The 72089-nt window shown below is 37.8% G+C and overlaps 3 protein-coding genes across 5 annotated transcripts in view; 1 reads left to right on the top strand and 2 right to left on the bottom strand.

Annotated features, from left to right (window-relative positions):
- Positions 1 to 7150, bottom strand: part of LOC140244594 (galactosylceramide sulfotransferase-like) — a 16137-nt gene extending 8987 nt beyond the window's left edge. The window contains exons 1-2 of the mRNA XM_072324216.1: positions 6865 to 7150; positions 507 to 631 (exon numbers count right to left, since the gene is read on the bottom strand). Coding sequence (XP_072180317.1) covers positions 507 to 631; positions 6865 to 7094 — 355 coding nt within the window. The 5' untranslated portion in view covers positions 7095 to 7150. The remainder of the gene's footprint in view (positions 1 to 506; positions 632 to 6864) is intronic.
- Positions 7151 to 19346: 12196 nt separating this feature from the next.
- LOC140244746 (ras-related protein Rab-6A) lies at positions 19347 to 52471 on the top strand. 2 transcript variants are annotated; one of them, XM_072324359.1, is made up of 7 exons: positions 19347 to 19526; positions 28626 to 28684; positions 29863 to 30022; positions 36612 to 36723; positions 37798 to 37891; positions 40328 to 40394; positions 50861 to 52471. In XM_072324359.1, exons 1-7 carry the CDS (start codon positions 19457 to 19459, stop codon positions 50929 to 50931), a joined length of 633 nt encoding a protein of 210 aa, XP_072180460.1. In that variant the 5' UTR covers positions 19347 to 19456; the 3' UTR covers positions 50932 to 52471. The 2 variants fall into 2 exon arrangements, with proteins under 2 accessions (XP_072180460.1, XP_072180461.1); XM_072324360.1 differs by lacking the exon at positions 50861 to 52471 and adding an exon at positions 44273 to 44845.
- Positions 52472 to 65238: 12767 nt separating this feature from the next.
- The window catches only part of LOC140244555 (motile sperm domain-containing protein 1-like), an 11470-nt gene continuing 4619 nt past the window's right edge, over positions 65239 to 72089 (bottom strand). For both annotated transcript variants that reach the window (XM_072324181.1, XM_072324182.1), the window contains exons 2-6: positions 70094 to 70293; positions 68328 to 68403; positions 67306 to 67523; positions 66565 to 66723; positions 65239 to 65828 (exon numbers count right to left, since the gene is read on the bottom strand). In XM_072324181.1, the coding sequence (XP_072180282.1) occupies positions 65797 to 65828; positions 66565 to 66723; positions 67306 to 67523; positions 68328 to 68403; positions 70094 to 70244 (636 nt within the window). In that variant the 5' untranslated portion in view covers positions 70245 to 70293 and the 3' untranslated portion in view covers positions 65239 to 65796. The remainder of the gene's footprint in view (positions 65829 to 66564; positions 66724 to 67305; positions 67524 to 68327; positions 68404 to 70093; positions 70294 to 72089) is intronic.

Genomic DNA, 72089 nt, shown 5'->3' with positions numbered 1-72089 from the left:
TAACGGGAACACGTATACTCATCTTGCCTAACACAATACATTTGCTTATTAAGACCGGTCATAGCACAGCACTTTCAAATCGCGATGGCGACAGAGCGAGTATAACTCATCGCTTTATTACTTGCGAAAATCTCTGCCACGGAATTTTATCAAACTATGACAAGGATACTGTGTAATTTTATAATGCAAATAATACACGTCATTTTCTTTAGGCATTAGTGTAAATTTTATACCCACACTCCTTCGAGACAGTTCTATCAGCCTCATCAGTTGCCTCAGTTATCACCTCGCGCGTATTAGACTGTTCCAAAGGTACCATGTGCATGTGGGTTATTTTTTACTAATGCCCCTACTGACGTGTATTATTAGACTATGCCGCGCTCTGCATGCGCATTCAGGCAGGTGCATGGTGAAAAATTAATGCGGGATTAAAGTAATCTTTGATGCTTGATAGTCACTCATGCACTGGCTGTGGAATGACGTCTCGAAGTATACTCGTTCCTTACCTGGCCATTGCTCAGGGCCGGTCATCGCCTGATTGCGAGCGGCTACCCCGGATACGGTCGGCAAGCCAAGCTGAACCCGCTGAAGGTCATCCTTCCCCTCATATTTCGTCCAATTCCTGATCACTCTAATATAGAAAGAAAATTAAATACAAGAGGGTATCTTTGATATCATATTTATCTATCAGTATATATTGAAGTTTTATAGATAAAAAAATCAACTACTTGACTGAACCCTTGAAAGCAGTGTCTGGCACACACAATACATGTTCCTTTTGCACTGCAGTAATCTCGGGGTCAGATCCCACGAGACCGACACCCACGAGTCAAACAGCCCAAGAGTCATACAGCCCATGAGTTCGACACTGGCAAATAAAGCCCATGAGTTTAACACTATAGGTAAAAAACAGCCCACGAGCTCCACAGATACAGGCATAATGTGTCTACCTCGGCGTGGGCCTTGTTTGTTTAGTGTCGAACTCATGGGTTGTAAAACTATGACTCGTGGGTGTGGGTCTCGTGGCGTGAACCCGTATAACCATGATAACCCCATGTCATTGAAATGACCCCATGTCATTGAAATGACCCTCGAAAGGTGGCACAGCAAACTCTGATCCACCTCACGAAACAACAGTACACTGTATTTCCTTTCTTTGTATACACAACTGGCAATTGAAGCACATCTGCTGTGATACAGTGTGCAAGTCGCTGAATGTTGCCAGACATTCGCGTCTGTCTTCCAGGGTTGGCTGTTTCAAATTTACCAAAATAGAAGTGATTTACCCCGTTGTGTTTGACACCTTGGCGAAAGCCCTACTTTGGCACATGATTAACCCAAGCAATTGTCTGTCCGTTATACAAGGTGATTCAGGTTAATCAAGGCCCGACAAAGTGAACTCGATCGCTGCCAACTAGCAAGATTACGTTACATCAACTTGTTTGTACTATGTAGGCCTATACTGTACTTAATTTTGTCATTAGTGCTCTGTTGCAGTTAATACGTTTATTTTCTAAACATGTATTGGTTATTCACGGCGATACATTTTCATTGTCATTCACAAGAATGAATGCAGACAATCGCAAGCGCTTATTGAAATACTAAAATTACATTTTGAGAGGATAATTTTTGTTCAATGTGTAAAATCACCACTTGACCATGACAAAATGGTTTTAATGACGATAATGACAACTGATGTCGTGATAATATCCATAATGAAGATGCATGTCGTTTGATGCTCTAAGCCCTTTCCCCACGTTAGAATTTAGGACCGAAAGCACGGCGACTCTACTTACAAAGCCTTGATACATGTACCGAGCCAAGAGGGTTTCCAGTCTTTGTTCAAAGTAAACCTTCCATCACGGCTATCCTTTGGTCTGAGGGATTTGCAGTTTAATCCTTATACCACACCCCACACCCAGTGCAAAGTATCTACGTCAATATACTCTCCCTTTTTACAAATGAATGGTGCTATACGATGAGCTCAAATTAAAGTCCGGGCCCAATAAACCAAGACAAACAAAATACTACCGAGGGGGCCTTATAAATCCGACTTCAGAGCACTTTAACAAATAATGGTGGCATTAACTGGGGGCTTGCAAAGAAGAACAAAAGCACTTTCAAAGGGTTATGCAATTAGCCAGGTGCGTTGCTATGTCAGTTCATTCTCTTTTGTTAATCATACTTGAAGTCCCCAGTTATAGAAATTGCAATAAAAAACAGTACCCAAACCGAATTGGTCTATACCGACGATCTTCCGACAGCCCTGTGGAGCTTCAACCTTAGAAGCGTGATTGAGTTGTTTTCTTCACGTCAGCAGTACATGCGAAAGTGATTGTATAGAAGGCCTGCTCAGTCACGTGTTAGAGCTGTGGCTTACATTTCCTTTTTAGACACTGCATCACCTTGGTTTCTTCGTTTGTTTACGGGCTTTGATCGTGAGTTCCTTGTTCTTCCTCATTTCTCCATGAACGAGACAACGAAATAAAATAAAGGGCTGCAATGTCTATATACAGTTTGCTTCACAAAGGCAAGACATCTGTAGGGGCCCCGCCACACGGGGGGGGGGGGGGGGAGCAAAATCACGAAGAAGTGATAACACTCGGGACACGCAGACAAGACCTATGTCTTCGCAAGTCATACTATTCGTACTCTGGCTTTCGGCCAACCAAGGAGGTACTAGGCCCTAGTACCTCCTTGGGCCAACCACGTTCTTTGTTCGGAGTTCATCATCATGATGGCAAATCTGTTTCGTAATGTGAGTTGACTTCAATAGAAAAGAATGAAATTCAACAAGCAGACCGGGAGAAGTTTGCTTGATATAAAAATCGGAAAGATATCAAAGTTTAATGTCAAAGTTGTTATACACATGTACAGTGTTGGCTGCCGAGTTTACTGGAAAAACAAAATATGCGTTCAAATTTGAGGTCTTCACCGACTTCCGTTGATTATTTCACGTAAAAATTTTGCTGGTGATGGCGGAGTGTGTTTTCGTTTAACGTGTTAAAAAAGAAAGAAATGGAATACGCTCACTTGGACGAAGCCCATGACTGTACACGTAGGCCTACATAACACCAAGGAGCTACATGTATAACTCCTTAACTCCTTTGTACTACCAATAACACAATATTAACGACATGTTGCAGAGCAATTCAATCACCAGGGGTGCGTTTCAAGAAAGTCTTGAGATTTTTCACCCATAAAACACACATGAATTATGAGAGACTTCATGTAATGGATTTGAAAGTCTCATAAAGCTGCATAATATGTGCGACTTTAGCCATCCTGAGGTTTATGTAAAACTGTTATGTGATGACTTCATGAAACGGAACCCTGGTAATAAGTACAAAAATAAATGTACTGTAGGTATACCTCCGGTCATCGATTTTTGGAAGAGGTGGCTAATTTTGTCCACCTCTATAGCCATAATAGTACTACAGTATTTGCTCCCCTCCCCATCCAAATAGGTACCTTTTCACTACGTCACGAATTCTTTGTATCATACTTGGCGTGCTCAGGGAAGTAAAGGTAAATACTAGTTGTGCGGAGGACAGTGTGATGCGCAAATAGTCACCGCCTTCTGTTGAGATGAGATGAAGACCTATCAAGGCCACACAGGTGCAATTCAAAAGACCTTAAAACAACACGTCCACTCGCACTTGTATGTGAGAAAAGGAAAATTTGGTTACTCGGCCTTTAAAGTCACATGAAATGTATGTTTTGTTGCGGAATGGTTTATTTTTAGCAACACTGGTCGTCTCAGCTATAGTGATTGTAGGCCATCTTCCGCACGCCAATGTCATCAAGGCAAAGCAACAAAGATAGTTTATTGATGATGAACGTTTCAAATGAAAACCCCAGTTAATACGATGGCATATGCGTGTATATGTATATCATAAATATAATGACACATTGTACTCTGAATTTTGTTAAGAATAACAATTAACTCAATCACAATAAGAATAGGCTATATTCTGAAGACTACACAGCACGTGAATTAGGAAAGGAGTGTGCAAGCGAGCCGAAAACGAATTTTAATTCTTAAAATGTCAAAATGAAAATTTGGTTATCACGATTTTGTTCTTCCACGGGTTCTTCAGCTGGTCTCACTTTTGCATGTTGTGTTAGAAGATGACACAATTTATTAATCATTGTCCTTTTTTTTAATATGTGTGTATTATAAATGCCAGTAAAAGGAAAGCGCTGTTCCGAGTACCTGTAGATTATGAATGGCTATAATAGTACATGAACTTTTGATTTATATCCATTCGAGGAAATGCTTTGTCACCGAATATACTTCATATTTATTGAAATACACTTACATATCAATTCTATACTGAACATTTAAGTTTTAGGTGATTAGGAAGGCAGTAAAGTTGACATTCAAGTACAACTAAAGAGAACGCTAAATTTCCACATCCCAAAGATTAAGACTAGAATGAAATTGTCTGACATGGGAAATACAGTGATGGGGACTAGAAAAGGCGGTGTCCCTTTAAGGAACGCAGGAGAGGAAACGGCCCAGCGCCGGTCCAAACTCAATGTCATGTGAGTTTATTATACCATGACCGTGGGTCCATACATTTGCAGTGTGTATAGCGTCAGTAAGACATTGTACATGTACGAAGCCATCAGTAGAATTCATGTCACTCGTCATAAATGAGAGGACTCGTACTAACAGGGTCAAATCTGGTTACCACCTGCGTTCTATTTGAGTGAAATGTTATAGCCTTCCACCAAGGCGCGCTGATAAATATTTCCCGGTAAGCAGCCCCGTTGCAGTACAGAACTCTTGGGTCAGCAATATCTGAACATTGTCTCACTCGAGAGTGATGAGCTTATGTGAATAAAGCAGTGATCAAATTATAATCCAGGTCCTTTTTTTTTTCCTCTCTCTCTCTCTCTTTTTCAAGGAAGCGTCTTTAGCACTGTCACTGCTCTACCAGAGGACCCTCCCATCCTTAGTACCCTCACTTTGCCAAGCGTCCATTGTTGCACCTGGGTCGAGAGGGAGCACATCGTGGGTAAAACCATCTCGTCCAAGGACGTATAGGCACTTGAAGGGATTCGACTTCGGATCTCCGGACGAAAGTCAAGCGTCTTATCCGCTGTACCCACAATTGCATTCGATCATTAATCTTCGTCATGCCTCCGTTACTACCGTGGCTAAGATTATCAATGTTACATGAAAGAATTGTGCATAGTGTCATACAATGCTACCATATAAGTCTCTTATTATAACCGTATTCACGATATATCTTTTGAATAGGCTTTTATATGTAGCATTTGCATCCCGCTCTATAGCTGCTCGCACCGTGTCATGGGAAGGCACAATCATAATGAGAACAATAATATTGATGACTATAATGTTGGTATAGCCATAATATGATGATAACAGTTATCGTAAGATATGTAGGACTATATACAATATATAGACATTTATATATAGGAACCTATATATATATTCTTCTCCTTCTTTTTGAGGGGCTAATTTTTTCACCGGAAACAAATCAATTCATTTGAATATACCTGCAATTGATACCAACATAATAAACATAACTACATTTCAGTTTTAGGAGGTACATGAGCTCGTATCTCCTTTGGCAGTCACTTAAATTGTTGAGAACATTAATTTTCTCTTCCAAAAGATCAAGACTGGAATTAGATTTGGTCCGACATGGGAGATAACAATAAATGATGGGGACATACATGAAGCGGCATTATTGCAGGAAATGAGCCGACGTTTAGTCTAAACTCAGTCCGATGTGGGATTATTATCATGCAGGATCGTGGGTCCATACATCCCAACAATACAGCGCCAACACGAACATTCTATAAATATTTATCATAACCACATTAATTTCTTTATTATATCGTCACCAAGATGTGGTAATATTCTTTATGATGATAAAGATTTGAGATCATTGAAAGTAAATGTTAAATGGATTTTAAAAACAATTGGCAGTGTTGACCCTTCAAGCAGCTAGACATTATTTTCTTCGACATCATCATGGGGGTCATAATCATATCCTCCCTCCTCCCCACCCTTCCCCCCCCCCCCTTCCCCCCCCCCCTTCCCACTCCCTCCCTGACGACGTTCGCTTGATCTGTCTCTACCCGAGTGCCTTATTTCCGGCGTTCATGCATCATACTGTGTTTTCCATTTACGATTAACTCAAAAGACACTAACACGGTTTGGCAGGCCTGAGAGGGCAGCTGTTCATCATTAATTAGCTCGCTTCCAAATTCCTCACAATGAAATGTGCTGAAGAAGGAAGAGAAATAACGGAGTTAGTTATCAGGCAACAAGACAACCTTCATCCTAATAACAACAGCTTGGTAAAAATACCCATGATAAATATGGAATGATTGCTTCACCAGGGAGAGTTTTGCTTTATGTTAAAGGTGATGAATCAAATTCCTCGGCTCTTCTCATCAAAATCCGCCTGCTCCGAAGCAAAACCAGGCTGCCAAATTCCCCATTGATCCCTCATCCGGCTATCCCATCAGGGTCTAGTAGTTTGGTGGAAAGTGACTGGCTCAGTAAATGCATCCATACACCAATCAATCAATTAATCAATTGGTAAAAATCAATTAGTTTATCACCACTTGACGGTATACACAATTTCTATAAAATGTATAGACTGAAGTCAGGTTTTCAAAGATCTGATGAATTGAGATTTTGTTTGTATATACAGACACAAAATTAGAAAATTACAGTAGTTGAAACAAAACACGGAACTTTAAGAACAAAAATACCCTTCAAATACACTGACATAATAAAAATGCTGAAAACACACAAAATTAACCGGCTTGCAGGCAAAAAAAATATATATACATATATATATATATATGGATGATTACCGGTCAGCAACACCCGATGTTTTGCTTCGGAGATTTCCATTTTGGCCCTGGACGTCTGTGATCACCGTCAATCGTCGACGAGAACTTCCACCCAACTCTGACGTCGACAGAGGACTGTACGACGACGATGACCATGACGAATAGAAGAGCACGGAGAGAACTAGGCTCGTCATCGCCACTGCGAAGAGAGCAACCCGACGTCGAATTCGGAAGAAAGGCTTGAAAGCCATGGCGTAGACAGGCCCTATTAGCAGCAAAGCAAAGTGAGGCCAGTACTCAACGACGAGGCTTTAGGCAAGTCGTATTGGTGGATGAGGCAGGCGTTTGTGACATCGTTCCCTCGTTCGACGCGACGTCACGGAGTCACTCGTACGATCTGACACGTGCTGTGAGAGTCATGCCACTGATAAGGTTGCCATCGATCCGGCGACGATCTGATAACAACAGCAATTTCAGCAGTCACCACCAATATCACACATACAGAAGCCCCCGGGCCGAAGCCACGCATAAGAATAGACGAAGAAGCTCACGCCGACAACTGAATCGTAATTAGGGACATTAATAGGACAAAGGTGTAATATCCGCCAGGGATTACATAGTAGAGCAGGTCGTTTGCTATCATTCAATTCGATGATGCGAGAATGATAGAAGGAAAAGAGAACGAAGTTGAGGTATCGATACTCGGTATTGGCAGTCCAATGTCAGTCAACATAGACCCGGAGAAACACTTCGGAGTTGAAAGCATGTTCTCTGTTCCGTTCAGCTTGCAGTCTTATTATGACAATTCGCAGAGGATGTGTCTGATGTTAAGTGATGGCTGCTGCAGATGATTCAGCGGAAAACAACACAGCCACCGAAGGTCAGCTGCGACACAATAAACGTCAAAAAAGTTGTTATTCTTAGGGAGGGACTGAGTTACAAACAGTTCGTGGCAGTATGACGGAATATTCACGCTAACGCGCTACACGTTCCCACAATTTCTGTTACGTTAGTGGACCGCCGAACAAGAACTTCTACCCGAATGAGTCTGCAGTCGTTCGAAGTGGAAAGTGATCACACCCTCTCTCGCGAACTCGGCGAAATAATACCGATCAGGGCTCCACCTCTATGGTTTGATCAAAGAGGGTACATTTAGGTACCTCCTTGGTTAGATATGCTGGCTACAGCTGCAACTGTCCGTACTGCTGGCAAGGGGGTACAGTTTTCTGTCAAGAAAGCAGCCGTGAATACAGGACTGCGGTATAGAGAGCCATGGTAAAAAGGATGGAAAGAAAGCGATCTTGATCACTTATGGCAAGACGGGATTCTCGCGCGACAGGCCTGAGAGACAGACTCTATAGGAAGTCGGAGTTGTAGTTCCATGCTGTGTGTGTGTGTGTGTGTGTGTGTGTGTGTATGTGCGTGTGTAATGCGTGTGAGGAGTACAATACCGTGCTGGCTTACTATACGGCATCGCTGAAAATTCCACCGAGTCACATTCCCCATTACTACATGTATTAGGCCGGTGGACTCGAGTAGGTTGAAGACGACGTGTGTGTGTGTTGAGGCCCATATTACCTAGTTATGGTACATGGCAGATGAATAATATCCCGTCTACTCAGTCCATATATATATATATATATATATATATATATATATATATATACATGTATATATATATAATGTTATACGCTTGTTGAAGGATGAACCTGCAGTCAACCGCGTGAACTTGTTTCATTACTTCTTCTATAATATATATATATATATATATATATATATATATATATATATATATATATATATAATGAAGGGAGGGATCAAACATTTATTCAATTTCTGTGAAAAATCACCAAATAAAAGTCCGAACTAACCATGTTTGGCTCAAATCAAAATTTGACAAGAGGTGACGGCGCAAATAGCAAGGAGGCGCAGAGAGGGAATAGACACGAATCTGGAAACAAAAAACACATACTATTGTTTTGATATGACTGTGTGTAACCTACATAACTGCCAATAACAGAAATTATAAACTCTTATGTTTTCATACTTCTTGAACTGGAACTAGTAGACCTTTCTGAGCCAGTGAAGCAACCGCATGGGGTGGGGTCTGCGGGGGTCGGGGTGGATATATAATACATATAATATTATATGATATATGATATGTGGTATATGATATATAATATATAATATATGATATATGATATATAATATATAATATATAATATATAATATATAATATGTAATAAAATGATATATAATATATAGTATATACTATGTAATATATAGTATATACTATGTAATATATAATATATAATATGTAATGAAATGATATAGTATATACTATGTAATATATAATATTGTTTTGCTGTTGGTCCTTTGGTTAGATTTCAAGCAAATGATGGTAGATCAAGGAGGTTCAAGTTCTGGACTTCCAACTGCAATAATCATTCAAGCAGCTGTCAGTTTTCTGTGGATGTACGAGAGAATTTCAAAGGTACGTTCGGTACTTTTGATATTCGAAGTTAATGAAGCCGCCATCTTTCTGAGCAATCTGAAGATTCATTTTGAACACTAATATGATATCGAGTATATTAAGCTTGTTTACTTATTAAATGAAATGCAATTTCTCCTAAAACGAAAGTCAGTCCCGTCCAGAAATAAATGTGCAAACGTGAAGATCAGAGCTGTATATTGTGAAAATGTTTGAAACTGTAGTTTAAAGCCGATTTTATCACCTTTCCGCTTAATTCCGACAAATAAAACTGATACGGCATCATCTTCCAGTATAGTTTTCTATCAATTAATATGTCAGATTAGTTTCCGGACATGCCAATGCAGTCCAATAATTTTGATTTTAATATCATCAATCTTTGCGCAATTTCTGTTCGCACACTCCAAGTCCCCGTGTATCGCTCATCTTTCAAATAAAGTAGGGACTGCGAAAAGTAATTTCCATGATATAATAGTACATCCATTACGCAATGGCACATGAATCGATGTGTTCCTATTTGTGAGGTACAGATCCAGTTTGGCCCAAACTTCCATTGTTTTGGGTGGAGGCATTGAACAAGGGATCAAAGGGAAGGAGAGAGTTGTGACCCCATCTCTTTGGCAGATTTACACAGTTTCAAGAAAGTTATCATTAAATCTTTCTTTCTTTCTTTTTTGTCGAGATGTGACGCGGGAGCATGCTATTGTCTTTTAGAAGCTGAACAAAAATAGATTATCAAGCCTGCTCGGGGGCTGTGCACGATGGACGGCGCAAAATATTTTGAAGAGTTTGATTGCTTAACAAATTACCTCAATTCTTGTCAATTTGAAATAGTTGAGATTAGACCTGCTAATAACAAAGAAAATGATCAGAAAATACAAATAATGTGGGATATTGTCAATCATGACTTTAAAAATATTCCTTGCTCGGCAACAATTATTGGAAAGGTATTCTTTCGCTCCATCTGTAGACTCAACTTGGTGGAGATGAGAATTGGGCTTTTAACTTTTTTTTTTTTTTTTTTTGCGAGATACCAAGAAAACACTTATGAAACAGTACAGAGCGTACCATTTTAAGAGGGATTCAAAGTTTATTTGATAAAAATCGGGTTTGGAACGACTGAAACACTCGCTAAAAACAAAGTAAAACAAAGCGATAGTAATAAAAGGCGGGTCACACACTTTATTAGAATTGCTGTTTTGGATATCTCAGCCATTTCAAAACCAATTTTCATCAAATAAACGTTGAATTCCTCTTGGAATTACATGCTCTTTCATATTTCATCAGAGGTTTCTCATTATCTCACCAACAAATGTTAGAAACCTGATGAAATTAGGTCTCAACCAAAACTGTACGATCCCTTTAAAATATAGCCCAACCCGTTTTGGTATGCTTGGGTCAAACTCTTTCCTTTCCTCACTACTTTCTGGCTCGCTGACTTTGTGATAAGATTCATCGAGAAGAATTAGATATGAATGCCCTCACTCCGTACAATCACCGAATTAGCTATTGGTGTTGCTGGGAAATACCAAGGAATTTTTCCCCACTTCCAATCGGTAGTTCTCCTTGTCTTTCACGATGTAATGATGTGAGCTTAATTGGATTGAGAGCAGGCCGGGTTTGAGAAAAATCACACTTCAAATTATTATCACAGTTAGGCCCCACTTGCCATCATGCCAAGATCGACATAAGGCATGATATCAAAACCAATGCCATCATCACTGCGTTATCTCTCATATTGTAATATTAATCATTTTACATTAGCAAAACTGCAAAGTTTAATCAACTTTATTATAAAATCTAACCCTGATATGGAGAGTCTAGCTATTATAGATGACATCATGCGTGCTGCTGCCTGATCCCCCATAATCGATGCTCTGCATGCAGGAATGGCTCAGAAAGCAATGAGCATAGATTGAACTGCACGCAATGCGCTATTAACACTCCTTGTTGGAAGGAAGTACAGACTATGGGCGTGGACAACATAAGACTGGCTGCAGACTAACACAAGAGGTCGCTATTTCAAAAAGATTACCAGTGAGCATGACTTTACTAGTCTAGTATTCCTCACTCTCCTGGCGTTACACTGTGTGTTGATGAAAGGCCTTGTTCCCCAAAAAGAAAAACAGAAAATATAACGATAATGAAAAAAAAAAGAATTGTTTAATAATGTATGATTTCAGCTTTCCTATGATCATGAAGTGACATGAAGTGTTGGTGAATGTATTTCGTATCGATGATCTGGTTCTATAATGATACCATGTGCAGTCCATGTGTCGTAAATGTGTGGCAAGAGGAAAGAGTTGTTTATCATTAAAAAATAAAACAACAGCAGTAGTGTTTTCCTTCTATCCTCCTCATGATTGCCAACTTTTTCTGATTCTGTTAACAACTGGTGGTAACTGATGTCTTGAGTTAATTTATTTGTCTATACATCTGCAACCATTCCCCCTCTCAGAGATTGCAGCATGAGAAGTGTGCATGGGGGGGGGGGGGTATATACGAATAATCTTACCTTGTATATACATATCCATGCATCTTTAATCTAAGTTTCAGTAAGTTTTATTTCTCCACTTGTGTATGAAAGAAATTAGTATGAAAAAATAAAAGATATTCACAAGTCATGAAGATATAAACAAGAGTTCATTGGAAATAAATAATGTGTGCAATACGTACATAATCATGGTATGCGAAATTTGCACGAAAGTTAGGTTTTCCTTTTTGTATGATACTTTCTGACGGTTTTTTTTTTCTGTCTCTGTCTCTTTCAGTCTCTCTCTCTCTCTCTCTCTTGATATTTTTATCGATGATACCTGAAAATTCGTAAGATGTAAATACAAGAATCATTGCGAAAGGATTTTTCTTGTTATTTCATTGTTCACGTTTGCTGTATATTAATGTAATAATACAGTGCAATTTTATTATCAGGAAGTGATATTATAGACTCAAAGAAAAGGAGAAATAAAAAGAATATGAGATTGTATTACTGTAGACAATGAGAGAGAGAGAGGGGGGGGGGTGCAGAGAGAGACCTTCAGACAGAGACGGACAGACAGACGGACAGACAGTCGTAGATCCCAAAAATTTCGCATCGGAATATCATTTGATATTTTATATGGTTTATCTCCATTTTGTTTCATTTTCTTCATGTTCCTTTTTTCGGGTTATAATATACGATGTCAAAAAAAAATGATAATTATGTAAATTCTAGTTTAAATGACATTTTGTTTTTTCCACTACTTTGTTTATGTGCTGCTCAATTCTTGTTCGCTTTGTTTGTTCGACGATGCTGTAGGGCCTAATGAGCTTCCTTTTACAACGAGAGAAAAATTCACAGCATCGCATTTTATTTTGCCATACCTCACTGTCCTGTTAATGAACCCAATAATTAAGGAATCTTACTTACTGTGAGCACCTTTCCAAGCGAATGATGTCATTTGCAAATGCTACCACAATAACTGACAACAAAAACCAATTATCTTTTCTTAGCTGCATTCCATTATATTAGAATCGTGACGTTTGGTCTTGCTGTGTACACCGCATATTGTGCAATAATGATACAGACGTATCAGGGGCGGATCCAGGAATTCCGTAAAGGGGGGGGGGGCAAACAATATTTCTGATGCTACTTCCGGGTTTGATTTCATATTTTTCTGATTATTTCTTTTTTGGCGCGCGCCCGGTGCGCCCCCCCCCCCCCCCCCCATGGATCCGCCACTGCGTATATTACATTGAACGGCATAACGTAATATAATAATGTACATCGTCGTACATTCGTCGATATTGCATGTACCGGAAGACAGTATAAGAGAAGCCGAGAAGGAGAAGGAAAAAAGCATTAGAAAAGTACTAGGACCTGGCAAGAGAATTACGCTGTCTGTGGAATGTAAGAACTGTTGTATATAGTCAGACCACTCGGAACAGCATGCACCAAAGCGCAGCCATACGACGTTTGGAGGACATAACACGGGTGTACCCGACCGAGTGCAAACACTCCTGGGCCCCGTTGCTAGAAACTTTGCGTTTAAACGCAACTTGCAACTGATTGTCACTGGCCAATCAAAATCATTGTTGCATGCATGTCTTCTTAATAGGGCAGACCCTGAGCCAATCACAATGGTCAGTGACAATCAGTTGCAAGTTGCGTTTAAACGCAAAGTTTCTAGCAACGGGGCCATGGTCAGGACGGCGAGAATCCTCAGAAAAGTATTTGTATAGAAGTCTCAGGTTCCATCATTGAACACGACGTCATGTTAACCTCTTTAGAGATATCTTTTGATGATAAAGACAATAATGATAATTATCATCGCCACCATGCACCACCATCATCGTTTCATTTCGTTTATTTCATTTCCAACATATATTTATGATTACAACATTTAATACAACAATGTAATAATAATAATAATAATAATAATAATAATAATAATAATAATAATAATAATAATAATAATAATAATAATAATAATAATAGTAATAATAGCAACAATAATAATAATAATAATAATAATAATAATAATAATAATAATAATAATAATAATGTCTTATTTACCCAGGGTAGCCTCTTCAGTGTTGCCACTGCTCTACCAGAGGGCCCTGCTATTATTATTACCCTAGCGTTGCCAGGTACCCATTTATACACCTGGGTCGAGAGGGACACAGTGGGTAAAAACATCTTGTTCAAGGACGTAAGCACTGGGCGGGATTCGAACTCGGGTCCTCCGATCGGGAGTCGGGAGTCTTATCCACTATGCCACAGCGCCCCCACAGACAACAATGTAATGAAAAACAAACAATGAGCAATAATACATGATACAAATAATTTCAAGACAAGTACAGGAAATATGGGTGGAAATGCACCTATAGGGGACTGCTAAAAAGTAGAGCTTAGTTTGCACTCCCCTCATAAAAAAACAAACAAACAAAACAGTATATAGTTACAGAAAACGGATAAAACGAGGCAAAGAAGGTATATAAGTAAAGTAAAGTCATCATCATGGTCATCATCATCATCTTCATCATCATCATCATCATCATCATCATCATCATCATCATCATCATCATCATCATCACTATCATCATCACCATAACATATACGCCGGTATCAATCATGAATAGATACACATGACGCAGGAAAAGGCATACATAAATACGAAGAGAGATAGTGAGATATGAAGGAAACATTTACAAACACTTGGCTTTAACCTTGCAGTGAAGAAAACACGTCAATGAACATCATGATGGAATATCATTTCTACCGCGATAATTTAGAATGCATGGCACAATAAACTTTCTCCTATCTTAAACTCGAGCACTCATACACCATTACATTTGATACAATCATTACTATCTCTTTTTTTTTAAAGAAATAAAATCCATCTTTCTTATCTTCTGCCAAAAACATTCAATAATGGATTTCAAAGTTCGCAGGATCCCATGCATGAAGTGTTGACTTGATTACGGCACATTGGTATAAGGGTGATAGCATCATCACCTCATGAGTCACAGTCCAATCAATCTGCCCTGTATTTACTCTTCATTAAATATCACCTTTTATTGATATCGAAAAGAAAAACTTGTATATATACTCATTGCATCAAATCGTAGCCTATATAGCAATTGTAACTTTAAGGAGACAAAAACTAAAAGTACTGAAGTTATAGATTATCCAAGAGAGCAAGATTTTTGTAATATTTTGCTGAAAAGCTAATCAAAATGAGGGACTTGAGACATCACCTTGGCTAATGTAGGCTACATATTATTGTCATCGTCACCAGCAATTTCATATAAAAATATACACGTGAATGAAACTTATGAAACTCTACAATATTGCGCACTTATTATACACTTTATTTCCGCTATGTGCTGATGGAACTCCCACCGTTGTGTTTGTAGGATTTTACCCGCTATGGTACACATCAAAGTCAACTTAGGGGTGAACCTGAATCGAACAAATACTATATAAGGAATTAATGCTAAGCCTATGAAATTCAAAACAAATCTACTTGTATAGGTATGGTAAAGTATGTAGGGCCTATATGCAAATTTGATCCTATACTATATAAATGATCGCGAGTAATTTCATGAAAAAAAGAAAGAAAGAATGAAAGCTGCATGCTATCAGCCAATAGGAGTGAATAAATTTCTGACACATAGACGTCAAGTATGCTTATATAGGCTATCAACAATGAATAGCGGGCTCTGCTGTATACATTTTCATTTGAGACCTCTGTTATGACGTTTTAAGTTGGCCAATTCTTGGGGTCTTTTGATTACATGAACAAGAAATCATAACAATACGGACCAAGCGCGCCGGAACACTTCTGGTTTTGGGGGGGCAAAATCTCAGCGGGGGCACATTGTGACGATGTGAGATCCTCGGCGCGGGAGCGAAGCGAGTGAGCGGGGGGGGGGGTGGAAAGGGGGATACTCCCCACACACACACACTGTAGGGAGCTTTTGTAAAACAGTGTACAAAAGTCGCGTTTATAGACCATTTAAAAACAAATTTCTAAGGAATTAAACATAGTGAAATATAATCAGTGCGAATTAAGGACTATGATTATTACATCACATGTGATGGTGTGACATCCTCGGCGAGGGAGCGAAGCGACCGAGCGCGGGGGGGGGGGGGGGTGTGGGAGGGGGGATACCCCCTCCCACGGTAGGGACTTTTTGTAAAAACAGAGTATAAAAGTATTATAGAGAATTTAAAGCAAATTTCTAGGGAATTAACATATTGAAAAAATCAGTTGGAAGGACTATGATCATAACATACGGGAGTACATTAATAATGTGATGGTGCGAGATCCTTGGCGAGCGAGCGAAGCGAGCGAGCGGGGGGGGGGGGGGAGGGTGTGGGAGGGGGATACCCCCTCCCACGGTAGGGACTTTTTGTAAAAACAGAGTATAAAAGTCGCGTTTATAGAACAATTAAAAGCACATTTCTAGGGAATTAATATATTGAAAAATATCAGTTGGAAGGACCATGATCTTAACATACGGGGGGTATGTGATGGTGTGAGATCCTCGTCGAGGGAGCGAAGCGACCGAGCTGGGAAGGGTGTGGGAGGGGGATACCCCCTCCAACGGTAGGGACTTTTTGTAAAAACAGAGTATAAAAGTCGCGTTTATAGAGAATTTAAAGCAAATTTCTAGGGAATTAACATATTGAAAAAATCAGTTGGAAGGACTATGATCATAACATACGGGAGTACATTAATAATGTGATGGTGCGATATCCTTGGCGAGCGAGCGAAGCGAGCGAGCGGGGGGGGGGGGAGTGTGTGGGAGGGGGATACCCCCTCCCACGGTAGGGACTTTTTGTAAAAACAGAGTATAAAAGTCGCGTTTATAGAACATTTAAAAGCAAATTTCTAGGGAATTAATATATTGAAAAATATCAGTTGGAAGGACCATGATCTTAACATACGGGGGGTATATTATGTGATGGTGTGAGATCCTCGTCGAGGGAGCGAAGCGACCGAGCTGGGGAGGGTGTGGGAGGGGGATACCCTCTCCAACGGTAGGGACTTTTTGTAAAAACAGACTATAAAAGTCGCTTTTATAGAGCATTTTAAATTAAATTTCTGAGTAAAAGAATAGTAAAAGAAATCACTGCGAAGGACTATGATAATAACTTATGAAAACTTATCATTTTACTATAAGTACGGGCAGAACGAGCGAGCCACTTTCACTTTGCAATTTATCTGAAATGTATTCATTAAAAGCTTTGATCCCATCGTTCGAACAATAAAACATATTCTTATACTGCTAGAAAACAAAGAAGAAAATGAAAAATGTAAGGTTTACTAAAGGTATGTTTCAGCGGGCACACTCGAGGACACGAGGCTACCATCTATACACTAAATTTACTCATAAGTTACTATTAGTGTATAGATACAATAATGTATGTTGTTAGTGTATTATAATTTTCGCCCCGTAAGGGGCGAAAAATTTTGCATTTTCAATTATGAAATTACAACATTTAGACAAGAAATATGCCTTTATTGTTCATTTTGGTCTTTAAATCAGTGATTAATTATTTGTTACAGGGGGCACTTTGGGGGGGCAAAAACTCGTTTTGCCCCCCAACATTTTGTTTGGGGGGCAAGTGCCACCCCTGCCCCCCCCCCCCCCCCCCCGCTTCCGGCGCCCTTGATACGGACTACTGTCATGATCCCTCAAAATATTATATCCGTTTGGGTCACGTCGTTGATATTTCCTACTCATTGCACAGACATTTATATCAACATGCACACACAGTCATGCCCCCCCCCCCACACACACACACGCACACATGCTCATACTCAGGTGGTCGTCTGCATAGCATGCGCGTTCCCGATTTTTCAGGAAAAGAATATATTTTGCTAAATCCGGGGAAAAATCTCGAAAAATCATTGAAATAAGGAGTGTTTTAGTTTTTTCCCCGAGATATCTTTAACTATATGTGACAGTTTTCAAATCTTCCCTTACGGAACAAACACAGGTTCATAAAGTGTGGTTTATGTGAAAATGTCCGACTAAATATATGAAATATTCCATAAGGGTTTCCCCCCACCAAACCTGAAGTACCGGTATAGGGCTCACACCTGTAAATAAAATGGAATGTCCCAGACCCCTTCACAAATTCGTACCAAAGATACCAAAATAAATGAAGAAAAAAATGATCAGTGATGCAGTTTGGCATAAAACTGAATAGCTGTAGATATTGAGTATGAATTTCTCTACAAACTGCATTTTGGTTGGAAGATGAAAGCTCTTCTGATGGAATTTGAGGGGACTCTATTTCATTGGCTGCATGTACAGAAAATAGGTGATTTTTTGAGTGAAAAGAACACGTAGTCTGGCTTTGCGGACCCTCGGACAGAGTTTGAGCCGAAGAACCTGCCCTGGAAATTTGATGGATGAAAGGGTATATCTCACTTATTCAGGTTAGTGAAGATGAAACACCTCATTTCTCCCAGCTATTTTACAGAATTTTTTGAAATTTGAAACGTCTCTCATGGGGAATTATTTACCCGTGTGAGCCCTATAGGTTCCCGAGTAAGCCTTGAGTTTCGAACCCCCGAAAACACAAACATCCGAAATAGGGGTATAAAACGGCTTCTTGATGTTTGTCCACATTCTGCCGTATGTGCTCTCCGGTTCATGTTTTGCCGCAAAGTACACGGGGCTGCCCCTCAATTCTTTCCTCAGGGAATATCCTCTCTGGTATATTCAATATGAAAAAGTCCCTAATGTATGTTCCTATCCATGCAAGTGCTGAAATTGTGGATACTCGATCTTCACCTCGGCATTCTTCTTTCATTTAGGGCGTGATGTTGCCAGCTTTTCTTCCAAAAATTTATAATGGGGGGGGGGGGGTAATTTTGCTGGCTTCCCTTCCAAAAGCCCCTGATAGAGAGTCACTAGATACTGGGGAATCTTATAACCTATTTCTATGAAATCCATTAGTTTGTAAAATTTGTTTTCTTCTTTCCACATGATCCCTGCCACGTGTAGCATAAAGCGTGGAAATTAGTTGTTGGGGCTTTGTCTGGTTTCGTTGCTGTTGTTGTTGATGTTCTGTTTTGTTCCGCTTTATTTTGTCTTGTTTTGTTTCGCTTTATTTTGTCTTGTTTTGTTTCGTTTTGTTTTTCAGACGGATCCGGCAGTAGATATGACTCAGGTATCCTAGCATACCTAACATTTCAACCGTGATAAAAAATGGTACCACATTATCGAATTTATTCGATCTCCTCTTCCTTTTTCTGTGAGCAGCAAACGGCACAAACGATTTACCGTACCACAGAGAAGCGCTCAGAATTGCAGCAGTGAATGATAAAAGCTTGGTAGCTTTTAGTTGGTTCGAACAAAAATCTGAAGCGTTTCACGTTTTCTTCTGCTGGTTTTGTGCGTGAGGGGCAAAGAGGGTCATACTTCAGGATCGAAATAAATTACTGTATATATGTGTACTTCCATGACGCATCGTTCCATTGCGCATGCGCAAGTTGAACTGTGATCTCTAACGTGGCGATAATACGCTCAGCACAACTGACGACGAGGCCCGGCTGGCTAAATACTATCTGATTGTAATTGGAATTATTAATCGTAGTGTTTTGGAACCAGTCAGTCGACAAAATGTCTTCCTCTGGAGACTTTAACAATCCGTTAAGGAAATTCAAGCTTGTCTTCCTAGGCGAGCAGAGTGGTAAGTTGTGCCGGCTAGAGGCCGAGAGGCGACGCCCGGCCCCCTTGATATTCGTTCACATTTTGTCCGCAGTCTCCGTAGACAAACTGCTGATGCTGTGTGTATGTTAGTGGTAAACCTGGGCCAAGTTTAGTCTAAAACTGTGATATAGACTCCCATTACTGTAGTGTAGAAGAGTACCTCGTCTGCCTTGTACAATTGTAATTCTGGCCACCATGATTAATTCCGTAAATTATTAATATTCGCGAGATGTGCCCGTTTTTCCATTTTAACAGTATTGATGAACAACTTCTAACGTGTTACTGTTGGACTGGAGGTCTATGTAGAGAAGAGAGCATAGATTCCACTGCACTCGCTAGCTAGGCCGCTAACGTTAGAAGCTAGTCACTACATTACAAACTGCACTGCACTGCCTGCTATGTAGTCACTCACACTCACAGAAATATTCTTATTACACCATGAAAGATTGACGCAAAACAATGTGGTTTTATCATTAATACCAAGATGGCAAATACATCCCGTGATATATTCTAGAGTCTGAGTAAGATAACTTAGTTTCATTTAACTAAGTCAAGTGTAACGAACGTAAGCCACCAGTGCACCCGGCATTTTGGCTTAATTCGACCACAATGCCATACAAAACTTGACTGCCTGCTACTGTACATGTAGAAACCTATGCTTGAGCGCACGGTCGAACCGTGGTGCGGGAGCTGATATCTTGAAAATAAAGCGTAGTGTATGTATGTGGAGTGTGTACAAGTGTACAGCATGTACATTTATGTGACATGTGATTATTTTTTTCAAGAATTAATCCCATTTTTTAGCTGCCCAAAGGTGCAAGCGCGCAACGCAGCAGAGTTGTGTCAGTACATGATAAAACAGGAGAAAAAGTCTAATTCATGTTGGGATATTGGTCCATCCATGATTGATGAATGTTGTGACCTGAATTCTCCCCACATATTCATAAATTTGTAGGTGTTGGTGATGTTACGAGTTTTTTGCACATGTATGTATTGAGCTTTGCACTTCTGCTCTCTAGTGCCCGAGTCGATATTGTGTTAAATTTTATGAAAAGCAGTAAATGCAGACACACATGTGTAGGCCTACAGGCATTTTAGATAAACAGAATATCAAGTAATCCAATCGTCTCCTTGACTGCCTTGTGCGATGTATGTGACGCTTTGAGAAAATGGTGAAAGTTTTGCAAATCATTTGCCAAAATGTCTAGCCATGTGCTAGGATTTTATCTTAGTGACCACTGGTAGTCTGAGATACAACCCTCTATGTACATGTATTAGTACCCTTACATAGTACTTGATGTATTGCACATGATTAGTGACAACTGTTGCTGGTCCTTGCATTTTTGTTGGCAGTTTTGGTATCAAGTTTATTTTTCAACAATCTTATTCAGTTTTGAAATTGGCAGTGTGGTACTACATACAAATATAGGACATTAATAGGAGTTTGCCATGGACACGTATACAGTGCACTCCCGTTATAACGAACACGGTTATAACGAAATTCCGGTTACAACGAAATAAAATTTAGGGCCGCAACATTATCAACTCTATGTATTTTTATTGTTTATTCATTCGGTTATAACGAAATTTCGTTATAACGAAAGAAAACTGCCGGTCCCGAGGACTTCGTTATAACGGGAGTCCACTGTAATTAGTAAATGCTTTTCTATCATCATACAAGTTTTCCTCAGAAGTACAGTGCATTTAGGCCTACATCTTATTTTAACCCTAGTGATGTTGACCACATCATTCTTAGAGTGTTTGTTTGTTTGTCTGTTTGTTTGTTTGTCTGTTTGTGTGTTTTTGTTTAGTGTGTGTGTGTGTGTGTGTGTGTGTAGAAAGCCTGTAGGCCTATACGATGTAGATTATGAATTTTGTACTCCTATGAATTTTCCTGCCCTCTTGTGTTGGTAATGTAGTCTCGTGAAGCTTTACATGGACTGGTCTCAAAACACTTTGTTTCTTTCAGAATATGATCAATTTGATATTCTTTACAATAAAGATATTTTAAAGATCCATGTTGTAACAATTGCATAATATCCCTCTGCCCTGATTGCACAACACGCCACAATGCATTCCTTTGAGTTTGACTAATCTTATGGGCAAACTACATAATGTACATACAGTATACAGCTGTATAATGTATGCACACAGACCAATTCAGCATACAGTACTGAATAGCATACTTACATGGGGCATATTGTAGTTATTTCTTCATAGTCTGGGGTTGTTCCGCATGTACATTGTATGTACCTATATTTGAAATTAGTTATTGCTTTCTTCTTGTAATTATTGCCACCACCATTTTCTTCAGCATCATCAGTGCCATCTAATTATGCAATGTTTTAATCATAATTTCCCCACTTACGTGTGATGTACATTTGTGGCCGCCTGTCTGTACTTCTGTGGGTCAGGCATTCACAAATATGTGTTTTATAATCTGATTACTTTGGTAATTGGTTTGTGCGATCTTCAGTGTTGTTTTGCCATTTGAAAACTTCTCAATTTCATGCACAAGCCAATTTAAATTCAAATCCGTATAACAGTATACATTGTACTCGAAAAGCAATATTTTAAGAGTAAACTCTCAATCATAGACCGAGTGATAACCTCAGCCGCCCTTGATTTCTGTATTTCATTTGTAGCAAAATGGTTCTGTGGTTCTCATTGTTGGTGCATAGTGGCAGTTGATTATGACAAATTGATAAAGTGCTAAGTACACATTGATTAGTGCTGAATAAGTACTGGCTAGTACCGGTAATCAATGAACCTTTGCAAAGCACATCTTGGTCCAAAGACATTCTTATGTTGAGGGAAACTCAAGTTGTTACTTAAGTGGTAGAAATACAAAATCAGATCTCTTTGAAGACCTGACAGACAATATTATAAGGAGGCCACATGTACTATAATCCATGGTTACTCTCAGTCATACAATTATTCTCTGTAATTTTTAAATGTTTTCATTTCCATTTGAAATTTCAGTACATTTAGCATTTTTCTCATGTCTGTGTTGAAGTAATCAGTCAAGGACTGAACATTGATACACTTGTATTGCACATCTCATTACACCAAGACAACACACACCTAGGAGTATTTTTTTCATACATTGTACATGTGTTCGTTTCTGTGAGTCAAACATTGTGTATGAGAAACACAGCTGCTCTGCATACAATGTACACTGTACAGTGTGATACCCTATACAGTGGGACAGCCATTGGGATTGATACACTGTAAGACCGAATGTTGCACAATCCAACAAACGTCTTTATGCAACTACAATACTGCATATTACAAACTACATATTGCATTGCTGCCTAAAGCAATATAATGTGGTCACAGCATAACATACAAATGTATAGAACTATTTCCATTTTAGGGGAGATTTGCAGAGTAATATTTTCTGTGATTTGTATCACGTGCATGCATAGTTAGTGTACAGTACAAATTGTACATCATTCATGGAAGAAACAAATGCTTGTGGACTGTTATGGATTTTCACTTTGTATTACTGGCAGCTGACCAAACATAGCAGATTGAACTTGAAATTTGATATTTCTGTCCTATTAAATATAGAAATTGTGTACAGTTGTAATTAACAGCTCTGGCAGCATTCTTTTTTTTTATTAATCAATAAATAGATAAGAGAATGTCAAATAAAGAGAAGGGAAAAATAAAATGGAAGACTCAATTTAATGCTGCAGTTGTTAGAAAATACAAGAACCAATGCCTCTTCTTGCAGGGCAAAAAACAAAACAAACAAAAAACAGTATACTATTAATGACAGATAGCTCTATAGATATCAATACAGATCAGTGGAAACTTGTACTGTACATTTTAGGTGTACATGTACATATTGTACATTGCAGTTAGTCTTGCACTTTTGAGTTTATAAAATGTACACTACTGTACGTGTACTTGCACACATACCCGTATACAACGTAGGTACCTTGCTACGTTCAGGTGATAGAGGTCATGCACATTAATGAGCTCACATGCAGACCTGATAATTGTGTACTTGGTAAAGGGACAATAGTTTTCTTCATTTTATTGGGCTTGTTCTTGAAATTAAAGTTTTCTTCTATTTTCATGATTTATTCATGTTTTTGTGTCATGAGCAAAACATTGAGCTTTTATAGCTTTAGTATGTGGAGGCATACAGGTGCTCTTTGCTTTAATATAAAAATATCCTTGTCTTTGAAATGTCATGCAGTGTGAATAGAGTGTGTGGATGTATGTTATTTTCACCTGTGACTAACAGGTTTTATGCCCTCTCCTGTTCAAGTATGATGAGTCATGCTGTGTGTGATAACGCCATATTGGAAGCGGCATGATAAATGCAAGGCCAACCCGTGCTGAATGTGCCAGTACTGTAAAGACAATAATGTATGCAGTTTACAAGCAAATGCCCAAGAGATAAATGCTAAGCAGAGTTGCTACACTTGATATGAACATTCTGTGCAACTGTATCAAATGGTGCCGTATGCTGATAGTTGCTCTATATATGACTATCTTCTGGCTGTTATTTATGAAGTGATCATCTAAAATGCAGCTTTCCGAACTTGTAACGACCCCTGCACGATTCAAGGCTTGGCTGTACACACTGATTGTCAACACTATGAATCAATTGAGGTTTTATGTATGTGTACCGTATGTATAGGTGTTTACAAATAAAACTTTATTAACCAAAAATTGTACAGACATACAGTAAATAAAACTAGATGTTACGTTTTATTACCATTCAATGCTTTGATACAAAGGTTCTGTGTACGTGCTTTGGGCAGATACTGCTTGTCAAATTGCTTTTTCCTATTGTTTGAATTCATTTTTCATAATTCTGCAGAGTTGAGTTTTCATATCCCACGTACATTGTATCTGTGGGGGAAATTTCAATCTCGTATTCCACACAGTCATTGCTACAACGTCAAGTGTGTGCACGTGTGCTGGTGTGTGAAAAGCAAAGCAGTGGTGTGTCATTGTGATGTGTCATTTTATGAATGTCATAATGTACATTACTTCAACTTAAATGAGGAGCACAGGGAAAATACAAAAAGCAGGACAGTAATGTATTTAAGTGGATAGAGAGAGAGAGGGGCACTAATGGCTGATATTCTGGCACTCATTTTTGTTTAGCACTTTCATATTTAAGATATTTAACTCGACTACATGTAATTACTCTTAGTACTCTTCAACAGTGTTAAGTTTGTACACATTATAACTCATACAATGTAGGTACTTTTAAACATTTCAGCATCATAGAGCATTAATTAATTAAATTAATAAATTCATTCATTCACTCCAGGATTACCATATCAGCAATCCCGGAGTTTAGGGGCGGAAGGCAGTGGATGAATGAATGAATAAATGAATGAATGAATGAACCAACGAATGAATGAATGAATTAATTAATAGGTCATGTATTCATAGAACAAGCACAATGCCAATTTTAATCTTCCTATACAACAGTACATGAATCATTCATGACATTGTAATTCAAGTGCTTTGAGAGGGTTTTAGTAAGGTTCCCGCATGACTTTCTCTCCAAAGAGTGTTTATGTCAGTTCAGATGTATGCATTGGATGGAGACGACTAACTCACTACCGGTAGTTAAATGTGTCAAAATTGGTGATCTTCATAGTGCACAGTTTCAAGTGAAAGCCATGTTTGGTAGTTTGAAATGGAGTTGGAAACATTTTCTAAAAGAGTGAGTGAAATGACACATGATTTGTTATTAGTTACACTTACATTTAAGTGTATTACTTTTATATACATGTACATAGTACTGAGCATTCCATCCTCAGACTTTGGTTCTGAAATGGTCATACAAAATGTAGGCCTCAAAGTTAGTTGCTGCCAGCAGCTGGTCATTATGAGATTTGAGCACAGGGGAAATCAAATTTCAAGTCCGGGGTAGGGAAAATCAGATTACCTGGTAGTACATTTTTGTGCAGTGTGCTAATTTGTTATTTGCAGTTTTCGCTAGACAACGTCTTCACTTTGTTGAGCGTCTCCATCCTGTGACAGGATTGTAAGCTTGTAGATTACCACACATAGTGTGTGAACTGACTGTACACATAATTTTTATATGATAGCTACTTTTTTGTTTTGCCTTGTTTTTGTTTTGTGTTGTTGCTGGGTTTTTTTGGGGGGGTGGGGCGGAAGAGGTAGGGCTGAAGGAACAAGGCGGGCACTACATGTAGCAAATCAGTAGCTGTCCAACAAGAGGAAGAACTGATGTATAATTGAATTTACGTTATTATGGTATTGATATTGGCTTTAATGATTACATTAAAAAAAAGTGTCATGAATAGGGTGAATTTTCAACGACAAAACTTGACAGCGTTGGCATGTGCTGAGGTATTTGAATGAATTTGCTCTTCATAGTGCTTGGGTTGTCTGCTGTTGTGCAGTTTAGTCTGGTTTTACTTCTATTACATTGCATGGATCCTGTCTAGATCATCAAGATCTGACTCTCAAGCTCTCATACATGTACATTGTACCTTCCATTCCTATCATGTTTTTTTGTCACAAAATCTTTCGATGTCTGGTCTGAAACAAATGCACTAGTTGGTGTTTGTTGTAGCTGTTACTTGCAGTGTACAGCTCTATCTGTCAAATGATTTAATTTCTGTTTCCCATGGGACAAAATGCAAATGAGAAGGGCGGCTTCCTACCTGTGACATGTACACAAGTGTATGTGTGCAGTCTGGTTCGTGTTTGTTTGTTTTTTTGTCTGCTTGTCTGCTTCTCACGGTGAGTGCCGAGTTCCCCCCTTGTGAGAGGAGCAGACCTCTTTCTCCTCCTTCTCTCGGGCTCTTCTCGTCACAGTAGAACTTGCGCTTTCACTCGGTATGCACAGGCTGTCGTGACCTTTGCACCCGTGCTGCTCTTATGTGGTTCTTGCCGGGGGACCTGGTTTCCTGCTTGTGCGAAATTTCTCCGCTTGAATGTGAATGAAGTGGAGGCAATAGAATTTGGGTAGAAGCCAAACACTTAAAATGATATGCAGAAGTTACATCATGCAATTTCTTTAAGTTCTATTCATTCTTTTGTTTTGTGTATCCAGTCAGACCCGTCTTTAATGGCCAGCCAAGGGAGACAGAAAAAGTGGTTGTTGTAGACAGCTGGCCACTATAGACAGTGTCTTTAACATGGCTTTTCTGTCGGGGGGGTTCCTGTGGTCATAAACATGTATTGTGGGTGACCGCTGTAGACAGGTGGCTGCTAAGGCAGGTTTGACCATACCTGTGTTTTTTTGGAGCGAAAATTGGTTTGTATTCACATACCCTGAGACTTCGAGTGCCTCTCATGATATCCATTAATGCAGCCAATTACAATCAAACTATTAAAACTACTGTAAAGCAAGGTATTTTTGCGGCATGTAATTTTGCAAATTGGAGCTGAAGGCCTTTCTTCGTGGCATTAAGTTTTTTGTGAATTGCCACAAGCATTCATTGCATATACAAAAAGGTAGTTCAGACAAGAACTTTCATGTGCATTTTAATTTTGTGAATCTGGGCTCTGGCAAAATACGAAAAATAAAACGCAAACATTTTACAGTAGCTTGTGGTAAAGTCAGCATAAACCACATCATTGTTTGCCAGTTGGAATTGTAAGCTCCTTTTGGCAGTTTTCTTTTATTCTCCGTTCAAAACTTGACAAACTGGCTCTTTAAAGGCAGACACTTTGTTCATCATGGAGAAATACTGCATGTCTTAACACAGATTGAATTTGACAGTTTAACATTACAGGCTATATTTCAAGCAACTAAGTGGCAATACCTCTTTGTGATCCTCATATTTCTTTGCCAGCTACAGAGCTTTTTTTTTGGGGGGGGGTGGGGGAGGGGGCCCAACCTTTACAGCATTGACCAACGGAGGATGATGAATATGACCGAGATGTTGTGCTCTATTAACAAAACCAAACAGAACAATTTAGTAGGAATACTATGCAGTATACATGTACAAGGTGCTAAATGCAATTATAATTTGTCAATAGTCAAAAGATTGTCAATAACACTACTCATGAATGATAGTGAATGAGTACCGGTAATCGGAAATCAATGCAACACAGTATTGGATTTTCTTGCTTGGCATACAGCGGGCTACAAAGGTGATAAATGACAAAATTTCATGGTACAATGTAGCTACAGTGTATGCGCATCCAACCCATGTGATTGTGAGTTGTCAAGAGTGTTGTTAACATGGATACTAAAATGTAATGCATTCGTCAGGGTTTGAGACCTTGGCAAGTATTCTGATTCACTGTGGCTGAGCCTCTCGCCCTGTGGCTGAGCAGTGTCGTAATATAATGCTGCAGATTGAGATGTGTGATCAATGTGGCATTGGCCTTCATTAGACTGTTGTGCTACTACATGTACAGGCTTGGACATAATCCAGTCATAGTGCATTACAATTCAGCGTAAAGGCTCAATAGATGTTTTTCTCTCCCCCCCCCCCCCCCACCCATGCAATGTCCCATATACAAATGTGTAAGCCTCTGCTCGACCAAATGATGTCTTATAAATTGGTGAACAAACCAACAACAACATCAACAGCAATAATAATAACAACAACAACATTTGTACATGTACAAGATTTTTCAATACAAGTGGAAAAAGGGGACTCACAAAACAGCACTAAATGTTGAACGGTAACAAGAAAAAGAAATCACATAATGCATTGCTGGAGAAAATGGAAAAACTGCCAGCCCCTGTGTCTTATGTACAGTAAGCATTCATGACATGTGAAACAAACTATCCTGCTCGTAAAGAATGTGTTACTATGTACATGTACAACTCCACAATTGTGGGGAAATGTATTGTGTTTATACAGCTCTAATTCACTATCACATAGATAAATGAAAAAAAAAAAATCTGTGCTCTTCTCTTCTAAATCTAAAGCTGTGTGATCATAGAGTGAATGCACTTCTATTGTTTAAACTGTGTTTGTAGAGGTTTGTTATGGTGTATCTCACCAGAGTGTGGACAATAATTGAGACATTTGAAAAGCTGTCTAGACAAAAGATACAGAGTGAAATACAGATTTGCTTTCAATTGTTAATTTTTCTTTTTTCTCGGCAGTTGGAAAGACTTCACTCATCACAAGGTTTATGTATGACAGCTTCGATAACACATATCAGGTAAGTTTGGAAAATGTACACGTCCCTGCTTTATAGTGTCATAAGATTAGAAAGGATTCTGGAATTTTGTTGTGAAATTTCGCTTTGAGTGATCCTGAAAAGATGTAATTTTGTAGATTTCGAGCGAGAGGAAATGAAAAGTAATACAAGAAGTATGTTTTATGCAGAGAGTTGCAACTGTCCGTTTGTTGAATGTGCAGTCAGGCCTAGCTGTGGGATTGATTTGATATGAATCTTAAAAATCGAGCATAACTCCTTATAGCTTGACACTCATTCAGCATAATTCATAGCAGCCAAAATTTCTTTGTATTGCACTTCCACTTTCAAGTTTGGTTTGTGAAATACAGTAGAATCACAATCAGACCTTTTTTTCTCTTTTTTTGTTGTTGCATAATTTATTTCCTTGGCTTGGAATCCAAAGAGAAACTTCAAGTACCTTTTAAGTTTATTTTGTTGTGTTTTGTTGTAGTGATAATGGCTCTTTTTTTTTTGGGGGGGGGGGGGACTAGCAGAACCTTTTGTTTGAAGTTACTGCAGTGTTGTCTTGATTAAAGTAATTTGTACTTTAATGATAATGAAAAACCTTCAGGAAGAATGATTCAAAATTAAATTTGAATTGCTAAGATTTGTGAGATGGACTTATTTTTACTTGCATTCACTCACCTACATGTACCTAAACGCGACCCAAGTTTTGAATTTTTTTCCAGTGAGAACAATGAATCAAAAAGACGTGACCCTGATCGCGATCCAAATCTCAAAATTTTTACCACTTCTAGTTGGGTGTCTGCCTTTTTTCTTTCTCCCTCACTCTCTTTCTTATTTCTTTCTCCCCCACTCTCTTTCTTATTTCTTTCTCTCTCTATCTTTTTATCTCTTATTAGTCTCTCTTCCTGGTTACTCTGTATTATGATTGTGAAGATATTTTAATTGTGTTTTAGATTTACGTGGATTGTATATTATGTGCGACTGCTAAGTTATATTGTTGTAGTTATTTTTTCATGTCTGAATTATGTATACAGTGTACTTTGTATAATTTGTATTGTATTTTTTCACCTGGAAAATGATTATCTTTTTTGTTGGAAGAAAGACTAATAAAAATATCTGTATCTGTATCTGTATCTGTATCTGTAAGAATATGTACCTATTGTGTATTTTTGTTTGTCTGTGTTACCCTGCAGGCTACCATAGGCATAGACTTCTTGTCAAAGACCATGTACCTGGAAGACCGCACCGTCAGACTGCAGCTGTGGGACACGGCAGGGCAGGAGCGTTTCCGCAGCTTGATCCCCAGCTACATCAGGGATTCCACCGTCGCTGTCGTAGTCTACGACATCACAAGTGAGTACCGAGAAGCCATCAGCTACTGTATACGCCATGTATTTAGTGAGGCTCAATTTTCGCGAAACGGGACTTTCCTACGATTTTGCGAGTGGTTAAATTTGCGATCCCGGAGTACTGTACTTAAAGGAGAAATGTCATGTGTGTGTCACATTCATATGGGGATCAGAGTCATTATTTTCTTGTGTCTTTAAAGGGGAAGGCTAGTAACTGATCAGTGGGAATCAGTGGAAATGCTGGGAGATGATTGTTCCAATCCTTATGGGATTCATTCAATTGAGAGTTCATTGTATATCTATTGTTGTGTGAAAATGATTTGCTTCAGAACGGTCTCATATTCAAGTAATGTGCAGATTAATGCCCCGTCACTGACCAGGGACGCTAACCTGGAAGCATTAAACTGCACATTACTTGAATATGAGACCATTCTGAAGCAAATCATTTTCACACAACAATAGATATACAATGAACTCTTGAATGAATCCCACAAGGATTGGAACAATCATCTCCCAGCATTTCCACTGATTCCCACTGATCAGTTACTAGCCTTCCCCTTTAATTGCGCGAATAGCGCCTAACTCTCAAAATTCGCAAAAATGAAAACCTCTCAAAATATTTGACGTATACAGTATACATGGTGGTGTCGTGTCAAGCACCCAGTAAATGTGATGCACATCGTATTCTCCCAATGTTGCATCACACTGTAATATCAGGATGCATGTGCACGGTGCTGTTTTGGAGTGAGATGGGGTTGTGGTATGGAAGAGGGATGATGTGATCCTTGAATGGAATTGAAATTGATTTTCATTATAATATGTGACCACTATGAAAGATGTATTGAATGCTTCCAAGCAAGCAACCGAGGGATGGCTGACTTTAAAGGATTTAATCGAGTGAATGCAAAAATATCTGTAGAACGCATTTGCAAATCGTACATTTAATGTTTGAGGCAAATCAGAGAATCTATTTAAAAGTTAAGAATTTCTGAAGTTTTGGACCACCATTGCTGGATAAAAAGACTGCACAGCGATTTTGTCATGTGTAGGACAATGGTCTAAAGAAAAATTAAAGAGAATATTGCAAAATTTCATTTTATATGAAAAGTGCACATTCCTTTCTCTTGTACACAATGTAGCCGACAAGGTTAATATTCTTCCCCCTGCAGTCTGAGAGAGGTTAGTGCTCTATCATTACATATGTGCTTTAAAAAAAAGAAAGAAAATATGTTGAATTCTCTTCTTGTTTTCTTCATATCATACCACTTTATATTGTTGTCCTACTGAATATTGCAAATTGTTGTAGCCTTCATATCCACTGGTGCCAGTACCGAAACCATAATAGTTCATAACTTTTGAATGAATATTCTGATTTTCCTCAAATTTCATTGATGCATTCTACTATATATTCTGTATTCTCTCCATTCCCATACTGATATTTATACCCCCACCAAACGAAGTTTGAAGGGGGTATATAGGAATCAGCGGACGGTCGGGCGGTCGGGCGGTCGGTCGGGCGGTCGGTCGGGCGGTTGGTCGGTCGGGCGGTCGGTCGGGCGGTCGGTCCGTTGCAAATCTTGCGTCGCGAACTACTTCCTCAGTTTTCAACCGATTCCCATAAAACTTGGCACAGATGTGTGCCTTGGGTTGTAGATGTGCAAGACGTATTTTTTGACAGTACCCAAAAGTACGTTGCCATGGTAACGGCATATTATGGGCAAAAATGGGTACAAATCTTGCGTCGCGAACTCCTCCCACAGTTTTTGATCAATTTTTATGAAATTAGGTACAGATGTTCATCTGAATATGTTAATGTGCAAGACACATATTTCCGCAGTGGCAAAAAGTGCGTTGCCATGGTAACGGCATGTTATTGGTAAAATATAGGGCAAAATGCTTCATGGCAAAACTGCTTTATCAGTGTTCTTCCAATTCTCATGGAATTCATATTGAATGTTTGTCTTAGGATATAGGTCAGCATGACACATTTCTTGACAGTGACAAAAAGCATGTTGCCATGGTAACAGCTCACATATTATGAGCCAAAATGATGGAAAATTTTGTGTTGCAAACTACTTCCTCAGTTTTTGCCCAATTTCCATGAAACTTGGTACAGATGTGTGCCTTTGGTTGTAGATGTGCAAGACGCATTTTTCGACAGTACCCGAAAGTACGTTGCCATGGTAACGGCATATTAATGGCAGAAGATCAAGGAAAGATCTTGCGGATTTAACTACTTCCTCAGTTTTTTGACCAAAGCTTATGAAATGTTGTTTTGACCAAAGCTTATGAAATGTTGTTTGGCGGGGGTATAACCAGTCGCTGTAGCGACATTTCTAGTTGGGTTTCATTCCCCTCCAAGTCCCCTCCAACTACAGTAGGATGAGGAAATGGGAATAAAGTGCCATGCCTAGGGCTTCTCTTTAAACAAACCCTTCTAGAAACTTCAGATTAGTGGAAAGTAATGTCTCACACATCCATGTACATGTATGGAAGCAGGAGGCATCATGTTATCTGGATATCAATTCAACCGATTGTCAGTTATTGTGTACTTTTTCATGGATTATATACATTGTATAACAATATAAAGATGTATGTCATATTGTCATCAATCTCATTTGATGTATGACTGAGCAATTAACTGATTAGACTTTACAGAGAAATCAGTTTTGGTCAGTTATCGAAGGTAAGTTCTTGAAATGTAATATTTTGTTGAATATAAGAACAGGTTTTGAATGTTGTACTCTCTCTCTCTTTAAAAAAAAGGACGAGTGGAAACATTCACTCACGAAGGAGTGAATTGCAGAAAAGAGTGATGTTTGTATGTTTAGAACATACAAGAATACAATGTCAGCCCAGAGTTACATACATGTACATTCAGCCAAAAAATTTGATTATGGCAAAAATTCTGATAGATAGCTTGATTGAAACAATTTTGGTGTAATGTGATCTCATTGAAGTGTTCTAAAAGATCATATAGGGGGTAATGCACATTAGAAACAGAAAATAACCCAACATCCCTGAAATGTACCCTTTTACTGTGGAGATACCCATTTTCATTCACCAGATAATGCATTATAATCTTTTATACAATTCATGCACAAAACTCTCAGAATTCCCTTTATACACACATACTATATTCACACCTTTTGTACAACATAGTCATCGTACAATTTGATCCATAATTCTTGCATGCAGTTTAATGCCGTGCAGTGGTACTGGAATCATGCACTATGTGTTGTATGTGAAATGTGAAGAATATGTGGTGCCTCAACTGACATACAAGGGGGTTATGTAGGAAAACTGTAATCTCATTTTGAGGGAGAGATTATGCTGTGAATGAGGGAGGGATGGGGGATGCTGTAAGCCACTTCTATACAGATGTAGTATACATTCAAGCAGCCCATGTTTAGTTTTGAATTGCACTTGGTATATTTTATATTTCTCATCAGCCATGAACTCTTTCAAACCTGAAGGGAGAATCAAATGCCAAAGAAAGAATTGCTTGGGGTTAAAGGGAGGAAAATCATCTATTGAAGCAGTGTGAGAAAACGAGACAAATAACGGGAAAATTTGGCTGTGTAAACATCTACTGTATCAAGTCTGCAGTGCCTGCATAATGGGCCTCTCGTAAGGTTTGTGTCATGTGATGTTAGTTTCTCTCACTGCAGCTAGTCAAATACTACTCTCCTCTTTTAAAGTGGATTTTCTTACAATAAGCAGGCATATTATATCATTTTAAAGACATAAGGCATTTTCGAAAATAAAGCACTCGGAGAGCAAAGCACTCGGAGAGCATAGACCTCCACATGCATCTCATTTCCGCACATACACACTTTAAAAATGTGTACAAGTATGCTAAAAATGGTTCTATGTCTCCCAAAAGAATCCTTTCTCGTGTCTGTATCATAGCTTTATACTGACCACTGCGCCTCGAGTTCATGCTCAGTGCGCGTATGCACACCTTAACTAGGCGAAGCTTGAATTCCCTTAATTGTTGGCAGTATTTCCAAATGATGAAGAATCCTTCAAAAAAAAAAAAGATTGATAAAAAAAATCTTGGATCCAGACAATGATCCGGATCACTACCAAAATGTTATCATAGAAAATAATTTCATTTAAATTCAGTGAATGGCATGATTTGAATTCTAGTTGAATTCTGTTAAAACAGAAATGTAAGTGTTTTTATGGCCCAGTTCTATTTGTTGGACTCTGGAGATTGAAACAAGTTGTACTGCCAATACACATTACAAGTGTTACTCATTGTATCAGCTAGTCATGCAAAGTTGTACCCCATTCCACAGAGATTTTTTTTTTTTCTCTCATTGGTCACTCATCGAAGGCAAAGTTATTGTTTGTTGCTTCTGGCCACCCGCCGAAGTGTATCGGATCGCAGTCTGATGAATCCAACGTGGTTGGTCGACGATCATGTGGGTGTCAGACATGTCGCGTGTGATCCTCACTACTGATCTGACAATCTTGCCTCATCGGATCACTGCCCAATATGTCTGATGCTGACCTGAGCCAAAAGTCAGATTCATTGCACTGTGATCTGATACTGTACGCTTCAGTTGGTGGCCGGAAGTGATAAACTCTACTTCTTAGGAGTGACTGATGAGAGAAAATATCTGTAGAATGGGGGTATAGATGAATGTTAATTACAAATGTACTTGATCATCTACATCAGTAGGAATCCTAGGATGTATGTTGAGAAGTGCTGATACATCTGTACCCGAGAATTGTCAATACTTTCATGATTGCCCTTCTAAATCTTCTGGCATCTAAATCTTCTGGCATCATGTGAGTTAATGATATCATGAAATCATTAACCAGCCTGTACCGTCAAATGGACTCTTTCATATTCTTCATTGTGTATATCAAAGGGATGGTACAGTATTGGTGGAGATGAGAATTTGGCTTTTAACTTTTTGCGAGATACATTGTACCAAGAAAACACATTTCATGATATAGTACAGAGCATACCATTTTAAGGGGAATTCAAAGTTTATTTGATGAAAATCAGGTTTGGAATGACTGAAACATCCAAACACAAAGCAAAACAAAGCGATTGTAATAAAGTGTTGGTCCCACACTTTATTAGAATCGCTCTTTTTTGGATATCTCAGCCATTTCAAAACCAATTTTTATCAACTAAACGTTGAATTCCTCATAGAATTACATGCTCTTTCATGTTTCATAGAGGTTTCTAATTATCTCACCAAAAAATGTTAGAAACCTGAAAGTAGGTCTCAACCAAAACTATCTGATCCCTTTAAGGTTGTGTGTGCAATTATACTGAAATGTGATCCCATCTTTTAACATCCAATAATTGGTAGCCTGTACACACTTGTATGTGGTCTGTACTCAACAGAGAGAGAGAGAGAGGGGGGGGGGGGGGGAGGGGGTAGACAGACAGACACGGAGAAAGAAGAAAAAACATATGTTTGGTTGGTACACGTATACATCAGAGTTGCTACAAGGCAAATCAAACAGAGATCTACGTGTCGTCATAGTGTATTGTACAATGTAGAGTGTACTCATAGAGCACCCAAACCCAGACTGCTGACTGTGTATGATAATCATGGCTAGTGAACGAATGGGGCTCCCCATTAAACTGTTCAAGGAGTATTTTGTAATCTTGCAGGATAAAGGATTTTACTCATGATGAGTCTCCTGTATTCCCTGTCTCTGATAATTTGTGACATGTCACTGTTAAAACCAAACAGGTGTCAAGTAAACCAAGCTTATGCAATGTTATTTTATGTACAAGTGTGTACACTGTAGGTTCCTGTTATATTTTGGACATAGTGATTCATATTTTGTATCATGTGTAAGAGCTACACTGTACAACACATAAACATGTGATATGACATGGTTTATGAAATGCTCTCAATATGTATGTTGTAATACATATGGAAGGTAATTATGCTATAACATGACACAGAAAGTGTATTGCATTTCTTTGCATTTAGATAATGATGTGCTACAAAACATATGCTATGCAATTTTCCCTTTGATAGTAAGTTCTTGACAAAGTGCATCGTACATACTCAAGTGAGATATCTGTGTGTGAAAATTGGCAAAAACAAAGATACTGTACAATGTGATGTATGTTTCTCTTTCTAATCTCTGTCTTTGATGATAGCGGTGGACTTATTTCATGTAAATATTGTTTTCATAATTCAAACGAATGGCATAGTGACACCAAAATAATGGCAGTAACATTGTTTTTATTTTACTATTTATGTTTTCTGAACATCTCATAAGGCCTTAACATCATTTTGGGAACTGACCATTGTTTCTCTCCGACCTTTTATTGTAGGAAAATGCAAACAAAAGCTCTAAAATCATGTTACAATTGTAAATCTTCATTTATGACATATACAGTACTTGTACATTGTTGTATAGAACACTTGCTGTATTCTGTTTAGTTGAATGAATTAACTGCATGTTTTTACATTCTTGACATTAAGCACCACAGGCAATGATACGCAATCAGTGTCTACATGTGAAATGTCATTATCGGCATTAGTTACTCTGCTGTTCTTTTCTTTCTTTCTTTTCTTTTTTTTTTTTCTTTTTTTTTTTTACAGATGCTAACTCTTTCCACCAGACATCAAAATGGATTGATGACGTTCGGACAGAGAGAGGGAGTGATGTCATCATCATGCTTGTAGGAAATAAAACTGATCTCGCAGACAAACGGTGAGAAAAAAATGCATGTTGAAGTTATGTTGAAGTTATGTTGAAGAAATGTTGAAGTTATATTGAATAAATGTTGAAGAAATGTTGAAGTTATATTGAATAAATGTTGAAGTTATGTTGAAGAAATGTTGAAGTTATATTGAATAAATGTTGAAGTTATGTTGAAGAAATGTTGAAGTTATATTGAATAAATGTTGAAGTTATATTGAATAAATGTTGAAGTTGAAGAAAATAAATGTTGAAGTTATGTTGAAGAAATGTTGAAGTTATGTTGAAGAAATGTTGAAGTTATATTGAATAAATGTTGAAGTTGAAGTTTATTACTTTAAAAGTGGAAATTTTCGCATTGTCGAAATTTTTGCAAATTTCGCGCAACCACAAACCAGCGCAAAAATTAAAGCACGCGAATATTTTTGCTTGCCATATGTTCCAGTACAGTTCATGATTTGATTCCGCAGAATTAAAAACACGCAAAACTCAGCTTACCCGACAGAGCGTGAAAAATTACTGCCACAAAAATATCCTCTTTTACAGTATTATAGTAAAACTTTTATTAGACATAAAAAGTTTTGTGTTTTGATGTTGTTTGTATTTTGAATTGTTTTGAGGCAAACTTCTTCAAAAAATTTATTTCATTGTTTAGCAACCCTTTGTTAAAATAGTTGATGGTCCATAAATTATTGAGTGTATATTTGATTGCAGTGTACTGATAATATCATTTCATAAACCAAAGTTCTGTCAAAACTAGTGTACTGGAAAGTTACTTTGTACATGATGGATAATTTTGCATGCAAAAAAAAGAATGAGTGGGGCATTAAGTTTCTCTTCTCTTCTCAGGATGGTGTTTGAACAGTTCTCAAATTCTGAACCAACGTTATAAAGCTTTGGTGCAAGTATCAAGTCATCATTACTGAAAATAAGCCAAGAATGGAATCCTTGTATACACTTTAATGCAAGAGGGAGAGAGAGAGAGAGTTACAGTGTATTGTGTGCATATATTATATATGATGTTCAAGATGAGAATTGTAATTTAAAAAGTTACTATTTTGCTTCCTTTGTCCATGCTGAATACAGACAAGTGTCAATAGATGAAGGCGAGCGCAAAGCCAAGGAGCTCAATGTAATGTTCATCGAAACAAGTGCAAAGGCAGGCTATAATGTAAAACAAGTAAGTCTTTCTTCTATTTCTTTGTGTACTTTGATTGTCTACATGTACATTATGTATTTATGTTCATGGATGCATTGTATACCTGAAAATGTATAATGTTTGTGTGATAGTGAGTGTAGCTGTGATATATACCTGTATATTTCATGGCTTTAGAGTCATGTAGCCTAATACTTTGAGTGCACTTTTAGGCTCTTGAGCAGTATGGATTAAAGGTTCTCACATATTGGTCTTAAAAAATTGCAATTTAATGTTTTGTAGTATTTTACATGCTAAATAGTAGTAACCACCAAATCAAATGAAAATTTATGTCACAGTGGTATATCTGATTAAAACTCGAAAGTTAAGATGCAGGGAACATTTTGATTTAAATTTTACCACTATAAGTGGCAGCTTGATTTAGAATGACTGTTGAAGTTTAAGTACTGACAAAACTATCAGCAGTTCGAGCTATTCAGATTTGGATCATTCTTGTTCAATTACAAAATAGCATCACATTTTTGATGTACTTTTTAAAATCTATTCATTGTAATTTTCGTTCAGGTTAGACTTTGTGTCTTTAAAGGAAGAGAGTGCAGGAATCAAGAAATGGCACATGTTACTCCGTTCGATCAAAGGAGGGCATTTTATGACCCTTTTGTGATTATTCAAACTCGTGGCTTAGATACGACTGTAGCTGCCAGACTTTTTTCCATCTTCATAATAGCCTGGGAAAGTCTGTTGAAATGCATTATGTGTAATGAGCATGTGAGCGCAGTTTGAATGAGCCTTGCCCCAGTTTTAAGCTTGCTCTATCACCGGGACTCGTCAAACTTGGGCAGTCTTCTCTCAACAAATATAGGCACACTGGGACACACATACAACAGCTTCAGACACATGTGTATGTCTCTTCTGAGATAATCTGTACACACACACACACACACACACTCATAGACACACACACACATGCAAACACATACACAAACACATATACACATATACACAATTTCCCTCTCCGTAGGTCTTCCCATTCACTGATAAAAATCCTCACACCGTTTGACAAGTCACTGCAGGGGATGGATGATCGGGGCGGGAGGGAGCATGAGATGCGGGGGAACGTTGACCGTATGTCAGACACTGATGCGATCTCGTTGTCAGGCAGTGACGAGCACGGTGGTCTCGTATACAGCATTATTGATTATCACCCCGTGGCTATACTTTGGAGCCCAAGAAGAGGCCCCTGCGAAGAGTTTAAACCAGGCTGCTGCAGTCTTTCTGGGGTGCCTCTGTTCATGTGTGTGATAATCCAACTACAAGTTGTATTTCCATCTGTCCATCTCTGATATCACATCCAAGTTTTTTGTGCTTTTTTTTTTTTTGGTTTTGTTTTTCATATTTGTCTGTCTGTCTGTCTGTCTGTCTGTCTACTCATCTCAATTTCTCTCCCAACACTATAAGTGTCCATTCTTACCACAGATTTTAAGATTCTCTCTATTTCTGAACATCTTCTTTCCTCGTACTGGCTTGTCAAGCTTTCACAATCTCTGTCCAAATATACATGCTCTCCATCCTGCCATCTATGGTTTCAATGTACAGTCAAACCTGCCTTTAGTGGCCACCTCCCACATACAGCCACTAAAAAATTCTCCCATGAGCAAAGGCATGTTAAAGACCCTGTCTCTAGCGGGAATCTGTCTCAAACAGACACTTTTTTTTTTCTCCCATGGGTGGTCACTATAGACAGGGTTGACTGTATGTGCAACATTGAAAATTATCTACCCGCGTATGTAAAGGCATTTTATTGATGCATTAAAAATGCATATTTTTGTCTATTGATTTTTTATGTGCAATTTATCAGGGCATTCAGTGAAACAAATAAGCTATTGCATTAATTCCCCATAAGCTACTTTAGTAAATGGTTGTGCAATAATACTCCATATTAAATTGTGTCGTCTGTGTCTTGAACACCTACTTAAGTGTGCAAACTCTTGCTACAAGTGAAAGTCACAGCTTTTTAATTACAGAGTGTACTTTAGATTGTTTAACTAAAACCTACTGTGTACGGTTTTTGCCTTTTGTTGATTTGGTAATAGATAATGATTATAGTAGCTGGCTTTAGTTTTCATAGAACACTAGGGAATTATATTGCACCCATTTTGGTCAATATTGCATTCATCTTCATGCAATATTGGTCCTAACTCCTGCAATATTTTCCCTTGTATCCCATTCATTGCCATTCATATAGTGTAGTTTTCTTTGGTTGCGCATCATTGGATAGAAGAATGATAAAGAAGAAGAGAAGAGCAAGCCAAGAAAACTGTATGGAATGATCATGCATAAAGAAGGTAAAATGTGATAGATTTAACCAATAAATAATGTCTAAAGTCTAGAGACAGTCCTCCATGCGACATCACTTCGCTGATCCTCACCTCGGACACTTATCCTATTCCTCCCTCACAGCTGTTCAGACGAGTAGCGGCAGCTTTACCTGGTATGGAGTCAACAGAAACCAAGCCAGCCGGCGACAGTATCCTTTTCCTCTTCGCAGAAAGAAGGAGAAAAAGAAAATAATTAAAGGGATGGTACAGTATTGGCAGAGCTGAGGATTGGGCTTTTAACTTTTTGCGAGATACCAAGAAACCACTTGTGAAATGGTACAGAGCAATCCATCCTATTAAGAGGAATTCAAAGTCTATTTGATGAAAATCGGTTTTGGAATGGCCGAGACATCCAAAAACAAAGTAAAACAAAGCGATCGTAATAAAATGTGGGTCTCACATTTTATTAGAATCCCTCTGTTTTGGATATATCAGCCATTTCAAAACCAATTTTCATCAAATAAATGTTGAATTCCTCATGGAATTACATGCTCTTTTATATTTCCTAAGAGGTTTCTCATTATCTCACCAAAAATGTTAGAAACCTGAAATCAAGCCTCAACCAAAACTATACGATCCCTTTAAATCTGAAGTACCTATACTTGATGCAGGACTTTTATTTATTTATCAGTCTAGCGGCCACTGACTCAGGCTGTGAAGTAAGTCAAATGTGCTGCCATTAAGTCAGCTCTTGACTTCCTTAAAGTATAACACTCATTTCTCAATGGAAGATTTTCTACCGTCCAATCAAGGCTGACTCTATGCCTTGAGTCTCACTCATAAAAGATATTAAAAAGACATTCTCACCATACAGTACTTTGATATCTGCCAAAGTTCGGTTGCAAAGGCATAACATTTGTCTTTTTGTGTTAGTCCATGAAAAATTCTTCTTATGCATTAAAGTTTAGACTGAATCATTGTAAGATTTTGAATCCTGATCATGGACATGTGCATTTCTCTGTAAAACAATGTTAGTGAAAGTGGATTGTGATACCAAATTTCAAGGTCAGGGGTCATGGTCATGGGGAAGTGTTTCACAGTTGACATGTTTGCTGACTTCTTTGCGTTTTGTTTCAGAAGCCTTCAACAGGGCAAGTCATGCAAAAAGGACAAATCATATTCTCTAGGAAGTAGTCAACATTTTTTAATGTTTATCTACATGTTCTTTGAATTGTTTACGTTAGATATACCTGTCAATGGCTATACACACACACACACAAACAAATATATATAATGTATTATGATTTGCTATTCCAAACTGGCCATTGAGAATATACTATTAAAGGATTCATGTTAAGGGGGGGGGGGGGGTAGTCAGATTTTGTATGGCAGCTGTCAAAGACTTACAGGCCCAAATTCACGAAGGTGGTACAAATGAAATCATGGTTTAAACCATGGACAAAAACCATGGAGCGCCAAGTGTCGCATGGAATATTTCGTTACGAAATCAGTAATTTCATCGATGAAATGATTATTTTGTAACGAAATGAACATTTCGTCCACAAAATGATAATTTTGTTAACGAAACGGTCATTTTGTCGACGAAATGACCAATTTCATAATGAAATATTCCGTGTGAGAATTGGCGCTCCATGGTTTTTGTCCATGGTTTAAACCATGGTTTCATTTGTACCACATTCGTGAATTCGGGCCATAGAGTATTAAGAATATTTTGTTGTAATTTATTCATCTATTTGTCCTGCAGGGCATACCCTTTGCTGTCTTAAGTGTTAAATGTTCTTTGTCTTTAGCAACAAAAAAAAAAGGGGGGCGGTAATGGATATGGACTAGGGAATGGGAGAATTAAACATTTAAAGAAAAAAATATTTTAAAAGCAGGAACAGGTGATTCAGAAATAATGCACAAACACTGATTCAGATGCCAAACCACCATACATTGTAATTTATTGTCTGGAGTGGAATCTAATGCACTGCCACTGAAAATCACTCTTATGTTGTATAAAAATCAAACCATGCAAAGACATCCAGCTCCAAGTTTTGCTGCATGGTTGTCTTTAGTCATTTTCACAGCAGCACTGGATGGAAACATTCAGCTTATTTAACACATACATCTATTCTAACTTTAAAATGTATTATTTCATCAAACCGCACATTTCAGAAGCACAATAGACATCTATGTACTCTGTGGCACGTCTGACCTTTGCCTCCTGCAAACATGAATTAACAACATTCCCCTCATGAACCTATGCAGGACACCAATCTCACATCGTGTAACATCCATTTCTTACCTGCATGTATAATTTGATGGTGAAAAGAAACTGGAATGTGTAGGGTACTGAAGTGCTATTTGACTTATATTTATTTTCATGTATGCCCTAGTAAATAGAGGTTATTTATTTATTTATTGAATTAGTGATTGATTATTTATTTATTTATTTATTTATTTATTTATTTATTTATTTATTTATTTATTTATTTATTTATTTATTTATTTATTTATTTGCATGGAATAGGACACCATGCTACAAGATGTATGTTGTGTGAGGGAGAGTGATGTGTAGGTCCTTTATCATTCTCATCGTAAAAAGAGAATGTAGTGTATATTTTGAATACAGAAAATGCCTGTTAAGAGTTCTGCCTCTCCGAAGGCCCATAGGTTGTATTCAGAAGGTAAGACACAGAATACATTTAAAGTGGACTTCCAGCGGATCCACAAGTTGGCAAGGGCAGGTACAGTACAGAAATGTGTGCATGTCGTAGTATCTGCATGGTTTATTTGAGGTTGCTTGATTAGAAGTGACAATTTGCTTATCTTGTCTTGGCAATGAGCATTTACTTGTTCACTCAAGTTCTGCACAGATTTATATTGAAGCACGTGTGTATGTTTATGCCCCCCACAGAATATGTAAATAGGGGTTGGTTCTTCAGCATTAATGTTTAACTTTTCTGTGACTTAACAGGAAATGGGGAGGGGACATAGTAATAAGGGCAGTTCACAGCATGTGATTCAAAGGAAAGTCCTGTATTGTACATCTTCCTTTCAAATAAGACCAGTCGGCTTAGGATTGGGTTTTAAGTTTAAGTTTTAAGTGTTGTAATCATTCTCAAATTATTCAGATCTGGTTGTTACAAACACAAAGCCATATGCCTTCATACTGGCAATAATCAGATGGAATGGGCGATATAGAATTTTCTCCTTTGCTTTAAAGCACTTTTGGCATTTTGCAAAAGTCAGTGGTATATTGATAGTCGTGAAAGGCAATTCCCTTGTTTGGCTTTAATAAAACTGCCTACGACAATTTTGCTGTCTACAGCTTGTGGGCTGATTTCAGATCCCCATGCAGGGAGTCTGTTCCATCAGTACCATACAAGATGGGTATTGAAGTTCCAAATTATCTTCCAGAATGTAAATGTTTTTCTTGTAGAAGCCAAAATATTTCTTACTGTGAAGATTCTGATATACAGCTGTATATGGGAAAGGACATGGTAGTTTTACAGTTTGGTGTTAAAGATGTCAAGGAAATCTATCCTTGAAGAAATCTTTGCTTATTGAAAATTGAGGCATTTCTGTGTATATATTCACTTTCTATTGTACAGTATATGAGGGTAGGCGAAGTCAGATCTTTTCTTCTGTTCAGCTACTGCATTTTTGTTTCTGTGTTGTAAACCAATTTGAGATGGGGAATGCTTAAAAAAACAAAAACAAAGTACTCTTCCACAGGCTACATAACAGCACTCTACAGAGGTCTAAAAGTTCAATTGGAAATTGTGATTAGCTGAAATGCCTATTCTGTGCTACATTGTTTGCATCCATGCATACATTTATGATTTATTTTTACATGTTTGCGAAGTATGCGACTGTTCGTTTATGATTTTCTTGTGCGTTTTCAGAAATGTTACATATTATTTTTGTGGCATGATTGTTCCATTTTAATTTCCTTGACCCCTTTCAAATCCTTTGCCTCTTTTGTTTCTCCTGCTCTTGTTTCTGCCCCTCCATTTTTTTTGTACATTTTTTTCTTTTTCTTTTCTTTTCTTTTTTTAAATCTGTCTTCTCAACCAATCAGTGATTGAGGTCAGCCTGGAGAAGAACCAAAATCCGGACACGCAACCAAACAACGCTGGTTGTTCATGCTGAAAACTTGAAGATATGCAGATGCTAGTTTGTTTGTTCTTTTTTTTTTAAAACGAATACATCCATATAATTTTCTACACATGAATTTAATTTGCTCTCTGCAGAACCATCTTGTTTTCGCTTTGTTTGTTCTGCAATGATGAGTTGTATCGAGAGATAAAATCAGTCGAAGAAATTGTTCGCTTGATTATGGGTAAGACTCGTGCGATGGGATGACAACGAGGTTTCTAGTGTGACCCACTGGCTGGGACTTAAATTGATTTGTAAAGGATGGGTTTGGCTTTGGTGGTAGGGGAGGTAACGGTATATCTGTGGAAGGAAAGCAGGGGACTTGATGTATCTAGTGCCCATTGGACAGGCCATGTAGTTACGGCAGAAAAAGAGGGACTGCAATGGAAAATCACCCCTTTTGCTGCCAGCGCTCAGTTGATAATGGCATTAGCCCTTTCAGGTGGTCATTCATTCAAACAGTGAAGACTGTGCTTTTCATGACTCAAGGAGAAAAATCCTTTTTGTCCCTCCCCCCCCCCCCCCCCAAGTGAGATGGCATATCATTCCACTTAATCCATTTGTCAATGAATAATGTCATCCATTGTCAACCACACTGTATAAATCAGTCTAACTTCATACTCACAAATATTGATTCTTGCAATGTAGGTGTAAAAATCAGAAAAATAACAGTTTTTTAAAAGATAATTATATCTGATGAATGGAGGGGGGGGGGGGGAGTGTGGTTGGTGGTTCATAATAAATATGATCTGCTGGCTAAAAGCTAATTGCAGTTCTTCACTTGCTCTTGTTACCACCCTGTTAAAATCTGTGACAACACAAACTGATTTATAGGTAAATGCAACTGTTTTGCATGACGTATGCAACAATGTGGCTCAACTGAGGTCTCGTGTTCACATAATAGATATTATGTGGAGGTGGTCGATCAGTAGTTGTTGCTGGATTACAAATCAGCACTCGGATGCTGAGAGTAACCAATTTTGCTGCTTCCAGATGTAGCAGGTCACGCAATTATCGTGCTGACCACCCTCTAAAATTGTCTGCTGTCTGTAGTTTAATGAAAGTTCTTGAATGAAGACAGAATGTTCACATTCACACAGCCATCTTTAGTCCTACATGTGCATATCTGTGTGTGCATTTTGAATGAACCATTATTGATAAGAAGGGGCTTTCTGGATCCTTCCAGGGTATGGTCACTGAACAAACTGCCAGGGGAGGGGACCCAATCTAGGTGTATTCACAGAGGTAAATTTGGGTTTTTGTTTTATTTTTTACTACCAGCTTGCACAATTTATGATGATTTTCAAAGAGACACAACAAGTAATGTAAGAATTTGATATAATGCTTTTTAATTAAATGTGAGAGCAAACACAAAATTTATACCAACTAATGGGATTATGTTATTTAACTCATCTTGACATAATCAGAACAGCTCAATTTATGGGAAAAGTGGTGTTTTACCCAAATGAAATGTTGGAAGTCCCATTCAATTTTGTTTGACTATATTCAAAATTAGTTTATAGTCCTTAAATAGGGTTGGAATCAAAGGAGATCTTCTGAGAAGTAGGCTGTTAATTCTATAGTCTACATCAACCTAATTTAATAGACAAGCTCCCTATGTCCAAAACAGATGCCCATAATGCCTATCTCTTTGAATTCACACATTTTTCTATTTAGTAAAAAGCCTATTTAAATAAGTCAGTATGTGTATATATTCATTTCTAAATGTGTAGGTAATGTACGCTTTGATGTAGAAAAATGTACATAGTATAAAATACAAAATAGTAAGTTATACACAAAGAAATCATGACAAAACTGTACCTTTCCAAAGTATTCTTCATTTTTGTAAGTAGTTGCATTGGTGCTGTGTTACATGAATTCAGGTGGTTTCATCTCCTTTTCCATGGAGAGTGTAGTCGTGTGTATACAAATTTCACAAAAAAACTGAGAGAAACTTGACTCAGCGATTAATTTGCAGCCTCTAATCCCAATATCCACCTTCAGTGTTTGCTGTATTCTGGTAGAATGTTGACCTTCTCCTCCTTATGACCCCCTTAAAACCTGAATTGTGGCTGCATATTAACCTTCTCTCCGGTTTTCTGATATCATACCCCAACATTTATGTCTGTATTACAGGCAAAGTTTCTCTGAAACTTATATCAAGCCAACAAACCACTGGAAGTCCAATAAAATTGTGGCAAGTCTTGAGAAAGTAACAACAATCTGAATTTGATTATCTGACAGGGCTATAAGTCTCAACAACTCTGTTGTATGCCCATTGAGTGCATGTTAACTAATATCCAAGTGGTTGTAACTTTTCTAGGTATTTATCCCATTTTGCTCAGATTTCAATGCCATATTGTTAATAGTCTAATGTGTTCACAGGCTTTGAAACTCACAATAGGTGTAGATAGATTTGTATTGTTTCATTGTTTTCTGTGTAATAGACTATGACATGAACAGGATTGGATTCTTGAAACTAAACAACTGATTTTTGTTTCATTTTCAATTTATGATCTATGTTGCTCCCCAACTATGTTTCTCCATAGTTATGTGTTTGTGTTCATTTGGTTGGTTGGTTGGTTTTGTTGTTGTTTTGTAATAAGCAAAACCTGCCTAACTTATATTTTTAGAAACATTAAACAGATTATGCATAGAATCACATGTAGTCAGAGATACCTATTAATACAGTACACTAGGAAGGAGGCTTCTAACTTCAAGAGATTCTACGTGTGGGTGGCTTTTGCCGAGTGTTTCATTGTGTCAGATGCAGGAGCAAGCTTTATTTTTACAGCCTCACAGAATTGGCTGCCGCTGGAATTTCATATGGGCTAACAGTATATTAAACCATGCAATAGGGGTGATATTAGACTGCTATAAAAAAAAAAAATAATAATAAAAAAATATGTGAGATGGGACAGATGGAATATTGGTGGTTGAGGACGAAAAGAGAACCAGCTGTGATATTCAAAAGATATGGCAAGATGATTATGGAATATGATTCCCTGATATGGATATTGACACCTTTCATGGTGATAGACAATGAATTCATTACAGAAAATTGTCTTTATAGAAAACTGACTCCTAATTAATCGTATATGATAGACATGCTACGGAGTGTCAACAAACTGCTCTGAATTGGGTTTCAAGCTCATAGGAGTACAGTGCAGATGCACAGGAAAATGTGGATTTACAGCACATTGCTGAACACATCATTGTGTGTATTCCCATTTTTATTTGCAGTTACTGTCAAACATTAGAAGGGAGTCGATTCTCATGCCTAATCAAACACATTTTTATGGCAGTAAAAGACAAAATGTTGACTACGTCCTTCATTTATGCACACATGCTTCAGATCATAAAGACAATGCAGCTAACTCTAATTTATTCATTACTAATTTGTTCATTTCAGAATGTGCGTTGCACAATGTGATAGAAACAATAGGAATTAACCACCAGAATGATTTTCATTCAGTATTTATAATACGATAATGTAATGTTTGTTTTCGTTTACATCAACTATAACTTGATGGTTAATGAAAAATGAACTTTCACAGTGTTGCTAACTGTAATTGTCTTTTAGAAACCTTCAGGTTTTTGGTATTTGTCAAACAGGCACTAAACACCATACTTGAATAATGGATGTTTTGTAATGGTTCAGTTCACAGTAACAGATTAAACCATTCCATACCATCACATGTATTGTACTTAGACACTCCAAAATCGCAATCAGTACCGTCAAATTAAATTTTGATTTAAGCTCTCTTGTTGTCATGAATCAGTTTGATTTATTTTCTTTCTTTGAGTTGTGTTGTCTTGTGTCCTCGACTGAGTGTGGTGATTCCATGTTTATGTGTAAAAGAATTGTGTTGTTTGCATGTCAGTCAGCATTTGCAAGGATAGGAAACATGTTTTAGTGCTTGTTTGCATTGTGCTTGCTGTATTCCAGTTGAGATTTTATGTTGTATTCAGAGTGCAGTTCATGAGCCATGTGAAGATTCACATATTCTTTCTGTTGATATCATTGTCTTTGCCAGTATATGGTGTCTCTGTCATGATCATCACCACCATCCACATCATCATCATTGATATTATCGCCATAACATCATCATTATCATTCTTATCGTGATCATCCTTGTCGTTATCTAAATCATTGTCATCGTCGTTATTATGATCAATGCCATCATCTACATTATTATCACTGATATGTGACCCGCTGCAACAAAAGGGTCCGAAAGTCGGGGGAGGACAATTTTCTGAAACTGACATGACATTATTCCCTTACTCTTCCACATATATAACATGACTCATAAAAGTACTCGGTTGCGAAAATATCAATGATTTTATTAGCGCATGTCAAGTGGTTTAAGAATCAACGTTTCGAGAAAACCGCCTTCAAAGTTTTCCTTCCGACGCTATCATGATCAAGGCAAAGCAAGACAGTTTTCACCGTTTGACAATAGAAGGTACGCTCCTAGCAACCTCCGGGATGTTCATTCAAGCTTAGCCCCAGCGGTCTACGCACGACCAATCAGTAACCAGGATGCCACGCACTGACCAATGAGATTACTTCCTCGTTGCTAGGGGCGGAGTCTACCTGAGGTGCTAAATCCAAATCTTCGAACACGTTTCTGTTCCGTTCACAGTCGGAAAATCATGGCCCAGAAAAATGCTATTCTCTTGCCTTTCCTTTAATCATTTAGCTTCGAAATTTCGGCAGATGATAGAAGATACATTAGATTACAAAATTATGTCAAAAACAAATCCGAACGTTTTGACGGATTTTGATGATCTGACTTCAAACTCGATTTTCTCGGCTCACCCGTCAGCGACTTTAGGATCCTTTTGTTGTAGCGGGTCACATATTATTATCATCATCATTTCGTTATCATTATCATCATCATCGTTATCATCTACATCATCATTGTCATCGTCATCGTCATCAACATCATAATCGTTATCATCTTGTACATCATCATCTACATCATCATCATTATCTTCAGTGCTGTTGATACCTCATTCACCTTCAACTATCCACAGTCGTGGCATACATATCTTTGTGTGCATTAAGTGAGTCTACTAACCCCACACTTCATGCATTATATTTCTTGCCATATTCCCCCCCCCCCCTTTGTTATATGGCACGGAAAGGCTTTTCCTTTCGTTTTATTCTATACATTTTAAGACCTTTGCTATGAATGCATCAATAGCACAGCTGATTTCATTTGTATGAACTGTACGCACATACAGACGCCATGCCAAGAATTTAATATCCTCTATACAGCATGCTACTGTAGCACATGTATATTCCATCTATATAGAGAGTCAATTTTTTTTTTTTTGCAAATCGAGACTTCTCAATTTCATGAGTGGTTCAATTCGCAATCATGAAGTACAGTATTTAAAAGAGAAATGTATGGGTGCACATCACATTCATGTCAGGACCAGAGTTAATACTTCCGTGTGTTTTTAGATTCGCAAATAGCACCCGACTTTGCAAGATTCGCAAAAATAAAAACCTTGCGAAATATACAATGAATACAGTCTATGAAGAGGAGTAAGTAGTAAAAGCAGTGAAATTACTTTTAAAACATTGAAATGAGGAAATTGACTTGTGAAGTTTATATATTGCAAGTTACATAATGATAAGCTATCCTAACAAAAATGATATGCCACTGTTTATACTTGTAACAAATGGATGTTAGTCATCATAGATACAACCGTATCTGTTGTTAAAAGCTGGTTTCAGTGTATGTAGTGTGTGGTCCCTTCATTCATGCTTACTTATCTAACCTGGTGGCAGTAAGACATGTACTCCATCTCCCCTATAAAACATGGCTGATATCAGTGTAAAATATTGTGGCATCTATGGGTACTTACTGCTGCTCTTTTTCTTCACCAGTGGCGTAGTGTTGGGGTATTTCTATTCTTCTTCACTGTGCATTGTTGTCATGATGTGTTTCTTCTTTCTATCTTTCTGTTCATTCCATACTCATTCCTTGTACCATCTCTCTATCATTTTTTGGTTCTTGTCATGCAGCATCACGTGCCACAAAATTTACATTTAATCTTTTATGTTTTTGTTCTGTGTTATGCTCTTGCACGTTTGCAATGCTCCTGCACTGTACATCTTAGGGACTATGGATTTGATAATCTGGCATAAATGTTCTTGTAGAAAAGAGTAAATCTTACCAGTGTTTGCAAATATATTTTACAAACTGATGTCTTGCTTCATCCGTCAAACAACGTGTGCACGATATTAAATGTACTCATTTTCATATTCTTCTTAATATTCCATTACACTTCTGAACCTCCATGGAGTATACAAAAATTAGATTATCAGTGACAAAAGTATGTCGATACTAATGACAACTTTGTGACCATGTGTGATGAGGTGTGTACTTTGTGACTTGGTGTGGTTCGAAATTGATGTTACTGAATATTCAATATCGAGTGTGAAATGTTCCTAGAGTCACCCTCTTCCTTAACTAACCGTCTTTTGTCATCGCAGTCCCTGTCACGCTTCACCAGAAAGAGCCAGAAAACGACCTCCAACAAGATGAAGCCGGTTGCTACTGCTGAGACAAACTTGACTCGGAAACAGAAAATATTGAAAAAATAGAAGAAAAAAAAATGAAATAAGATGACGAAAAATCAAAAAAAAAAAAATTATAGTGCTTGTCATTGCCCGTACTATCCATCAAATCTACATAGTCTATAACAGGTCTAAAGGTCAATGGTGTGTGCTGTTGGTTTAGATTTCTGATTGGATCCTGCTCTATGTTTTACAGGGTACACAGCGTCGAATCTTAACGTCAACGATCCTATTTATGAAAGCTACTTCAAGGGCCGCAATATCGTGTCACGTGGTACATCCTCACTCAGTAAAGTGAATACATTTGACTGCCTAGAAAATTGTTTGCCGCACTTTGGTAAAGCAGGAGTAATTAATCACTCAACCAATGGCGGAACCGTGGTTGAATTCATGTTCACATGTTGTACATATTATTATTATTATTATTATTGTTATTATCATTCTTTGCGCATTTGTTGGTAAAGAATGGTGAAGATAATAAACGTGTGCATTTAGGAGTTAAACAAAAAACATCACCCCGATCCCAACGAGGAACAAACTTGGCACCTTGTAAAGTGCAGCTAATGTTCTGCTGATGTCTGAACAGGGAGCTGTCTTGGTTTTTAGAAGTAATGGAGCAAATGACTGACGTAATGTCATGTCGAAGAAAGAACACATGGCCATTTTGGGGCAACCCATTCTATTTGTCCTTTAAGCAAATAGTAGAGAAGATTGGAGGTGAAGATCAGGAGGTAAAACACCCACAAGTAAAAGTTCACCATCAAAAACTCCCTTAGAAAATGAAAAAGAAGCAGGGAAAAGGCAATACTATGCTTTCTTTATTTGAGAATGTAGTAAATGAGTGACAGAGAACATGAATATCAAGAAGGTTTTGTGCCAGCTATTTTTCCTTTGAATGACACCCAAGAAGGTTTAGTATGATCTGGTGTAGTGGATGTGATGCACATATTGTAGGTTGGATTCACAGTGATCTTGTGATTAAACTTGGAATACTGCTGAAGCGACTAGAGCACTTTCCATGCTGAACTGAACACTATTCTACCAAATGGCCGCCTTCTGCAGAGATTTTTCCTTTTTCAAAATAGTTGTCATAGACCTGTCGTACGTATTACAGCGCATGAATGTGTACACCGAGCTACCCACTCTTGCCAAGATTGTCACATATAACTGTACCAAACTCATCTGACGCTTGCTTTGATAAATCTCGCTTGCTTTTCAATGATTGTGCTTTACAGCTTCAATGAATACCTTCCCCGTTACATCCACTTAACGAAAATCTCTCTGCCGCACAATTTACTGGAGAAATTCTGACTCCTCTATCTCATTTTTATAAAACCAATGCTAGATCATGGCATTCTTTTCTTGATCATATATGTCCTAAAAACAGTTTTGGGCTTGGTTTTCTCCCTCTGTGCCTATGCCCTGCACAAAACATGACATACAATAATATGGAATTGCTGGATAAAGATGGCTACATCATACACTAATCCTTACCTTGTACTGGAACCACAAAATGTCTAACCTGAGTGCAGTAAAAAAAAACAAAAAAACAAGCAAACAATAACACACAAAAAAAGAAAGTTGTGAATGACTAAAAGAAATGTTACAATGCTGTGAATAGCATTTTGCAGAATAATCTCCTACTTTGCAGTACTTTGTATTTTCTCCAGTGACAATTGGGATCACTAGCACAATTTACATCTGGGTTTGAGAGTCCTCCCCCCCCCCCCCCCCCCCCGCCCTTTCAATAGCTTTAATGAACTTTGTGCCACTTCATGATTCATTAAAGTTATGTCAATTTAGTCAATTTGCTCCCATGTTTACCGATTAAGAACATTAAGATACAACACTACAGAACAATGTTAGAAACGTGAGCAAAACTCATCAAAAGTTACACGTACACACAAGGACTTTATGTACATATCAATATCCTCCAACAAATGCACCAAGGGAAGCCCCATCTGACCAGGGAAAGTTTGAGGAAAGAAATTAGATATTGTGGATTCTGATATTTCACATTTCTTTGTAGCATATTACCAAACCGTAGATGTGATTATTCCGTCAATACGACGGGGAGAAATGCAAATATATGGAATGCACAGCGCCTGCAAAGCAGAGATTAACAAACTGGACAGCTCACTGATTTTTATTTTTGATTAGTTCCAAGTGAAATTTGGGCATGAAAACCTGTTTGATATCAATGTAGATAAAAGAAAGTGTAACATAATGTATGCAAGACTTTTTTTCTTTTGATTAAAATATGCACTGTAAATATTCTTTCATTTTGGATATGTTGAGAAAAAAAAAATCAGATACTAGCTCTCATCAGATGTAATTATTTTGTACGTAGCAGATTTATGTACCAAAAAGCATTCAGCCTAGATGTTGGACAGAGAGAAATTTAGAATATTAGTTCGTAGAGGTGTATGCTGATAGACTGTGATTGCATAAAAAGAAAATGCCTAACATTCATGTTTTTTGTAATCTTTGAAATTTCCTTGATGTTATACCAAGTTGTTCTACATGCCAAATATGAAGAAATAATACTTTCAAGTATGACATTGTTTTAGCCATTGACTTGTGTTCTATGTGTACGTATGTCTTCTCCACGGCACACATCAATGTTAACAAAAAAATACATTGTCTTCGCACGTGATTTGTTGCATTCATTAGACACTCCAAGCATCAATGCGAGTGAATTTTATTTTTGTACTTGATTTCTGGTCATATCTTTTTGTGGAAGTTCTTTCTTTTCTTTTCCTTTTTTTTTTTTTTTTTTTTTTTTTGTTCAATCACTTGCCAGGAAAGTATAATGGAAGTAGCCAGTTGTACAGAATGGCAGAAGGATGGTGATTATAATTGACTTTTGTTTTTGAGAAGCAATATTTATGATATTCAATAACGTAAGTGCTCTCTTTTAAGATGTGAATGCTCTTAGGCGCATACTAGAATAGAAATTAACTTGAGAATAAGGTCTTTTGTGAGCCATTGCGTGTGATAATCGACATAGAAAGTGACAATAATGCCTATGTTGCCAATTTGCTCTGTTTGCGATTGAGGACCAAGTAGCTACAACAAAAAATCTCTAAGCCTTCCCTGGAGGACATGTGCGAAATAGTCCATCTTTGGTGAGATGGAAGTCCATTCAAAATGGTGGATGCGATTCATGTGAAAGAGTCCATTCACAATCACATGGTGAATGCACAAATTTTCTCTCATCGTTATAAGTCTGACAGGAACAATTGCATTTTAACACCATTTTTGAGATTTTTAGTCCAAACATGAATCAATCATTCATCACCCATGTCGGGGAAGATATTATGTAGAGATATCATGTTGTGTTGCCTTATGCAAGACTTCACTTCAAACCGACGGTCATTGCCGCCTTTCCCGGTAAGCAACACACGAAGACTGGTTTTCGTCCCTAACTGCAAATGACATGAGAAGTAGAAGCTGACTCTCAATACGTTATGCAGGGGTTCAATCCCATTCCTGCCCCCATCAAAGCTTATACTGTCATGCTCATACTGTGCTCTTCCTGACACGACTTAATGCACCTTATCTCTGAAGATGTGAATATTTTAAGCACATACAGTGACTTTCTGATTTTTTTTTTCCATTTCACTATCATTTTTTTTTCCAAAAAAAAAAAAAATCTGCACAGATAAATTTTCTCTTAGATTATTCATTGTAGTATAGATATAATAAGATGTGTCGAAGAATTATGAAATTAATAGTTAAATTTCCACTGATTTGATGCTTCTTTCGTGCTTGTAGATGCTTTACACAAAAAAAAAGAAGAAGTTGTGAAAATGACTGAGATCTTTCTTGCACGATATAGCCGAGTATCCAGTTGTGTTTTCTTTTATAACACCGGACAAATTGTATCTTTCGGGTTTCTGTCATTTTTGTTCATTGCTCTTTGGCCCTAATTATTATCATCATTCTTCACAGAATGAAATAGACTTTTCTTCCCACATCTTCCTTGAAGTTATTATCATGTTTGTATATCTTTCAAGTTTCAGAAGAGTCGATAAGAAATTGAAAGCCCCCAAACATGGTATACCAGATATGTCAAGAGTAGTTTAATTGGTGATGGAGAAAGACGAGTCCCACAGGTTTAAATCAATAACCGACGAAATTTAACCAGTGCATCTTCGTTTGCGTATCTTGCTTCTCAGTACTTGAAAAGGAAATTGTTCATCTGTGAAGTTTTCCATCCTAGTCAAAATTTCATTTGCACTCACTGATCCTGATATCTGCACAAACTTTCAATCACTGCAAAAGAAAAGAAAGAAAAAAGAATAATAAGTAAATAAGAATAGTTAACAGGAAATGTTCAACTATGTATATCATTATCTTCGATGGTGCGTGTGTGTGTGTAAAATAGATATACAGCAGGATTGTGGTGTTCATATTGTGTGTGTTTGTACCTCCTTTAGAAACCCTGAGCTTTTACATAAATTGAGCTAAAGAAAGTCATACCAGACATTAGTTAATACATCACAGTGAAATGAAGCTTTATGTTTAAAATTGATTAAAAGAAAAGAAAAAGAGTCTTTGGATTTTAGTGGTCGATAACTGTGTGTGCCTTCTTATAATTCGTCGACAAGAAAAAAAAAACATGAATGTGGAAAAACTGTATTCTCTTCCTGTTCGATATTTCAGAATTGTAATAACAGACTGTAGCTGTAGGTGATCAAGAGCATTGTCCGGCAACTTTGTTCATTACAACGGAGCATATAGGGCTTACTTTCGTACCATGAAATTATACGCATTATGACAGACAACAATGATTTTCCGAATTTGGAAGGCAGAAAAAAGCAAGTGCATCGTACACACAGGTTCCAAGTTACCATGTCCTTGCAAGATGTAAGCTTTGTATTTTAACTAGAACAATGAGGTGAAAAAAAAAATAAATCAGTCCTTTCACATTAAATTCATGAAACATGACAAGGCACTAGACATCTCTTATCCAGTGTTGTATTGCTTCACATGAGGCATATGATAATGTACCCCGGACAGCATTTGACATTTACTAATCTCTGTAACTCAGTGGTGGCCCCAGAACATGTATGAAACATTTTAACCTTGAGGGTGTAGGACAGATTATGGGAAACCGGGAAAAAAAAAAAAATGTGTGTGATTACAGGACCGGGGCCAGAGTTGCAGATACAAATCATAACTTGTTCCTAAGTCATTCCCAGTCATTCAAATACTTCTAAATACTACAGTTGTAGAAGATTCATGCCAATGGGAAAAGTTTTCCAGAATATGAAAATCTTGGCACAAATGGCGCCTTTCCCCCTTATCAAACAGGAATTTTAGCTTCACAAGAAGCAAAAAAAAAAAAAACAACAACACTCGTTTACAGATGTATAAGCTAACACACCTGATGTGCAATGTCAAAATGAAAAGTTCATAACATGGACAGTAGGAGATAGCTATATTCAATTTAGAGCAGACAATGACTTAAATATGCAAATATTGCATTCCTCAGCAGTTTTAGCAGAAGTAGACACAGCACTGTTACTCCCACGTCTTTTGTTTCCATCTTTGCTCAAAGCAAACCCAGTTAGAGTTTCTTTGTTGAATGAAAATTATGTGAGAATCCATGATAAGCTGATGTTTTAAACTATGTATCTAACTGTATCTGATGTGTAATTTAAAGAATACTAAGAGCAAATAAAAAGAGCTAAAAGTTTGTGTATTCCTCAAGTCTTGTATGTATGTTGCTGCTGCAAGATTTCTTGATTGTAACACATGGCGGAAGAAAATTATTGTGAAATAAAATTGAGTGTGTCAAAAATGGGTTCTGCTTCAAGTGCAATTTATTATTTTTGTGTATGTACATGTATGTTCCTCAAAATGCCCTCATACTTTTTCTATCACAAGACTTCGTCGCTGGGGTGACAAGACCTTGTATCTCAAATTTTGGTAAAAATGACTCTTTTGCATTAGTGGTCAAATAATCGGTTAAGTGATGTCCTGTCCAAATCCCAGCTGTCTTACCCCAAAAATGAAGCCACCACGGCATGTCAAAGGAACGGCTATCCCATTCAGTATAGTGCTTTGGCCGCCATGTTTTTTGGCTCTCCTGAACATTTGACATTTTTGAGATACGAGGTCTTGTCGCCCCAGCGACGATGTATAACAAGTCAATGTATACATGTATGTGTGCTTGTGTTGTTTTATTTCTAATTTCGACTTTGTGACCGAGTTGATTGGTTTTATCGCCAGCTTGCTGGTCTTCCAATCTTCCCCCCTTTTTTTTTTTTTTTTTTATACATATATATATATATGTATATATATATATATATATATATATATATATATATATATATATATATATATATATATATATATATATATATATATATATATATATATATATATATATATATATATATATATATATATATATATATATATATATATATATATATATATATATATATATATATATATATATATATACACACACATATATATTTACATATATATATATATATATATACATACACACACACACACACACACACACTTGGGAAATTGCTAGTTTTTTTCTTCAGAAGTTATATACATTGTACATTCTCAGCCTGTTAGTGTCAATGGTTCTTGACTGTTAATCCAATCACTTGCAAAACTGACTGTACTTTACACACAAAAAAAAAGAGGAGAATGATACATAATTAAACACAAGAAGAGAGAAAGAATGCAGTTCTCTGGATTGCAAGTTGCATTTCTTCATTTTATTTCCATTACAACTTCACAATCATGTGCACATGTATACGTAGATGTTTATACAAGTGCCATATGAATTGTGAATATATATATATATATATATATGCACATGACGACATGGTGAGACTGAACAAATCTGTAATATTCACAAAAAGCTAAGAATATTTGTTCTAACAACATAAAAGCTGAATTCGATAAAAAAAGAAAAAAGGAATCACAGTTTTGGTGTAATTGCAGCATTTTGCAATCTGCAGGCACTACTGATTAGAACCGAAAAAAGAATAATGATAAATATATTGTTAAATTTGATTCTGTCTAGTATCTAGCAAACTTAACTGAGTTTATCACATAGCATTCTGTGGTTAATAAAACAAATAAGAGATGCCCCATAAAACACATACGGCTTGACTACAGTGGTACAATTTCACCATCATTTCCAGCTGTGCTTTGCATGGCAAGATCACTCAACACCTGTTTGAACCCAACAAAGAGCTGAAACAGTACTTCCAGATTACATTACAGCAGCATGCCTGTCCTGTCGGGTGTATGTCACAAGTTTGAAGCCCACTAATCACACAGCCCACTAATCATACAGCCCACAGGTTTATATGTTACAGCCAATGATTTTGACACTAAACAAATAAGGCCCGTGAGTCTGACACTAGGAAAATAAGGCCCATAACTAAGCAAACGAGGCCCACGAGACCAACAACTGTGATGTAATGTTGGTATATCTTGGGCCGTTTTTGCCTAGTGTTAAATTTGTGGGCATTTTTTGCTCAGAGGCAAATTCGTGGGCCTTGTCTGCCTAGTGTCTGACTCATGGGCGTTATTTGCCTAATATTAAATCAAGGGCTGTGCTACTCCTGGGCTGTATGGCTCATGGACCTGTATTCAACATCAAACTCGTGGGCCTTCTGACTCGTGGGTGTGGGTCTTCTGGTATGACCCCATCTTATTAACCTAATTTCAGACTGGTGCTCTTTATTCTCAATGAATAAATCTTGCCATATACTGTCACTGCTCAATACTGAAAATAAAATTTGTATCTGAAGTTTGTATCTTGAATCACTACACACATGGGGGGGGGGGGGGGTGACAATTAATTTAGTCAACACACCAGCCATCAAATCATGCATTTGAATCCTGGGCCAATAATTTCACCAAATCAGATGAAAGAAACAACTTCTCTTTGAACTGCAATATTGAACATCTGGCTATGAATTCACATGGCATGAAAAGTGACTCATACAAAGTTACATGTCGCTGTAACACTCTTAATCAAAATGCCTTTTTATGCAGTGTAAAACTGTTAACTTTGACAATGCAGTAGAATACAACTCATACAGATATTTCTGTTTGTAGATGCATTTGTGCAGTATGAATGATGTTATACCAGCACTATTTAGAACAAAACAAAAATGGTAATGTTACCAATACTGCCTGCATAGTTTATGCTACTGATACTACTAATAGATGATGGTCAGAGAAAGTGGAAACAGGCCATATTCAACACAATCTATCTTGCTTGAATCAGAACGAAGTGAAAATAATAATTATGTGAAAATTTCCAGGTCTAATGAAACAGTTTGGTTCGTTTTGAAGGAGATGGCTGTGGACATTTGGGTTTCCATGGCACAGTCCCAGCAATATACTGCACATCATGTATTGATACAGGAGAACACTACAGTGGCTACACAGGGACACTTTGGTAGCATACCTGCCTATCATCATGTTAGTAAACAAACAAAAACACTTAGGTCACGAAGAGTTGATGGATCACTATATCAGTGCAATCTCTCCATTTCCTGGTTCAATAATCTATTTCCTCTTTTCATCATCTCTACATTTTGATGTGGCAATGAACATATGATATACTTGTATATAATATACCTACACTATTTCTAAATGACTATCTAAAGATATAGAATTAAAACAATCATAACGCTGATGTAAAATTCTCTGTCATTTAATATATTATCTATGGAAGTTAGATTTACATTTTTTTTTATACAATGACAATTAATACGCTTGCTACTGTACCTCTTCAATAGGAAATAAAGAGAAAATCATGGTAACTGATGATTTGATACTGTCATTTATAGAGAAAATGATAATCCACACTTACAATCATTTACACCTGGACAGCTATTGCTTCAAAGTCAATATATCCATTTCAAACACAGCTAGGCACTCATGATAACAGTTGGATTTAAAAGGATGTAAGCAACTTTTATACAAAGTCTTCAAAATTATATACCTGCAAAGAGTGATAATGCATATAAAAATCAGAAATTATACATCTTTTTTCAGCTTGTGTTGAAAAATTTTTTTTTTTCAAACAAAAATTTTGCAATAAGGGATGGAATTATTCTATCAACTCCATCATTCAGTTTCTTTCAGCACTTGCAGCATATTCCAGTGGTCTTTGGGGCTAAGTTTCATGAAGGATTAACAAACACTTTGTAGAACACTGCAGCAGTTGGCTATTATACACATACATATCAGCCACAGCAGTGTGGTTGCTTGATTGGTCATTGTGCTTCGACAGTTCGCTACACTACGGTACATCTATAACGACTTCAAGTATTCAATAAAACAGGACATTATTGGGCATGCTTTATGCGTTAAGCACACATTGCTTTGACTACAACTGAATCTGGCTGCAATCGCTATTAAAACTAAATGACTAATTGTAAAAGAGACTTCGAGAGACTGTTCAAGATTATTAAACAATAAACTTGCAAAGAGGAAGGCTACTTCCAACCCCGACCACGTTTTGGACAAAGAGTGCAAATACACAGAACTTTCAGCATAAAAACAAACAACAGAGATAAAAAAATCAGGGTCAAAAAGAGTTCCATAACCAAACATCAAATTGTTGACTATGCCCTGACATACCACGCTGTGTAGCTCACACAGGCCTCTCCTGGCGCACTGTATATGCTGTTATTTTTGCGTACAGATATTTTCGCGAATGAGGAGGTCATAGACATTTTTGCGAGATGTTGTTTTCGCGGACTGATGCGGAAGCTGACATAAACGTACTATCACTCAAGTGCATCAAGACACTTTCGCATGTTGTTAAATTTGCGATCCAACTGTGAGTCGGGAAATTTGCGAAAATTAAACCCTTGTGAAAATAACAGCTTATACAGTATATCTTTTGTAGTGACTTCAAACCACAAAACTCAATGTTATAAGGTGATTACCTCATGACACAACATCAAAGCACCGTTTGGTTATGCAGGACATTTTGTGTAAACCAAACATTCAGAACAAATTTCAGCAAAGTTACTTTTGAGATAAGATTCGGTTCCAAACCTGATGACCCTTTCATCCCACTTCCCTTGTACAGGCCTTTAAGAGACACGAGTACCATCTAGAGTCAAATAACTCATGGAAAAGCCACCAATCCTGACAAGTGTTTCATTGTACGACTTAAAAATCAACCCATTGACGATGAGCAGATTTTGCTATCACAAGCACTTCCCAAAGACACATGCCTGCCTGTACACGGGACTATAGTCTTCAGTGGGTTAGAAATGTAACCAGGAATATCCACAAAGAAAATCAAGTTTACATTTAGTCGTTCTACAGTACACTCTAATCTGCACATTAATCTCTTATACCTACTTTATATGCTTTCTCATACACACAACATTAATAAATTACATGTACATATTTCCATAAAAGTGAGCTTACTAGTATTTATACACTGGTATAACTCTACCTACTCATAGCTCTGCTACACATCTTTACTGATCATTTAATCATTGGACAAAAGTGCAGCTTACTTAATGAATGGCAAAGGGGGGAGGAGGAGGGAAGGCAGTTAACCACTGACTATGCGAACTAGCACATGAAATGCAAGCATAAAGTTAAAGGCTCACTCCCTCCTCCCTCCCCCCCCCCCCCCCCATGCAAGTTGACTAAAGGGTGTATCTTACTGGAGGAAAATTCACCCTGATTGGCAAGATGAAGAAATGGCTTGCGTTTCACCAAGGCGACCCCATGGTGACATCAGAGACATCTCCAAATTAGGTAATAATTTATTTGTCCGGAAATAGCCGTGACGTCTTGGAGACGTCTTCTTAGTCGCGGAGGCGTCTCCACGATGTCCCCGGTAGGTTGCCAACTGGTCTCCCAAAATTGCGGAGATGTTTCAGGGCCGTCACAAATAAAATTGAAATCTGCGACTTGGCTGTGACTACAATTGTAGGAGACATCGCAGAGATGTCTCTATGACCAGCTTGAGACTGGAAAGAGTCTGCCAAGAAATTGAACATGTTTGATTATCTCGCACCTCCCAAGAGGCTCGGCTACATTTATAATATTATATAATTATTGCGTGATATTTTTTTTCTGCTACTCAGCTATTTTCTTGAAGTGTCCACTGACTTTTACCCACAACCGCACCTCCAAGAGACAGAGAAACCTTGACTAAAGAATTAAGGGTACCTTATTATCAAGTTCTCCATGACAGATGGATTTTGATTTTGTCACATGAAAAAGAAGAAAGGTACCAACCCTTAGAAAGGTCAGCAGAGTTCCTGCACATCCATTTTTCACCTAAGTTCATTAGTCATTGATAGAGCATGCACATTCTAAAACTAAATTGCACAAAACATAGAGTAATAGAAAAACAACTTTTGTGGGCCTTGTATACATAGTGAGTTGACAATACTGAAAATGATACGAGGGCATTCAGCATCAGTAGAACAAATCAAGATGGTATGGAGAGACTTGGGAGAAGACACATATGCAAAGATTTTTTCCAAAGAGGTTTTCTCACAGAGGTTAGCACATTGTGGACAATTCTATAACTTGGCCCACGGCTGAATTATTTATGACATACACATGTATCTTGGCTAATCTTTCCCCACTTCTGTCCTTCCCATGCAATTTCTACAATCAATCCTGCATAGTATGGACCACTGATTTGGTTTATGCTGTTTCCCGTCGTACTTATCAACTTTTGCTGTTTTAATTTCCTTAGCAAGGCAAAACGTTGCTAGCTGGTGGAATATCTGACAACATGCCTAAAAACTTGCATTATACCTTTATTGAAAGCTACTTGTTTCTTTTTCTGTGGACAGTACAAGCACGACAAGTTACTTTTCTTCAAGTGTACTAACTTGGTTAAAAAGATTGTCTTGTTCATGAGGTAAACTGACACAGCAGTGTCTTACTTTCACAATCAATCAAATGGTAGGGGACATGAAGAGAGAAAAATGCGAGAAAGATTTAGGTAAAGACACCATCGCTACTTCACCATCCGAGTATGTGACGCATACAGTTTCCACTCCAGTTCAGCATTAACACACATACACACACAAACATATATACACATACAAATAGTCTCGCATACTAATCACCATGCTCGCACATTTAGAGTAGATGATCTCCAGTACACTGACATAATTGTTCCATCTTTGCCTGTCCACATAATAGCCGGGTTCACACGTACAAAATAGCAGGATGACGATCGCGCTCCATATCTCGAGATTTTTTGCAACTGTTCCAGAGACTCCAACCCCAAGCACCTTCTGATCTGGAGATTCTCCCGCCTGAAACCCCTAGTAAACGGGAGACTCCAACTTGATGTGCACGAAGCGCAACTTTCCCTGTGGCCGGGGTCCAGCTCTAGGGTTCTAGATGTTATCTCATGCTATCTAAGGCTTATTTTTCAACATACGATGTCACTAAGTAAGAAATCATTTCAAGTGGGAGAAATTAAATCTATTAAGCGGGAGAACAGGAGATTTTGCAAAAATGGGCTTTCGGCGGGAGATCTCCCGTCGAAAGTGGGAGAGTTGGAGTCTCTGCCGTTCACACGCTCCAAATTAGCGGGATAGCGATCGCGCCCGGAATCTCAAGTTTTTTGCAACCATTCACACGTACAGAATTATCCCGCTAATTGCTGATCGAGATAACAGCAAAACCTGCAAACTGGGTCACACAGCACCCTTTTCTATCACTGCCTGTGCGCGCTTCTCTTTGCCCATTTTTTTTTTTTTGTGCGTCAGTGGTGTGGTTCTCGCGCTGTTATTGTGGTGCGCCAAAGAGGTTAAGGACCTCTTCGCAGAGGCCTCGCTGTTGTGACGTGCGCATTGCATGATGGGATATAAAAAACTCAAAAATCTAAACCCGACCATTCACACGTACCGGCCCGGTGCAAATTATCCCGCTAATTGAGGAATTATCGCAAGATTTCTTGGGATTAGCATCGTGATGTTTATCGCACTAATTTTTGGGTTTTTCTGGCCATATGTGCAAAAAAATCGAGATACCGATCGCGATGCAAATCTCGAGATTTGTATCCCGCTAATTGGTGTACATGTGAACCCCCCTAATATAAAATATACAGGAATTCCAATCTTCAAAACAATGTTAAACAATCATTTTGCTCATTTGCCTTTCAGCAGGTACGTACTTCAAACAGTGATTAACGTTGGGAGGTGAGAAAAATAAAATCCCCGATACAGATGAGTGGCAAGTTACCGACAACTTCATGACTCCCCCATTTCACTCAAACATTCCTTGTAGTAACAAACAGAAGCTGATAACACTTTTGAATGAATAATGACATTTCTAAACAATAAACCAAGACGAAACAAAGCAAGTTGGTTTGCCCTTCTTTTAGATCAGATTTCTTCAGCATGAAGTGTATTCATTCTTGTACATGCTTTAAATAAAGTTTGCATGTCTATATCAGCATACAAAAACCAAATGCCTGAAGAGGCATAATATATTTCATTGTACAGAAAACTGTCAAAAGCAGTAACAAAAGAAATGTTCAATCAATGCCAAATTCAAATCCTTAAAAGGTTCATATCACACGGGTAAACCCCTACACAATCAAATAAGAATTATTTTGTTTGACTGTGTAATTTGCCAAATGAATAAAGATTCTGGCATTCTAGTCTAAGGTGACTTTGCTCAAAGCTTTCTGAAAAAAAAACCCAACAACAACCCAAAACCCAGAAAGTACTGCACAGAGTACTATGATATCTGGTAAATTTTAAGCAAAAAATTATCAACCTGAAAACAATAGAAGAAAACCACAACAGTATGATTACATATTTTAAAACTCTGTTCTGCTAGTAAAATGTCATTAAATGTGAGTCTGCATTTTCTCTGGGAGAAAAATGCTGCTATTCTCCCAATTAGACTCATTTTTTTTTTTAAACTAATAGCACTGATTTCAATAATGCCAGTTATGGGTGGTTTAGACTGCCTTTCTGAATCTATAACTGTAATGGGAAAAATATCATTCCAGTTTGTGAACAACTCGAATAAACAAGATATATTCACATCTGAAAGTAATTATGTGACAAAGCGTTTATCACTCAAAAGGACAGATACTTGGCATTCCTAATAAAGATTAGACTCAGTTAAAGCCAAGTTTTAAATACACTAACATTTAAATCAAAACAAAAACAAAACAAAGTACAAAAATTTGGTTCAAAGCACAACCTACAATTACCAAACCCTTCATCATTCCTTGAGTGGAGTAAATACATTTTTGTTTCTTTCTAATTTGCCCAACAATGTAACACATACATGTAAATTCTTGAAAAAGAAAATATTGATTGAATCTTACAAGGATTTGTTTAACATTAAGGCTGTATCAAAATTTTCATTTAAGAAAGTTTTCATTCAAATGATTTGCTGTTTGGCATCATGGTCGGATGTAAAGTTGATGAGTGGATGACTGTGTAGAGTAATGAGATTACGCAGGAAGGACTCATAGACTAATAGTTCTGCCCTATACCCTCTGCAAATATGGTTTGCCAAATGACAATATTGCTTGAAATCTTCACACAGTAGACTGAAAAGAGCTGAACCAAAGCTGGAGATCTGTAGGGACGGACTGCCCCCAGAGCATAGTGTGCTGGGAGCATCTCACATAATAGAGTAATGAGGAAATCCTATTCCGGCGATGTCCGCCCAACTCGGATGGAATACCTGAATGCCCACGAAAGATTCCGATGCCCTTGATTGCTGATGATGCAAGAATGATAAAAGGTGGATCCATTTGATCTGCGGGGCAAGACGGACAGTATTCTGCTACACGACAGGAAGGCTAGACAAGGGGGTCGGGGTCATGTTCTCAGCAACACCATAGTCACAAGTCCTGCAGAAGGGGAAAGTAAATGGAAGAAACACATTAAATATGAGAGAGAAGGATGAATGCAAAGAAGAACAAAAAAAGATTATGAAGAAGATGACTACGATAGAGATGAATAAAAAAAAAAGAGTAAAACACAGATAAAGGAGACAGTTTAGACAAGGGAGAAAAATAAAAATAGAGCATATGACAAATAATGTGAAAAAAGTCAGTGGAGGAAAGGACAAAAAGTGAGAAGAACAAGAGAAAAGAAGTAGAAAGTGAAGTTTGATACGACAATTTACAAAAAAAGATCATATATATTTTTTCCCCACAAACAGCTTTCAGCGATTTGTAAATCCATGACAGTCAATAGCTATCATCAGGTCAATGACATGTTTTCTATCAACATGATTGTAATCACACATCATACATGTAATCATACAGATCCAAAGGACCCAGGTTTCATCCCCGAGTCTCACTGAGCAAAGTTGTGTGTTTTCATACCAATCCCTCTTGAAAGAGGCAAAATCCCTCTGTCCCTTGGATAGGACATAAAATGGAGGTCCCGTGTATGAGCGAGTCACAACTCATGAAATTATTAGTAAAAGATTTTGCTTTATTCATTCATCGCAAAGAGCAGGGTGCATAACCAGGTGAAGTGGCCACCAACCTATCTTCCCACATCAAAAACAGTGCACTTATCTTCAAGAATGAAGCCTGCATATTTTACGGAAGTAGAAGAAGAAAAGAACACTGTCACCTAGAATGTACGCTGCGATGAGCTTCTGGTTGACAGTGAGGTGTAGGTAGTCTGGAAGACGGGAATCTTTCTCTCCTTGAGTTGGCAACATCAGGGCCACAACGCAGAGTACAGCCACCAGCACCACGGTGGCCCCGGGGCCAGCACGTCCTCGATTGGCTGGAGGGTCAAGGAACAATACAATGTACATAATCATAGAGTACATAGCATCGGTCAAGGAACAATACAATGTACTTATATAGAGCACATAGTGGTTGATTTCTCGCACACTTCACATGAATTCTTGGATTCCATGCATAATTTCATTTAAGTCAAGAGAATGGGTACTGAAATGACACGAAAAAGATAGATTATATGGGTATGACATATATTGACGATACATTACCATTGAATTTTACCTTAAAAACTACCTAGCCATCACAATGTTGTTTGTTTGTTTGTTTTTTTGAATTTGTGTATGTTTTGCTTTTTAATCTATTCAGATACATTCAGGTGCACTTCTGCAAGCACACATTTGGGTGCATCAACAACAACAACAAAAAAATTGCAGAAACATCTATAGACAGACCAAAATACTTTCACTCAATCCATAAGTGCCTGGTTGTACTTCAAAAACAAAAGCAAAAAATTTAAAACCACACCACTTATAGCAGACGAACATTGCATCACAGTCGGATATTTGTAAGTCTCATCAACTTCTACATTACTAAAGTAAGCAGTAGACAAACAAGTCCGGCATACCATTGGCAAACACCAAGTTTGATGACGATGGTAAAGAGGTCTGCGAGCCTGTCTCATCGGGATCTTGGTCACCACCACGCCCCTTGGCAGTGGCTAAGAAGATAGCAGGGACATCCTTTCGACCTATGACCTCTCGCTGGCCGTGGCGGTAGAGGTTCAGGCGGAACTTGTCCCGCTGGCCAAACCCCGTCTGGCTCAGTTCCTTGATGCGAATCAGTCTGGTGTGACAGAGTGAAGGGTGAACAATCATCACTTTGCACTTCATTTTCATCTGTAGAGACAATACCGGTAGCCCTTTTCACAAGCCCTACTCTTTCACCCCAAAGTTGGTATAAAATGTAATCTCAAAATGACACTCCTTAATACAGCTTTAACTACTAATGCAGGCTCCACTTGGGACTTTCAATGCTAAAAAAAAAAAAAAAAAAAATCCTATTAATTGAATTAGACTGTGTAAGGCATCTTCCAGTGGTTAGACAGGAAGATTTCCTTCATCAAATTAAGTTTTGTAAGCAACATGAAATGAATTAACACATCATACAATGTACCTTAAACACGAGAGGTCGTTTTAAACAAGACAGGACCATTTGTGTACTGTTCTCTACTACTAAAATAAAAGACACACAAAAAAACAAAACAACAAAAATGATATCAATAAGGGAAATGAAAGGAAGATTTATCAATACCCATCTGAATGGTTGGGGCAAAAAGTTTACAGAAAATACTGTCATTATGATTCAAAAGCCGTACGCGCCACAAGCAATGAAAAATAACTTCTTCCAATTTGCAATCTACACAGTCTTCATGGATATCTTTATGTGAGCAAGACAATAAGACTCAAAATTCATTTTCAATGTTCAGGACAAAAATTTGCAAGTGAATCTGAAAGAGCCTGTCTTCCATGCAGCCCCACATGAAGTATGTGTGATACAAAGAGAGCTAACTCAGTACAACACTGGAGATATTGGTCTGGACTGTGGTATTATACTGTTGTCATTTAAAGCAAGGACACTTAAACTCACACATCGATGCAGCAGCCTGGCTTGACTGTGCCTTCCGGGTCAACTACGTTGTATTTCCTTGGTGCGGTACATAGTACTAGATAGAACAAAGATGTTGAGAAGCCATCAAGCCAACATTGCTTACAATTTCAGGATTTAAGAATAAACTTATACTTCTTTATTCATGATTCAAACTGGTCCAAAACTTATTTAGTCATGAGTGTATACAGGACAACAGTAAAAGAAACTAGAAATGTTGCTTTGGCGACTGGTATGCCTCCGCCATAATGCATGATTTTCCCAATAGGTCTAGATAGTACATGTGGACAATGTGTGATTACATTGTCACAAAACTGGCAAAATATTGAAATGACAAGTTTGTCACAAATGTGTTGAATGTTCACCTTCCTTGACCTAGGTTTAATTGGATGAATAGGAGAGCATGTATCTAGGGATTTAAGGACTTTAACTCGACTTTGACCCATTCATACATTTAGGCATTGAGTAATTTTCAAGGTACAGGTGTGGAGAAAAAGTGCAATTTCTGAATTGAATAGTAAATTGTTACTATTTTCATCTGGCCCTTGACCCTAAAATTCATAAGATAATCACTTTCAGGTAGAACATGCATACTATGTACTAAGTTTCAAGGTAACTTTAGCCACTTCCGAGATATGGAGGTAAAAGCTAGTTCAGCACTTTCACTTGATCTTTGACCTTTTGACCTTTGAGGCAAAAAAAAAGAAGAAAAAAAAAAAACTTTCCAGAGAATTTCTATTAGGTTACACATGTATGCATACACCAAGTGTAAAAAAAATAACCCTGCTGGCATTGCATGATAGGAGGGAAATAGTAAAATTTTGAAGTGTTGCACTTGACCTTTGACCCCATGAACCCTACATTCTCTAGATAATCACTTCCAGTCAGTATATATATACTATGTTCCATGAAGATACCTTGAACAATTTTCCAAGGTATGGAGAAAAAAAAAGAAGTTTTAATATTTTTACTTGACCTTTTGACCTTTGACCTTTGACCTCATGACCCAAACTTTCACCAGAGAATCTTAATTGGGTAATACATGTCTACACTAAGTTTTAAGAAAATATCTTCAGGCATTCAATAGATATGGTGGAAATAGTGAAATTTTATGTATTTGACCCTGACCTTTTGACCTTTGACCTCATGACCCAAACTTTCACCAGAGAATCTTTATTGGGTAATACATGTATACACTAAGTTTCAAGAAAATATCTTCAGGCATTCAATAGATATGGTGGAAATAGTGAAATTTTATGTATTTGACCTTGGCCTTTTGACCTTTGACCTTGAGCATGTGCACCCAAAAGTTGATAGGCACAACTTCACCCCCTAATACACATACATGCCAAGTTTCATTAGGATACCTCAACAGGTTTTGATAGTTACCTTGTCCACAAAATTCATTACGGAAGGACGGACGGACGGACGGACGGACGGACAACCCGAAAACATAATGCCTCCGACACCACTTCGTTGCGGAGGCATAAAAACACAATCAGTAACATCTTTTTAGAGCATTGAACAAATTTCATAAAATGGACTAGTAGTATCCATATGAAAATTTCCACTGGTGTTTAAACACTATCTATTTACTAACATCATCACAGTCATCAACATCAGTAGTTTTCTTTGCCATCATGATATACATAAACATTCACACTGGACTATAATAAGGTGAATCTTCACGCAAAGTAAGTTATCACAATGGATTAATTGCATACATGTAATATGGGAAATATCTTTACCTTTGAACTTGAACGGAAAGTCATACGGATTGTACAGAGTCAGGATTTGCTTGTGGGTGTTCCGGTTGTCAGCATAAAATGTTAGGTCAGTTGGGAAAACGAAAACTGGAATCTTTCCATCTGGAAGGTGAGGGCGCTGTTCAAAATGCATAGAAACGGCTGCAGTAGCTCTTCTCTCTCATATCACAGTGGGAGAAAAGCTGTAAAATGGGAAAGGTAGAGGACATAACAGTCAATGTATTCATGCATGTACATTTGTAAATATCAGATTTAATGACGCTATCAACAGGATATCTGAAATTGTGAATAATTAAGGTACATATGTACATGTATGTACTTACTGTATACGCCAAATATTTCGCGAGGTTTTTATTTTCGCGAGTCACCTGCTATTCGCGAAATTAAAAATATTGACTCTAATGCCGATATGAATGTGACGTACTGTCACAAATGTACACACAAGTAGTTATGTACATGTATCAAGGCTGTATGCATGGTTGTTTTAATGTGTATGTACACGGGTGACCAGATTAATGGAGAACATTCTATATGATATAGATATACATTAGTACATACAGGCTGACCAGATCAGTGGAGAATTTTCTACGTGGTATACAATGTAGCTACAGTACATGTATGCATGTGACAGGAAATACATTATAGCTCACTCAATCTAGAATGATTTACCCATTCCAGAAAATTCTGGGAAGTGCTTACATATTTGGATGAGTGAGGCACTGTCCCTGTAGCCCAATGTGATTGGTAGTTAATTTTGGCAATGATGTTATGCACATAGTTAGGCAGTGAGTCATCCAGGATTCCTGGAATTTGGACTTGCTAGTATGTTCAGGTATGTGGCCCCAGGTTGGAGAAAATTACAGAATGTACTAGAAAGGGGTGAATGGATAGTATATAAGCCGGAGAAATTCTGAGGTAGGCAGAGTACCCAACACCTCTGCTCTGAGTTACGTCACTTCTGGCTCTGAAGCGACTTGTTATAGTCAGTCCTGTGTTACCTGCTGACCTGCTATACAAACTGTGCTTGTGGAGATAAGGCCTGGGAGACATGTTGCCTGCAGAGAATTAATTTGCCTACGTTGGAGATAGACTCCATATTTTAGTGTCAACGGACATTATTACGGCAAAGCTGTGACGGGCTAGATTCCTTGCTGGACATTATAAAGTGACTCATCATTCAACGCATCAACTGGACGTGGTCGTCATAACGTTTGGATTCTGCACATTTCGCTGTGGACATATATCGTGGAGTTTACCCCGGATCTATACCGTGGACTATCGTAACCTGCGCCTTTGGAGTTACGTCGGAGGAATCATTCATCGGCGCGTCAAGGATCATTCAGCAGTGCATCGAACATCGTATCTGAACATTTTCAAAGGATTACTTGATAACAAAATATGTAAGTGATTCCATTACCGATTTGTAATTGTTTGTATTGATCATTATTGTACTGATGTGAAAACCAATTACGAGTCTGTACCCACAATATCACTGTTAATAAACCGCCTGAACATTAGTTGATTGTTTCTTTTGTGCGATCATTCTCAGAGTGATTTTGGTCGTAACACGTACGCATATATACATTTCTCCGTTCAGTACAGGACTCCCCGATCGCGAATTTACCCACTCGCGAAATTGTTGATAAGTGCCGATTCATGAAAATTTAGACTCGCGAAATATTGTGTATATGGCGTATCAGTACATGATGAAGTTTATTTGTGACCGCCTGGCTAAAAGCCCACAAAAAACTTGCAGGTGGGCAATTCCATGAGAAATGTTCACTTTGGTGAAAAAATGAAGTTTTGAGTTTCACTTAAGTTCTCAAATATTCTAAGAAAGTAACATATAAATTTTCATTTTTCACTAGTCGCATATTTGTTATTACAAAATTTTGTATTTTTCTCGGTCAATGAAAATACTGTATGATGCGTTGCAATGAAGCAAAAATTTGGCTATTTTTAAAGAGTTTAGTGTTCC

The sequence above is a fragment of the Diadema setosum genome, chromosome 21 (assembly GCF_964275005.1).
Source record: "Diadema setosum chromosome 21, eeDiaSeto1, whole genome shotgun sequence".
NCBI classification, from domain to species: domain Eukaryota; kingdom Metazoa; phylum Echinodermata; class Echinoidea; order Diadematoida; family Diadematidae; genus Diadema; species Diadema setosum.
This window is presented reverse-complemented; position numbering and strand designations above follow the sequence as displayed.

Bases quoted from the DNA above. Each gene is read 5' to 3' on its own strand.
- LOC140244746 (XM_072324359.1), top strand. From the start codon at position 19,457: ATGTCTTCCTCTGGAGACTTTAACAATCCGTTAAGGAAATTCAAGCTT. The intron at 19,527-28,625 runs GTAAGTTGTGCC...TTTTCTCGGCAG, and splicing joins CTTCCTAGGCGAGCAGAGTG to TTGGAAAGACTTCACTCATC. The intron at 37,892-40,327 runs GTAAGTCTTTCT...CCTCCCTCACAG, and splicing joins CAGGCTATAATGTAAAACAA to CTGTTCAGACGAGTAGCGGC.